The 71,455-nt window shown below is 50.5% G+C and overlaps 1 long non-coding RNA gene across 1 annotated transcript; it reads left to right on the top strand.

Annotated features, from left to right (window-relative positions):
• Nucleotides 1-41,361: 41,361 nt before the first annotated feature.
• LOC148110305 (uncharacterized) lies at nucleotides 41,362-46,678 on the top strand. The gene is made up of 2 exons (XR_015724277.1): nucleotides 41,362-41,755; nucleotides 46,061-46,678. It is a non-coding gene; the product is annotated as an uncharacterized LOC148110305 (long non-coding RNA).
• Nucleotides 46,679-71,455: the final 24,777 nt, after the last annotated feature.

Genomic DNA, 71,455 nt, shown 5'->3' with positions numbered 1-71,455 from the left:
CTGTCCCTCCTGCTAATTCCTGTGGCCGTCCCTCAAGAACTTCCTGGCCCGGCCCTGCCCCCCGGGGGACAACCCATACAGACGGGGCGACAGGTTCTAGTCTTGGATCCCAGCACCCTCTCTTTGGTGGGGGGCACGGGGGTTCCGTCTGTTCTGTGCACACCGACTGAGCAGTGGCTGTGCAGGAAAGATGCAGGCCCTGCTGATGCCCCTTCATGGCCGTCATCAACGACTTTCAGCCAGTCTGCAGGTCAGAGCGTGCTTGGAGGGGGAGTCAGAATCCCAGGAAGGGGAGTCACAGCATGAATGAACCGGCTGGGGGTCCACAAGTCCTTCCAGCTATGGGTCATCCTGTAAGTCATTTCCTCCCTGAGGACGCAGTCACCCCAGTGGTTCCCTCCAGGAGGGGCTGCAAACACGAGCCGCACAAAGGGAAGGGCGGGGGGCAAGTTTCCAGAAAACTCGGGGGTGGGGACGAGGGACTTGTTCGTGTGTGTATGTGTAAAATACCCAGATAACTGCCTTACCTCTGGGCTGGATTGTGTTGGTTGGTTGAGATAGAGTGAGTTTGGTTCTCGAAGTTTGGGTATTTTCTACTATTGACTGAACATCACTTGAATGGATTATAATCAAGGTTCTGTATTTGCACAGGGACATGGGCAGAGGCCGATCTGCACTTAGGGGGCAGCCCTGTCCCGGATGAAGAGCTGACCTCAGCAGCACCTTTGTGCTTTCCAAACCTTACTTTCTTCATCTGTGGAATGGGGTGGCAGGTCTTCCTAGCTCGCAGCACTGCAGGCTGTGGACAAGGAAAGGGTGTTTGAGAGATGCTTTTGAATCCCAGAAACACCCAACCCAGCTAGTGCCCTTCTGGGTGCCGAGTGTGGGTCCCGTGCGGTGTGTGCAGTAAGCCTTTGCCACGTCACATCGTCCTCACTCCCCAGTAGCTACAGGTCACAAACGGGGACAGGGGAGTCCCGACCAAACACCGTGCATCTGGTCTACCTCTTACCCACGTAAAGGGGTGTCTGGCTCAGACCATTTTGACTGAGGGGCTTGGTTTAAACAAACACCACGGCAGCTCAGCAGACGTCTTCTTTCAGAACTGGGGGGCCAGCTGCATGCGGAGTTTACCTGGGTCTCACCGCAGCTTCCAGCAAGGAGACCGTCTGATCCATAAAGAAAGTGCCAGGGGCTCTGTTGCGTAAATCCCCCAGACAAAGCTCACGGATGCTGAATTCTCAGTGTCACCAGGAGGGCTGGACTCCCAGTGTCGTCTTTGTTGGTAATCTGAGTCTCCTTCTGAACCCAGCAGGGTTCTATGTATTTTTCCACGAGCAAAAGTGATCGCACATAATTTATATAACTTCATGACATATCCTTTCCTAAAAATAACAGCAATTGTAATACACAAATCTGGGCCATTTCTCTGAATGAGAGGAGTCTGCAAGATTCGGGGGGAGAAGATTGAGTGTGACAGGAGAGGGCCACCACATCCTGGCATCTCCCTCTGCTTAGCTGTGTGTCACTTCTCTGTGTGTCTGCATATTTGTGTGTGTGTGTGTGTGTGTGTGTGCACGTGTGAGATAATTCTGAGATCCGTATACAGAAACCGTCTGAATTAGTCACCAGAGGCTAACCTCTGTAACAAATAACCTCAATATATTAGTGGCTTTAATACAACAGAATTTATTCTTTACTCATGTAAAGTCCAGCTGGTGGTGGAAATCTGGTGGGGAGGGAGTTTGCTCTGCAGCATGGTTCAAGGAGCCAGGCCTTTTCTGTCTTCTGGCCGTGCCCTTCTCGAGGGCCATAGCACCCTTTTCATTCAGCCGCAGATGTGGGGAGAGTGTCTGCGGGACTGCACAGAAGTCTTAGCGCCAGGCCAGGAAGTGGCACGTATTCCTTCTGTCCATGTTCCATGGGCCAGAAGAGTCACACGTCCACCTGTCTGTAAGGGAGACTGGAAAGGTGGTCCAGTTGTGTGCCCAGGAAGCAGAGAAACCCATGTGGGCACAAGGCATTCCTGTCCCCCGGCCAACCTGTAAACTGGTAAATTGAACCACCCCAGGAATGGGAAAATAATCTTTTTATTGAATCAGAGGTTAGTAAATTAGTATCTACCATATTTCTTTGGGATTTGGTTGCTTTTTGAAATCAATACCTTTTTTTAGAAAAAGATTATTTATTTTACAAAGAGAGAGAGAGAGAGAGACAGAGAGAGCACGGGGTGGGGGGATGGGGCAGAGGGAGAGGGAGAAAGAATCTCAAAAACACTCCCTGCCGAGTGTGAACCTGACGCGGGGCATGACCCCAGGACCCCGAGATCATGACCGGAGCCAAAACCAAGAGTCGGATGCTTCACCGACTGAGCCACCCAGGTGCTCCTGAAATTAATATTTTGCTAAGTTTCTCTCAGTGTTTGGTCAGGTTCCATAGGCCAAATTAAAATTTCCTATAGAAAGGTCTTAAGCAATGCTTTTAAAAACATGGTCAAGAACTGTGAGGGGTGGGGCGCCTGGGTGGCTCAGATGGTGAAGTGTCTGCCTTTGGCTCAGGTCATGATCTCAGGGTCCTGGAATCGAGTCCTGCATCAGGCTCCCTGCTCAGTGGGGAGTCTGCTTCTCTCTCTGCCTTTCTCCTGGCTTGTGCTCTCTCTCACTCACACATTCTCTCTCTCTCTCCCTCAAATAAATAAGTAAAATCTTAAAAAAAAAAAAAAAGAACAGTGAGGGGTTCTAGGTTTTAGTCTATTTGCAAGGTAACACGTGAGACGGCTGGTTTCATGGATGTTGGCAGAAGACACGAGACACCCCGGACAGAGACGAGGTTCACCACTGTTGTCTCAGGGCCTGCAGCACACTGGGAGGCACAGAGGAGCCACAAGTAATAAATGAATAAGGAAATATTCATTTATTATGAATCATTATTATTCTTAACAAATGAATCTTTACTTATGTAAATGAATAATTCCATAACAAATGGATAAGTAACTATTATGACCTATTCTCATTCAGCCCCTTCTCCCACTTTGTCTCCTGTCTCAGTGAAGGACAACTCTCAGTTGCCCACACGAGAAACCAAGGGCCACTCCCCCCTCTCCCTACAGTAATGGAAACCATCACGTGTGTGAAAACACCTGCCACCCCAAAATGGTTCCCTCCACGTGTGGTGTTGGCTTGATTCTGCTGCTGCTGGCTTTGAGATGGAGGAGGGAGCCATGGAAGGCAGGCCGCCTCTAGAAGCTGGAGAAGGCAAGAAAACAGGTTGTCCCCTACGGTTTGCAGAAGGAACCAACCCCTGCTGACACCTCGGTTTGGGCCCAGTTTAGATTTTAGATTTCTGAACTTCAGAACTGTAAGATAATGCATTTTTGTTGTTTTAAGCCACCATATTTATGGCTATTTGTTACCGTGGCAGTAGGAAACCAATACACTTGGCAAGGGCAGAGGGGGCTTGCCAGGAACGCACCCCTCCTGGTGGGAACTGGCCAAGGCTTTTGGGGTAGGCCGCACTCCTGAAGTTTTGTCTGTAGGGTGAGCACAGAGGGGCAAGGAGTGTTTAGTGGGTGGTTATGGCAGAGACTGGATAATCTCTGAAGAGATTGCCAAGCTGGGCTTGAAGGATCCAGAAGGAGTGTGCGGCCTCCTTCATCCGTGTTATTGAGAGCCTTCAACGTGCACCCAGGAGCATGGGGACAAGTGGGGAAGAGGAGAGCCTAGAATGAGCACACCGAGGCACTGGGCTTGGTAAAGCCAAACTCTGGTTCCCTATTCTGATCTTTTGTTTTCTAGTAGATTCCTTTTCCTTGAAGCTTCATGGCCTTTGAAAGAACAAATGGCTTTTGGAATGAACAAATGCACTTTCTCTCTCCTCCCTCCTGAATGGTAATTCCAGTGATTTCGATCTCTGAATTTCAACGCATAGAACCCATTTTATCCTAGCAGCATGGCCTCGTGGCGCAGTTTTGCTCACTGTACCTCATATCCGGCATATTTTTCACTGGACTCCAAATACATGAATGGTCCTGATAGCGGAGAGGCCGTGTTTAGAGTCTGTCCTCACACATCCAACATCAGAGAACCCGGACGCATTTGCCCGGCGACTTTGTGGGTCACTCCTCAATCACCTGCTGTAGAACTGCTCGGAAATTATGAAATTCTCTTGATATTGGTAATCGGCCATAAAAAGCTGGTGTCTTTGAGCTGACAAATAGTCTCGACGCAGAGAGGTTTCCAAACCCTTGCCTGCAGTCCTGCTCCCCAGTGCCTTCCCTGCTCGCTAGAGCTTTTATTTGCAACTGTGTTTCAATCATGTATCAGCTGTGGTAATTATGTTTCATTAATTTGTTAAAGTTTTGTATTTGCTGTCATGTACAATCATAACGTCATAATAACAGCCAATAATCTGTAGGTGACGGCAGATGGTGAGGATACGAATGGGTGCCTGAAAGAGAAATGAATTTCTAGATCATATCATAATATTTTTGTCTTCCTTTCTTTTTCTCCTGCAAAGTCTTTTTTTTTTTGAGTGTGTTTGTCTTGAGGACACGAGCCTCTGTGCTGCCAGCTCTCCATGACAACTGTTGAAAACACACTGAGATGTTTTCTTAAAAAAAGAAAAAAAAAAACCCAATAATAATAATAATAGTATTACTGGAAGCAAGGGTAGAGACCAGTCAAGGAATGAGAAAGTTTCTGAATAGCAAAGCAGCCATTTCTCCAGTTACATTTCTGATCATGCTGGAAATTGTCATCGTCTTGAATCCTTGGATGAGAAATCTCTCCAGGTCTCCAGGCCCCCCTCCAGGCCCCCGGTATGAGAGCCTTGGAAAAACAAGTGTAGTTGCTGGTTTCCTTTGGGGAGGGGAAGGTGGACTATTTTTTTCCTTTTCTTGAACAGCACGTGATTTTACCAGGTGAAGTTTCAGAGGGAAATGGCAGCAATGTGATAAAGGGCCATATTGTTCTGCAGATACTTGGAAATTGTGGGGCAATTCTCCTGGGTTGGCTGGAAGATGGGGGCGGTGCCACTTCCCAGGAAAGTGGATATTGGAGACAAGTGAGATCTCTACCATAGTCCACAAATATTTCATGCCAATTGCCAAAAGGGCAGACCAATAAGGACATTGACTAGCTCTTAATGGAAATATTGACTGACCAGTCTCAAAACCTGCGGGGTGGCCGACCTCTCCAACACCTGCCAGCCACGAATGTGGCTCTGCCCTGCAGCTGGGACTTCAGAAAACTACCAACTGTGTCAGTGTGGCCTCCAGATGAAAGTGTGCCCTGGGGCTCTTGTTCTGACTCGAGATTACTAAAGTGATTTACGAATCTGGGAAGCAGAGCGCTTTCCAGTGGAGGAAATGCATCTGAATGGCCTTTGCTTGGACCCTGGATGTGTGGCCAACCTCTGGCGCAAAGACACAATCAGTGTCAGGGCCTGGGGCCCCCACTCCCCAGACTTGGGTGTCTGAAGATGGGAGAGGAAGTTTGTCCCTTTCTGATCTCTTCCTGGAGGAGCAAATACCTGATGTCCTGTTTCCAGAGCGTCGAGCTTCACAAAATAGTCCATGTTCTGGTTCATGCATCAGATTTCTGGGAATCTCAAAGTCCTTGAGAGAGATCCTCTAATTCTGTGGAGTCTTTCCCCTGGAATTTTATGGAGGCCAACAAGCCAACAGTGAAGCCATATTTGCATAGACTTGAGGAAACTTTGGGTTTGGCCCCCAGTCTGCCACTCCTCCTCCAGGGGCTTCTCCATGAAGCCTTTCCCGTTCTTGGGCAGCCTCCTCCTAACACAGGCCAGGGCTGGGGAGGTCTTCCCTGGCAGTCCTTGAAACCCCACAGCTACTGTTGACGTCCCCAGGTTCAAGGAGTCCTGGGGCTGAAGAGCATGTCTGTGTTCCTAGAGGCCGGGAGGGCAGGAGGAAAAGTACCTTCTTGCTGATGAGTCTACCCCAGCAACCAGCACACTCTTCCTGTAAGGACCAAGGTTTGCTGTCACCCGGACAATTACTCCACTCTGGCGTTAAGCATGAGAGCCACGATGGACGATATTTACACGAATGGCCACAGCTGTGTTCCAATAAAACTTTATTTGCATAGACAGGTAGTCAGCCAGGTTTGCCCAGCTGGCTGCAGTTTGCCCATTTCTGTCCTCAAAAAACTGAAAGACAGGGCACGAATCCGTTTCTCCATATCTCAGTTTATTGACTGTAAAAACATCATTTCATCAGACTCGGAGAAGAACAGAACGGATAGAGGAATGCAGAACATGCTAGCAGACCACGGAGGAGGGTACCTACCTAACTACCCCAAATTGGGGGCTGCTGTTGGGTGAAAAGACCTGAAAAGACCTGAGGAGAGGGTCTGGGAGCTTCTCAGATGTAGTGGGACTTAAGATGGATTTTTTTTTTTTTAAAGATTTTATTTATTTGACAGAGATAGAAACAGCCAGCTAGATAGAGGGAACACAAGCAGGGGGAGTGGGAGAAGAAGAAGCAGGCTCCCAGCGGAGGAGCCTGATGCGGGGCTCGATCCCAGAACGCTGGGATCACGCCCTGAGCCGAAGGCAGATACTTAACGACTGAGCCACCCAGGCGCCCCTTAAGATGGATTCTGAGGAGATAGTAGGAGCTTCAGGACGTCAAGCCAGAAGGGGACTCAGGGAAAACCAGTAGCAGGTGCTAAGGCCCTGTGACTCAGCAGAACTGGAATGTGTGGGTCCCCCATGTGCTGTGGTATGTCACCACCTAAATCAAGGGGGCCAACTTCAGGGGCAGGAAAGGCTGGGAAGGCAGGCCAGGACCAAGCCATGAATGGTCTCCCGCCTCGTGCACAGGAATTGGGGAGCTGCCGAGCACTGAGGAGTTTTAAGCGGGTGGCAGACATGATCAGAACTCAGAGGATGGTGAGAAGGGGCATTGCAGTTGGTGGGATTCCCGGCCGCAAGGGGAGGCTGAGGCTTGGCCTGGCCTGCGGACCCTCGGATGCGATCTGAGTCCTCGGTAGGTTTGGTCCTGGGCTTGCAATTCCTGAGGACCCCCAAGTTCAGCCGCTTGTGTCTGTGTGACCTTAGGGGGGCTAGCAGATTCCTTACGCTGTGCATGTGTGCGTGTGTCTCAGATTATTCACCTGGAAGGTAGCAGTGCCGGTTACCTCACCCAAAGACGGAACGGCATTTTATGGTTCAATGGTCATTTTAACGTGTCAGCCTAGCCTGGCTCTTGTACACAGTTATTTCATTAAACACTAATCCAGGTGTGGCTGTGGAGGTATTTTGGAGATGATGCTGATTGAACAGCTGACTTTCAGTAAAGGAGATTATCCTCCATAACCTGGCTGGGCCTCTCCAATCGGTTACAAGGCCAGAAGAGCATAACAGAGGCTTTCTCGAGTAAGAAGAAATTTCACCTGTGGCCTGAAGTTCCAGCTCTGCCTGAGAGGAGCCAGCCTGCCCTACACACTTCGGAGTTGTCCAGCCAGAACCCACAATGACACACGCCAATTCCTGGATATCCACCAATCTCTGTCTCTCTCTCTCTCTCTACACAGACACACACACACAGGCACACACACATACACACACACGCTATGGTTCTGTTTTCTGCTAGGGCCCTCACGGATGCATTTGGTAAGGGCAAAACTGAGGTCTAACTGTGATAACACATTTTATTAATAAAGTGAATTTAATGGTATATTTTCCATTGTGAAGATAGAAAAAAATAATCTGTCTCGAGTGGAGAAGGTGGAAACATTTTTGATTCTTCTGCCTTCCTCCTAGGGGTAATCAAGAGACAACGAACCTTCTGTTAACTCAAACCCTTTGGAAGCATGTTGATGGCTCCCCGCACTCCCCCCCCCCCCAGTTTGTCTAGACGGACCATGGAGGAGATGTTCAGTCATGACTCCCAGGTATGATTCAAGACACTTGAAGGCATTGTAGGTGCTTGCCTAATTCCAGCTCTGCAGGTGAGATTACTCCGGTCATGCATACCCCAGCAGGGCTTTGTGGGAAAATCCACAGTGCATTTAGGCATTATTCACCCTTGCTAATGAACAAGTCATCTGTGTAGACGGCAGAGCCAGCCTGGGGAAGTGACTTCAGGGGCTCAGAAGAAAGTTATGAGCCATGGTGAGTCTGACCCTTAAAGTAAGTTAGCAGGTTGGCCTTCGGGCTAAGTGCCCGACACGGGGAGGGCACAGGCCACTGGGCAGGGTTTTCTCCCAGACAGCGGCCGCGTCGAGCAACCTCTGTACCCCTCGTCGGGACAGTTCAACAAGCGACTCTCAGTGCTCACGGGCAGGGCTCTTGTGTGGTTTGGCTGATGGCCTGCAAACCAGGAGGGGATTTCTGGGAACCAGGGTGGCAGCAGGCAGGGGGAATGACTAACTGCAGGGGCCAGAGAGTCCAAAGGGCACCACGGGCCTTCCGGTGCCCACCATCTTGGAAAAGTACACGCATGAGAGTGGAGAAAACTCTAGAGTCACGGGTGCTTCCAGGAAGAAGTAACATCTGTAAGTTTCAGTGGCTGGCTCAGGATTTAGAGCTCCACATTCGCAGCAGAAGGGGAGGGCAGATCATCACTGAACCCTAGCCAAGAAGCTGGATCCAGCGAGGGCCGTGCCAACTTTGGGAAGTCAGGACGGGCTACCAGAGCTGGGCTCGGTGATTTCACCTCTGCAGCCCCCACCTCTTGCTCCAGGTCAAGGGTTGAAGGCAGATGTGAAATCATGGTGAGAGCAAAGGAGGGGGTGGGCACCGTCCTAGAAGAGATCGGCCGTAAGCCACCGAGGATTAGAGGAACCCACACTTTGTTCCTGTTGCTAAACTTCTGACTGGGGTTCCTTCTGGGGGTGATGAAAACATGCTAAAATGGACTGTGGTGCCGGTTGCACAACTCCGTGGATATACTAAAAGCTGTGGAATTATACACATGGAATGGATGAATCACGTGGCACGTAGATCATATCTCAATAAAGCTGTTAAAAACTACATAATGCCAAGTTAAATTTGAATTTCAAATAAATGATGGCTCATTTTTTAGGATAAGTGTGTCTGCGGCAACAGTTGGGACATACTAAAGAATCAGTCATTGTTTATCTGAAATTTTTATTTAACTGGGTGCCCTGTGCCCCCCGCTGAGTGCACGTCCCTCGTGTGAGAAAAAACTTTGCGAATCACCGAAGCTGGTGTCTGCGGGTTTTTAATCCCCTTTGGCTGCCTGATTCAGACACCAGTCAGCCCAGAGGTCCCTGACCCCTTGGCGAAGGGGTGGCTTCTGTTTTCTGGGTGCCCCACCTCTGGATCTTTCCCTAGTTACCCCCAAACGACCTGTCATCTGTCCTGCCAGCCAGGGAGGGTTTTCCTGGAAGCTCTCGGAGCTGCTGACGTGAGTGAGCAAGGCACCTAGGTGATGTGGGAAACAACCTGATTCCTGTCCGCATACAGCCCCGTGGTACCAGCCCTTCTTTCCTGCCACCTTCTTTGAATTCAGGGCAGGCCCCTGACTCTCCTGGCTGCTTTCACACCATCAGACATCATCTGGGCACCTATCCCCCGTCAGAGTCTCAGCTCAGCCATGACACGTCCAGCCCATGGGCTCAAACCCCCGACTTTGGTCCGAGCCCCCAGCCTTGGGAAAGGAGGACTGGGGAAGGCGGCTGCTTCTGTTTTTACTCCACATCTTCTTCCTAACCCCCTCCTCCACTGTGGCTCCGACCTCTCCAGGGGGGCCGGGGCCCGGGGCAGGGGAAGAAATAAGGGGCAGGACAGACTGACTTCTCTGGTGCCAAGATGGAGCTGGCCCTGGAGGGTGTTTACACAGATCCTTTCTCCTATTCCACACACATTCATGAAAAATCTTGGATTCTATCTCATTAATATAGCTGTCTGCTTTATTCTTAAATGTGTATATATATTTTATTTTTATTATTTTCTCAATGTGTATATTGATCATCAATTGAACACTTGACCTTTTGGTCCCTTCCTCCACAGCTCTACACCTGCCCTCAGATCTTCCAGTGAGCTCTCTCCTCCAGGAACACAGGCACAGCTGTCCTCCTCACACTCGGGGTAGGGGTGAATCGCCCAGTTAGAGGAGCTCTGGGATCCAGCTTGGGACCCACAGTCTCTTGAGGGTCGTTCTCATGTCCTGGTGAAACAGGCTTGCAGGGAGTCTCCCTGCCTGGAGGTCATCTGACTTTCGGTCCAGAAAGCTCTAGGTCATTCTCTCTACTTGGGACTAAGGCAGGTCCCCAAAATATCGTTTGACAAAAAAGACAAATAGTGGCTTCTCTGGGACATTCAGGTGGTGGGTAGATATGTCATCTGTATTTGCTCAGAAAGAGGGGACTTAGATCCCTTTCCCAGCTGTCAGGGCCCCATGACATTCTCCAGACAATCATTCTGGAAATGTCCCTGGAATAGTCAGCTGCTCAGGTGAATGCAGAGGGCAGGAGAAAAGGCATGAAGTTGACCTTGTTATTACCGAGAGCTGAGGGTGACATGTCCAGGAATCAGCAACATCAGCGAAGTGCACACGGCCTCAAGGCAAGTCTCTGGGCCCACGGCCAGGGGGGAGGTGCCGAGGAGTGGCACAGACGTGGACGGGTTATTGTCCACCTTTGTCCACGGCAGCACCATGCAGGGTCTTCAAGAGATGAGAAGCAAACCAAGTGTCCATCGATGGATGAAGGGATAAGCAAAATGTGGTCAATCCATTCAAGGGAACATTAGTCAGTCTTCAAAAGCGAGGACATTTGGACACCTGCTCCGTTAGGGATGAGCCTCGAGGACGTCGCACCCAGTGAAATGAACCAGGCACAACAAGGCAGATTCTGTATGATTCCACTTAGGTGAGGTCCCCAGAGGAGTCAAATTCACAGAAGCAAAGGGCAGAACGGTGGCTGCCAGGGCTGCAGAGGGGAGAATGGGCATTCATGTTTCATGGGGACACAGTTTCCGTTTGGGAGGATGAAAAGTTTCTGGAGACAGATGGTGGTGATGGTTGCACAACGGCGTGAATGTGCTTAATGCCACTGAACTGTTCACTTGAAAATGGTTAATATGAAAAATTTTGTGTTAAGAAAAGAAAGAGTAAAAAACAGCAAGCCAGTGTGAGGGGCAAGCCCCCCACCGCCCCTGGGAGGGACTGGAGATCATCGTCCCAAAGTGCTGGGCACCCTGACGTGGGCTTCTCAGCCTCGGTGTGTGGTCCTCCCTGCTGAGCCTGGGAGCAAGAGCAAATTCCTCTGTCCCAAGGTCAAGACGCTTCACTTCAGTGGAATGCTGCTCTCAGGATTGAATTCTCTCGAGCCACAGACACCTGCTCCGGGTGGGAGCCAGGCGCTGACGCAAGCCGGTTACGCACTGCCTGCCTCCTCTTCCAAGTCGACCGCCAGTCCTGCGTCAGCTACACGGCCCCTAAGTCATACAGCCAGAACAGCCTGGAAACTGAAACTAGACCCTTGTCCGTCTCTTCTAAGGCCCATGGTCTTAACTGCTCTTCTTTATTACCATTCATTTTTCAAAACCCAGCTCAGAGTCCCCTTTCCCCGACAGCATCTTGCACTTGTCCAGTTGGGACTTGTTTCCTTTTCCACGTCTTCACGGCCCCTTGTGCTCCTAAAGGACCGAGTCTGTTGTAGTTCTCATTCTTGTTTGCCCCCCTGCCTCCCCCATTAGACCAAGCAGCCCTCCAAGGCAGCCATCCTTGGTGTAAGTCCACACCTGAGCAGAGGTGAGCACCTGAGCTCCCTCCCGGCTCCTCTGCGCCATCCCCGGCCACCAGGCCCACCCCTCTGATGATCCCTGGGGCCTTAGACATGAAAACACAACATTGCATACATTTCAAAATCCGTCCTGCCGTGAGGACCCCCTCTGAGTGTGATGTTCTGCCAGGGGATCAAAATATTAAAGGGAGATTATATCTTTCACAGCTGGGAACAAGTCTGGTTTTCCTCTGGTTCCTGTCTTTCATTGATTTGTGGCTCCATCATCTTTGGGGGGAATATCTTAATTCTACAGCGTTCTGAGCGAGGAACAGATTTATCTGGCGCGGCTGGCATGGAGGGGTTAGACCATCCCCTGCTGATGACGACACGAAGGAAACATGCCTCTGTGCCCAGCAAAGCAAAATTCCAAGTTGTCCTTTGTCCTTCCAGATGTGCCTGTGCTGGTACTGTTCTATTGATCACGTTCAAATAAAGACTTTTCTGCTCAATGAAAGAGACCTCAGATAAAGCGGACATGCAGGTGTCACACCAGAGAAAACATTTGTAATATCTTAAATCGATAGAGGATTAAAGTGGAGGTCCAATGACATGGAAAAAATTCTTGGAGATCATCAAGAAAAAGATCGGCTGTCTTGCCAACTTACATGGTTGCTTCTTGATTATTTTTTAATATGCATCTTTTATAAATACAGAAGAAAAAATCTTAACAGTAGAAAATATTTAGGCCAGGGAAGACCTAAGACTCCGCTTATGATGTTGGGATGGAAAATATCACATTTTAATGTTATTTTCACTAGTAGATATACTGATAAGGAAAGGCAGCATGACGAGGTAGAAAGACCATGTTATGTGCTGAATGTTGTGTCCCCCCAAATTTATCTGTTGAAGCCCCGCCCCCAGTGCAGCTGTATTGAGATGGGACCTTGCAGGAAGTAATTAAGGCTAAATAAGGTCATACAGGTGGGGTGCTGCTCTGATAGGTTAGAGTCCTTAGAAGAAGAGCCACCAGGGAGCCTGGTGCCTGCCAGCCGATATGAGAGCTCTCATCAGAAACTGGCCATACTGGGACCTGGATCATGGACTTCTCTCCAGCTTCCAAAACTGCAAGAAAATAAGCTTCTGGGGTTTACGACACTCAGCCTCTGGTTTGCTTTAGCAGCCTGAGCAGACTGGAACAGACGGATTGTTTTGGATCAGACCAAGTTCCCTTGAATTCTGGGTCTTCCACTTGCTGATTGAATAACTCAGACAAGTTACTGAATTGTTCTGAGCTTGATAAGTAATGGAGGATTAATACGCCTTGCTGGGAGTGCTGTCGTTAGGGTGAAGGATAGCATTTGGCACGGAGCGCGTGCTCAGGAGGGTCTCATTCAGGCGTGGAGCACGCTCTATGGTGGGTTTCTTTCCTAAAAGCCAGCGTTTCCCAGCCCCTGAATTTTTGTGAAACAATGAATGCTTGCTCACTTAGAGGACCTATGTCATTGGAATTGGCAGGACAAAGGGGACCCTTTTCCAAATCTAATATGTATTTCTAGATCGAGTCCTTTCTTTGTAAGGTATTGGCACAGAATCCTCTTGGGAAGAAATGAGTTCACACCAGTAATGATGGAGGTAAGCAGGTGGTCATGATTGGTCTAAACTCCTGAGCGAGGCTCTGAGGAACTGGAAGCTTACCAATGGAATCCATCACCTTCACTTGGACTCAGCCAATAGAAATGCATCTTTGCTCCAAGGGAAAATTCTTATAAAAGAGCCCAAGTGTTTACTTAAATGTGGTGAGAACTTCGTTCCAGCCACACACAACCAATATTTAACTAGACACCAAATGCTAGCTCTAAGGTGACTCTTTATCGAGGCACCAAGAACACTGAGAATTACTCACACAGCCCCAGTATCTAGTTGTTGCAATTTTTGTGTGGATTGGGAGAGGAGGTGTGTGGAGACGTTTTTGCCAAAGTTGGACAAGTCTCAAAGTTGCTTCTGCAAATGTCTAATCAGCTGTCACTCAACATCCCCCAAATCCTTGGATTTGGAATTTCTGTTGAGCCTGAATTTTTGTATGCATGGTAGAGTCACTGTTTTCTAGGATTCCAAGCATGGTACCATATTCTGATGTCCGACTCATCAACTTAACATGTGGAAAGAATCCAGAATTTCCTTTGTAATTTGATAGTTTGGATTCCCAAGGGGACAAAATGTGAAATTGGAAAATTTATGTTACCCTTTTAAACCATTATTTCAGAATAAAAAATGCTGACATTTGATCCACCAAAAAGTTTGGACAGCCCCTGATGAACCTACTTTAAAATTAAAGAAAAGCTTCACTCCTTTTCTTTCTGAGGAAGGTGACTCTGTGACCTTGAATTTGCCCCTCCTCATCCGTCTTGGAGTCTTCTGTTCAGTGCTTACCTCATTCACTCTTCTGAAAGGCCACATCAATTGTAAATGTCTCGAATCATTTGCCTTTGAAGGTTCCAAATTTACTGTGTCGTCTCCACAGGCTTTTCTACCCCCTGTTCCAAGCTGAGACCTTCATGAGCAATGGAACTGGGTGTGGAGAAGATGGTCGGGAGGAAATGTCCCAAGGGATTAAACATGTTTATCAGCCACCAGTGTGAATTGCCTGCCTGTTCATTGAGAATGCCTCAGTGCGTTGTTCTGGAATTCTGGCATTGGAGCTTTTTTTTTTTTTTAAGTAGGCTCCACACCCAGCATGAAGCCCAATGTGGGGCTTGAACTCACGACTCATGAGATCAAGACCTGGGCTTAAATCAAGAGTCGGATGCTTCATAGACTGAGCCACCCAGGTGCCCCTGTGGCTTGGCTCTGGTCCGGTGAGACACCTTAGTACCCTTCAGCCTACCTACCCTTCCATGGCAGGTGACAGAGAGCCTCATCTGGAAGGCTAACTCAGGAGAGGAATTTCTTGAAATTGCAGATTTCTTCTAATTATACAGAGATTTTAAAAATTAATTATGTAAACAACCGGCAGTAGACTTCTCAAGGAGGAAATCATCATGATGCTCAGAAAAGACCTTGAAGGCTTGGGGTAGAAACAAGAGCTCAAGAGGCAGTGCATTATGGGGGCTCATGAAACCCAATATGTGAACTGCTTTGTCAGAGACAAGAAGAGGTGGAAGTGGAAAGAGGGAGGAGAAGGGAGATGTCAGGAACTGTTAGTGATGGTGGTGTTTGGGTTGGGGTGGGCCAGACAAGAGCTGAGGGGACCGTTAATCGAAGAGCCTCATGTGCAGTTAGAGGTTGTTTCAAGCCTTCAGTGTGAACCCCTCCTCCATATTTCTGACCCTCATCTTCAGTCAAGCCGGTCACCCTAATGGATGTTCTGTGTGAGTTAGTTTTGTGAGAATGTGTGCACACCTGTTCATGTGTGCGTATGTCTTCACATGTGTATACCTGTTCACACGTGTGCATGCATGCACACACGTTCAGACATGCACAAGTATTCATGTGTGCTTGCGTTCACATGTGCAGCGTTCATTGTGCTAAGCTACTTGTGTGTGCGTTTGTGTTCCCATGCGTGCACGTGTGTTCACGCACACTCACGTGTTTGTGTAAGACAGGAAGTGAGCTGTGTTTCCATCCGGTTATCACCATGCAAGACAGAGACAACCCACATGCACCACCTGTGCTTACGGAGACTGTAACCTCAAGATCCCTTAGAATTAATGGGAAGGGCATCACACACCGTAGCCCACATGGAGTTGGGGGTTCAATCTCCCTTCATCTAGGCTGGGGTGGGTGGGGTTACAGATTTATTTTTTCCATTTTATTGAGGTAGAGTTGATAAATAAAACTGAGTATGTTAACGTGTACAATGTGATCTGATATATGTCCGACATTGTGAAAGATTCCCACCACTGAGTTAATCACCCCTCACCTCACCTATTTACCTTTCTGTGCGTGTGTGAGAAAAACTCAAGTTCTACTCTCTTAGCGAATCTCAATTGCACAATACAATGTCATCAACTGTGGTCACCGTGTTATACCTGAGATCCTCAGACCTTATTTACCTTGTAACTGAAAGTTTGTACCCTTTTCCCAACCTCCCCCACTTCCCGCACCCCCAACGCCTGGCAATAATATTCTACTTTCTGTTTCTATGAGTTTGACTCTTATTTTTTTTTTAAGATCTCACATTGGGTTACAACTTTATTTTTTATTTTTTTAAAGATTTTATTTATTTATTCGACAGAGATAGAGACAGCCAGCGAGAGAGGGAACACAAGCAGGGGAGTGGGAGAGGAAGAAGCAGGCTCAAAGCGGAGGAGCCTGATGTGGGGCTCGATCCCAGAACACCGGGATCACGCCCTGAGCCGAAGGCAGACGCTTAACCGCTGTGCCACCCAGGAGCCCCTGGGTTACAACTTTAATAGGGAGAATTTCTCACCATGGCTGTGCCTTAGCCCTGCTTCTAAAGAGGTCACGCTGTCACCGTTACCTTCCAGCAGAGGGCTGGGCTCCAAAGACGCATAAGCCGTTAGTGGTTTCTTGAAGCCGATGCTGGAAGGTTGGCTAAGGGCATCGGTCTGTCGGGGTGTAATGTGTCACTCCATGTTCCACAGCGAGAGCCAGCCTGATGAATTCTCACCAGCTGTGTCTCAACACTTCCTGGAGTGTCTCTCCCCTGGAGGCTTCGGGGAGAACTTACACAACAGACAGGATCCTGGGATAAAGTGCGCAAAGCGTTTACAATAGTTCCTGGCAGACGGTAGACACCGGTGAGTAGAAAGTGAATGCGTTGCAGGCCCTCCTCAGATGAGCCCTGCTCCACATTAGAACCACACACTGGTTACTCTTGGAAACTGTGCTCCAAGATGGTCCAGCGTGCTGGTGCTCAGTGGGGTTTGTCACGGTGGGGGAGCAGGTGTTCCTCCCAGGGCTCTGAATGGAGCAGCTCCCTTAGAAGTGTCCTCTCTGATGCCTTCAGCTGTTAGAATGTGGACGGACCTGCAGAGCAGTCCCCAGAGGTGTGGGCTCCGGATGGCAACCTCTGGTCGTTGCTAGACAGTTCCTGGCTTTCTGCAGGGGCTGCTCTACTGTTCGTCTTGCAACAGAAAAATATGGCATTATTTCTCTGGACTCCAACTAGACCAAGGCCCTAAGAGTGAAAGGTAAAACCATAAATTCAATAGAAGAAAATGTAGGAGGATGTTTTTGGCCCTAGAGATGGGAAAGGATTTGTGAGCAAACTTTTCAAAATTCATATCAAAAGCAAAAATAGTGGATAAAATGTTGCTGTCCTTGCGGACCCCATGAACAAAGTTAGAGGATGACAGATTTAGAGAAGGTTGCGGAAAGACATGTCCATAACTAAAACCCGTGGAGAATATGCTAGAAATACCTACAAACCAATAAGTGGAAGAAGGAATTCTGGGGGGGGGAAGGGTGAAGCATATAAGCAGGTGATTTACAGGAGAGGTGACCCCATACCCAAGCATATGAGGAAACCTCCGTTAGCAATAGGAGAAAAATACAAAGCAAAAGAGTAAGATCTCACTTTAAGTCTATTAGGAGAATTAGGAAGCCTTCTAATGCTAAAGGTGGGTGGAGAAGTGGATAGAGGAACCCCCGGGCTTCGCTGGCAGGTGTGGACAGGTGTGGTACTCTCGAGAGCAAAATGGTACACTTAATCCATGTTGGTCCAGGCACACGCAGTGGCTCACCCAGCAGTAGTGCTTCTGGCAAAGATCGCGAGGGCATTTTCATCAGAATGAGAGGGGGATGTGGGTGAGGCGGCACTGCAGCGGGTGGTCCCCAGAAGCTGGACGCACCCGGTGGCCCGCTGCTGGGGCCAGCAGGTGGGTGATGTGGAGGAGTTCTTCCTGGAGCACCAGCAGAGGCCATGACCTGGATGTGCTGGACAGTCCTTCCTGGGTCAGGAATGTCTTTCCCTTCCTCTCTTTCAACACCGATCTCCCATCTTCTACCATGTGCTCATTTTCTTCACTAGTAAGCAATTCGCCCCACACGACTTGCCATTTACCGTTGGAGCATTTTCCCACATTTGACTTAGTTGTGTTATCTACTGACATTCGATGGAAAGGCTCTCCTATCTTCCTCGCTCCCTCCCTCCCTTCTTCATTCACACCGGACGTCCGCCGCGTGTGGTGCCGTGCTGTGTGCCGAGGAAGGCAAGAGGGAGCCGGGTCCATGGGATGACTGACCTTCTGGAACTTCGTGTGCATGAACTGAATTACTGCAGACCTCAGAGAGCTTTTGTCCTTGTGGATTATGCTAAACAGCATTTTTATTGTATTAGGAAGTAAAATCGAGACATTTCAAAAGCACTTATTTATTCAGCTATAAAACGTAATGAACCCATTACATGTTGGCATAAATACGATCCTTTCATTAAAAAAACTTGTATTTTCCCAAACAAAATCATCTAATAGGGAGAGCAGCATTATTTTGCATTTTTTCAAGTCCCTTTACAGGCTGGCTTAATGGACCCTGCATTCTCATATCTGTCTCTGAATCCAACCCACTGTAGTATCACATGTTACAAAGCTTCTAGAAAACCCCACCCTACACCGGGAGAACAAGAGCGGTAACGACAAATAACGTCTTAGTGTTATTGCAAAAGCGGCTTTGACTTAATGGAGTCCCTGAAGGGTCTGGGACCCCAGGGGTCCCCAGCTTCCCCACACTTTGAGAACCACGGGCACTGGAAGTGACTTGGCTCTAGAAGCCCCACGTCTAAGTGCCCCCTCAGAGATGCAGGGTTGAAGTCTCGCTGCGGTCATCACCTATTAACCCAGAAATCAGGGCTGGGGGGAAACTGAGGTGTTGCAGATAGTAAACTTTTCAGTGTTTATTTCCATCTTAGGAGTGTTTCATCAGTGCTCATTTTTTGGACTCTAGGAAGTAGAATATAGGTGGCTCATTGATTTTTTCCACTATTATTTACTGAGCACTTCCTAGGGGTTAGTGGGTTAGTCGGTTTGCTGAGCTCTTTCTCTTGCTAAAATCCGTCTCTCCTTTATGTACTTACAGCATAACAAAGGGCTTGAGTCAAATGAACCAAATGTTAATGGAAATTTAAAGGTGCTCCTGGGCCCTTTAATTGTCTGATAGCTTCGAGCTGTTTGGTCTGTGGTACCCTTAGAATCTTTTGTATATTGGGAACAAGGGGGTCCCACATCCTTAGACTGAAGGCACATTCTCAGAAAAATTTCCGGAAGAACATAGGTGGAGAGGGAAAAACCTTCAGCTCCAAATTTCTGATGGGTGAAAATGCATGCTACCTGTTGGAAATCCACTTTTCAGGACCGCGACACCGACACCGCGCCTTGGGCGCCCTGTAGGACGTCTGGTGAGGGACTCGGCGCCAGTCAATAGGTCACATATGAAGAAGAGATGTGAGTAATTTTGGCAACAACGGAAACGTCCCCTGAGGGAAGATGGGTTGTACATCAGGGGACATCCGTACAGTGGGATGCAACAAGGGGTGTACTTTCTAGGTACCGAAGGGGACAGCTCTGAGAGTTCCCTTAAAGAGGAAAATGCAGACTAGGGCATACTGCAGGCTACCCCTCGTGGGAAGGGGGGGAGGGATGTATATTTGCTTGTACTTGCAGAGTAGCTTTTGAAGAATATATAAAACCATCCGCTGAGAGTGGGGACCTCTGGGCAGGGGTGGGGCGGGGCGGGGAACTTCTCCTGTGCATGCCTTCTTACACCTTCTGATACCCAGCACGGGTGTGACCTCTTCAAACATTAACTAAGTCTAAAAATAATACAATAAATAAAGTAAAACCCAGGTCAAAAGCAACCCAGATCTTTTTCACTGAAGCCCTTGGGTTTTCTAGACAAGCCTGGACCCCTGTAAACTGAGGCAGTCCTGGGCAGAGGTGAATGACCTCCGAGTTTTAACAGACGGCAGACTACTGATGCGTAACTGGGATGCGTGCCCGAAGGCTCAGGCCCAGATCACACTGTCTGCTCCGCTCAGCCTTCCCATATTGATTCAGGTCGCCTCTCACTGGCTTGATTTTTAGGAAGGGAACGTCGAGAAATGCCGGATGGAGTGTGGGTTATAGCAGTGTTCTTGGGAAGGGGCCAGGAGCAGCCAAGCATTCTTTGGGAAGGTGCCCGAGTGTGCACATGGTCAGCTCGGACCCCCACATCCCAGGACACCCCTCCCTGCATCCCTCATCTGCAGGAAGGAAGTGGCGGAAGGGAAGGGAAGCTTTCCATTCATAAAAGCTGAAGAAGGTGGTGGTCGCCTTTTCAGTGCAGGTGCGGGCTGGGGTTGGGTTCTGGAGACGACTCACACGAGGCAGGAAAGAAAAGCGCTGAGTCCCGACAAAAACTATTATTTTAAAATGTTTTAAAAAGCACACGACTCTCACTCACACTCTTGCATGGTGAACATAAGTCAAAGTTTTGTTTAATGAACGAGGAAACGAAGGATTAAAACCTTGCCTCCTGCAGCTCTTTTTGCTCAAATATCCCAGCCGTGCCTGTGTGGTCGTCCAGCAAAAGGCAAACGAAGACATGAAGGTTGAGTCCAAGGCAACCCAGCCTGCGCCGGCTTCCTGGGACCCACCTGTGCGGTGTCCCACCCGTGGGCCCGCACTCAGAAGGCCTCTGTGCTTGGCTCAGTGCTCTTGCCATCGCGAATTTCCTAACGTTTGAACAAGGGGACCCATATTTTCATTTTGCAGTGGGGACCCACATCATGGGGCCGTCCTCCACTTCGCTTATGGCCCCTGGAGCCAGAATTCCATGATAGCGTCTTTATTTTTTATTATTACCTCAATTTATCAGGTGGAGCTTTAAACCAGAAGACGGCTATGCTTGAATTTTATTTCATTTTAAAAACGCTCTAAGATTGGTTTTCTACAAAGGCAATCTGTCTACTTAGGAGTTGTTCTGTAAAATAACCCCTGGTAATTGGCTCCTAATCTTTCCTGGAATTAGATGTTTGTTGGCCGAGGAGGGGTTGGGAAGCCAGAGCAACAGAGCCCCCACCTAAGGTAAATGAAACTTGGTACCAGCGAATTATTTTATTATATACACGGAGTGTTTAAACAGCTTTAGTCACCGTGGGTGGGTGTGTGTTTGGGTTTGTACTGGAGTAGAAGCTTTAGTGGGATCTATAGAGCTACCGGGAAAATACTTTTTTATTTTTCTTGGAAGGTGTGAAGAGTGTTAATTTCAAAGAGCATATTGCGCAAACGTGGACTCTTTTGTCTGAAAGTTACACGTAATTCTGAAATGAGATGCTGTGTTCTGCTGAAGGATTATCTCTCAGTTTACCTGGGGCTGTATGTAAAAAAAAAACTCTTCTACGTAAGCAGAAATAGACCAAAGGAACATAGGACACGGCCTAGGGGGGCATCCCTGTGTTTTACTCTCTGTCCTTCATCAGGACGTGTTGGGAACAACTGGGCAGAGGGTTTGGTTTTCACTCGGTCGTTTAAGAAAGGCTGAAACATCCAACTGCATTTTTTCTTTTAAAATTTATCTTTTAAAAACACTCTACTGTTTTCCCTTGACCTATCTGTGCGTGTTCGCAGATGAATAACCTTTCATCTGTGCCAGAAATCACAGCTGGGCCGCTTCTGTCTACAATTTCAAAGTACTCATTTTCAGTGTGCAGTCAGGCCTCTTGTGAGCTCCAATTCCAGGGGATGGTATTGTCATCCTTAGCCTTCATTTGTAGAATGAGAATGGCTTTTATGCATATTACACCTTTTTTTTCCCCTAGGAGTTTGAGTTTTACAGAAAAATGGAGTGGAAAGTACAGCGCAAAGGATGGGCCAATACGGATCATTACCATTCACTGAAGTCCCTTGTCCGCGTTAGGGTTCACCCTTCACGTTGTGCTGTTCTGTGTTCCGACACAGGTGTGACGAACGACATGTCCCGTCCCTACAGGATCACACAGAAGAGTTTCACTGCCTACAGGTCCTCTGTGCTCTGATTCCACAGCCCCCGGCCCCCAACAAGCCTTGGCAACCGCTGGTCTTTCCACTGTCTCTCTAGTTTCGTCTTCTCTAGAAGGTCGTAGAGGTGGAATCACAGAGTGCCCAACCGTCTCAGGGTCTCTTCTTCCCCTTAGCGGCCCGCATTTACGTTTCCTCCACGTCTTCCTGCGGCTTGATAGCTCCTTGCTTTTAAATTGCTGAATAACGTTCCATTGGGTGCAGGGTCAGAGCTACTGAAGGCCGCCTTGGTTGCTTCCACGTTTTGGTAACTGGGAAGAAAGCAGCTATAGCCGTCTCTGCCCAGGTCTGTGTGTGGACATAGGTTTTAACTCATTTGGGTATAAATATTTATAAGTGACAGCTTTGTGAAAGAGAAAAAGGTTGTTTTAAAACGTGGTTCCTGATTGCATGTGAACTATGTTGTGTTAGGAACCTAAGTTCCAAGTGAATTTAGTGCCTGTGGATCTGGTCTAAGCATCGGGGAGAGGCAGAGGTGATGACACAGACCCCCGGGAGACACTTGGCCCCCCCACCCCATCCCTGTGGGTCCCGAGAGGTCATGGTCAGGGTCACACACTAGGTCGCTGTATTAACTCGAATCTTTCTGTTTAAAGGCCCCCCCCTCCATGTGACTGGCTGTTAGGGCCGTCTAGTGATTGGGGCCAGGCAAGCGTGTAAGAGGTGAAATTTCTAAGAGGGCATGTCAGGAATTGATCGGCTGCTTTGCTAGAATGAGTATCGGCCTCCTGCCCACGTCTGGTTTATCCACAGCCACCATCACTACGGGACTGGCCTTCCAGCCCGATCTTGGATCTGTATTCGACAGCGTTCCTCTTCTACCTGGCTGGGTGGCCTGTCGTATATTCTAAAAACAACCTCCTGTCTTGGTCCCCTTTGATGTTGTCCTTGGCTAAACACCGTAAAGACCCTGCACATCTCTGTCCAGCTCGGGGACATGCGGTGTTTGTGTCTTTTCCTCCCGTGAGTTTCTCGAAACACAGAATGTCCCCTTTCGTTGCTCTGCTGATCACCCACGGTTTCCAACCAGTTTCTGGACCAGGTAATATTGAGTTATTTCTGTTAAAACTTTAGCGTTACGTTGCTTACAAACTTATGTTCTCTGGGTTGGAATACAGCCATGGTGGAATAATATTTTTAAAAGTTTGCCTGGTAAATGTTTCATTCCCAGTAATTTTTGTGGATGCGGAAGTATCTATTTCTTCCATCAAAGTGCAGGTGGAATTGAGAACAAAGAAGTTATTGCTCAGCTTCCCTAGTAAATATTGAACTGTTTTTAAGTACACAGTGGAAACAATAATCTCGAAAGCGAGGCTTTCTCTGTGCTGACAATAATTTGATAAATAAGTGAGGGAAAGGGAGACTGACTTGCAGGAGGGTGCTGACAGGTAAATGCAATGCAAGTTTGCGGTTGCAAAACTCAACCTATTGCAATCATTGCAGGAAATATTTCTTTATGCCAGAATATCATTGTGCACATGTGAGCGTGAGTATGTGTATATGTGTGTGTGTGCGTGAAAGAGAGAGAGACAGAGAGAGAGAGAGTTTGATGAGGAACAAGATATTTACGTCTTTACATATTTGTGTAAAGCATCTCCCTGCACATTGCCCAGGTTACTCATTATTTGCAAGGGAGGAAATAGAGACAGTACTGTGCACACACCAGACCCCACTTTTATGGGACGACTAGAGTCCGCATCCCAGTGGAGGAGCAGGTGACACTGGGCGCTCCAGATGGGACGCCCCACGAAGGACAAAACGTTCCTTATGACGTATCGAGCTGGGGTGCAAAGCCTGACACTAACCAAGAGGAAACATCAAACAAACCCAAGGAGGGGGACATGCTGTACAATTACTTGGCCCGCGTTCTACAAATGTCACAAAAGACAAGCAAAGTTGAGAGCTATTAAAGGACATTAAAGAGCCTAGAGAGACATGGTAACTAAGCACAATGAGTGATTCCGGACCGGATACTGTATGAAAGGGGGAAATGCCACGGCGAACAGTGTTGGAGTCATGGACGAAGTCAATATGGACTACAGGTTAGAGCAAAGTACAGTATCAAAACTAAACTTTCTGAATTTGGTAGCTTTCCTGCAGCTCTGGGAGGGAGCTTGTGGGTGCCTAGGAAATTACTGCTACAGTAGTGTTGAGGTGTAATACCCCACTCTCGGCTGTTAGGGTGTGTATACATACATGCATGTGTGTATTAAAACAAAGGAAAGGCAGAGCAGGGTAGGAGGGAGTGGGAAGGGGACGGGATGGGCGGGTGGCGACAGCCGACAGGGGAGTGGGTTCCTTTCCCAGGGCAGTTGTAACAAAGGACCACAGACGGCGTTGGGAGTGGGGGGGGGGGGGGCTTGCAGCAACAGCGATTGATTCTCTCACAGCTCCGGAGGGCAGAAGTCCAAAATCAAGGTGTCCACCGGCCCGTGCTCCCTCCAAGGCTCTAGGGGAGGCTCTTTCCAGGCTCTTCCGGCTGCTGGCGGTCCCAGGCGTTCCTCGGCATGTGGCTGCATCACTCCACGTCTACCTCTGTCTGCAGGCGGCTCTCCTCCACCGTGTCTCCGTGTGCTTCAAATTTCCCTTTCGTCTTCTTATACCGACACCAGTCATTGGGTTGGGGCCCACCCTAAATCCAGGGTGATGTCAACTCCAGATTCTTAACTAATCAGATCTGCAAAGACTTTATATCCAAATAAGGAAATTTATTTGCATGTACACGTTCCACATGGGCATGAATGTTGAGGGGGGCACGATTATAGACCCAGTACAGGGGAGGTCTGCGTAGACCTCGGTGAGAAAGTTAGATGGAGAAAAAGCTTAAAGGCTTTCAGGGTTAAGTGTGTTCCAGGAAGAGGGGGCGGCTGGGACAAGGTCCCTGAGATGGGACTGGCCTGCTGTAGTTGAAGAGCGAGGTGGCCAGTGTATTCCTCCCCGTGCCCGCCTACTTTCTGGATTCTTTTTCTGTTGAATGAGGCTTGACTGCCTGTAAGTGGCATCTGGAGAGGGCTGCGCGTCCTGCGCCAACACGGGATGGGTATTAATAGCGATTTTCCTCTGTGGGGCGGAGGACCAGCAGGTGAGGACAATGGGCCCCAGCTGAGAACCGTTTTGGAAGTGGCCACACGCTGCTATGGAATAAAGCCACAGGCCCACCTTGCCCTCCTCCTCGGGGCTGCTCTTTGTGTCCTGCTGGGAAAGCATGTGCACAGCACAGTTTCTGAAATTAAGTGCCATCCACTGAGTTATTTTAAAGCAGCAAAGGAGAAAATGCTCCTGAATGGAGAAATGGATTCCGTTCCGTGTTTTTGGGATTCAGAAAGTCCTTCAGGTCAATGCCACCCCTGCGACGTACTTCTGTGTTTTATTACACAAATGGACACTAATTTATTAAATTTAATAATTTATTAAATTCATGAAACAGAAAGTGTGGTGTGTTTTGTAAGTGACGTGGGGTGAAGTCTGCGGCCTGGGGGTTTGGCAATTGCTGTCGTCAACCTCCCATTCTTTTAGTTTTAATTTTCATTTCCTTTTTTGTGGGAAATTATTTTGAAATTATTTTTTTCTTATTTTAAATGAAACATAAACTTATATAAAACTCAAAAATTACAAATGCAACTAGAAAAGAGAAGGTAAAAGTCGGTTAGCGTGCAGGCACGGAGGGGCTGGGGCTGCCCTCCCACATGCACTAGTGTTCCAGTTGGTCTGTTCAGCTTCCATCAGCTTCTTCGGAGCCTGAGAGCGGGTGAGTCCATGTGTGCATCCGTCTGATTCTCCGCTCTCGGCGTGCGGCCCTGACGACTTGGGCCTGGAAGGAGTGCAGAGAAGGGCTGTGGCAGTGGCAGGCTTCTAGCTGATGGTGTGTTGGAGGAGTGCGCTGGCCAGTCTGAACTACGCACACGGGCCTCTCTGATCGCCTAAGCCCAGGGCACAGGGAAGCCAAGGAGCAAAAAGATAGAGCAACACGGGGAGGCCCCTAGCTGGGTCTCAGACTGCGGGTCTGTCTTCCAAGTGCGATTCCTTCATGGTGACCCCGTGAACGCCCCGGGCACGGTCTAATGCCCAACCCTGTCCTGATGCTAATTAGTTCACTGAGGAGGTGACTCAGAGTTACCCTGGCCGTCATGTGCTCGGCTGGCCCTGCGGAGTAGATGGTGAGTGAGGATCGGAACCCCAGCCCCTCCGCCCCGATGACCGAAGCTCTGTAGCACCACCAGAGCGTTCTTGGAAAACTCTGTGCATTCGCAGAAAGGGCATGGCTGAAGTTGACAACCGCGGGGACGGTGTAGAGGCAGTCTCCAGGGAGGAGGTGGCCATTCCTGTTGTCCTCCTCCGTGGTCCGCGGGTGGAAGCCCCTGCCAGAGTTTTCTCTGTCCGGTGAGCTGTCTGCTCGCCGAGGCTGATGTTCACCCTTCTTCTGTCTCCTGGAAGCCGAAGGCTGCTCGGCAGCCAGGGAGATGGTGACTGAATTTCTCGGAACAGACCCCCGGCTCAGTCACTGTCACAGAAGCAGGGATGACTCACATTTCATGGGATCCAGCTGAATGCACGTGTCTTTCGGTCTCGAATTTGAGGATATACACGCTTACAAGCAGGCCAGGAAGGAAGGTGGCATGATGCTGCCTGTGCTGGCTTCTGGGGTCCCCTCCTCGGTTCCAATCTTGCACCTGCCTCTTCCTGGTGGGGTGACCTCAGGCAAGCACCTTTGGCTTCCACCACCCCCTTTTTCTAGTTTGTAGACAGGGGGTGACCGTGAGGACTTGGGTGACGTCGGTAGTACAGCACCTGGTCCCTAGGAAGTGCTCAGTGACCCTGATATTTACTTTACACATTTACAGTTCCGGACCTGGGCGTTAACCTCCCCTTTGCGACATCTTCCAACTGTTCAGGTCACCCACTTATCTGCTCCATGAACCCTCCCTTGGTCCCCCCAAACCATAGTGATTTCTACCTCTTCCCTTGTCAGTTTCATGCATCTCAGTGCATCCCGATGAGCTCGTGACCAGACCTGCCACTTGGCCTCTGCGGGTGTCCTGTGTGTGAATTCGGCCTTGTCAAGAGCGGGAGGTGGTGGAGGTAATGTTCAGTGGGGGTTTAAGATGATGCGTGAGAGCACAGACTGTAATCACACTCCCTGGGTTCCAACCCTGACCACTTACTATCAGTGTGACTTTATTTCCTTATCTGTAAAATGGGTCCAAAAACAGCGCCCCGTCGAGTTGGTAAAAAGGATCGCGTGAGATCTTATGCACAGACCTCTCAGAGCTGTGCCGGACCTTGTAAGTGCTGGGCAAGTGTTCGCTACTATTATCCTTCCCGCCTATAAAATTTTTGCTAAATTGTTATTTCGGACACTCTATTTCCCCATCTGCAATGCAGTAGTCATGAAACCTGCCCTCCTCCGCTGTGGGGGTTACATGTATGTGCTGGACTTGGTGTCGTAGCACTCACTCATGGTAGCAGGCGCTACTGTCCTCCTGGGGGCCCGAGCCCTGCCCTGGGCCCCTTCCTTGGAAAGTTCTGGTAGAAGCTGGCCAAAGATTTAGCAAAGAAAAGAACAGGACTCCCAGTTAAATTTGAATTTCAGATCAATAGCAGATAGTTTCTTAGGATAAGTATGTCTCAAATACCGCATGAAACATGCTTATGCTAAAAAAAGATCCAGTGTTGATCTGTAATTCAAATTTAATGGGGCATTTCGCATTTTATACAACAACCTTGCAAACTGTGTGAGGCTCAGAAGGTTATTGTGGTCCCAGGCAGTGGGGGGCAGAGCAGAGGAGCCCAGTGAATCATAGCTTATGCTCTCTTCTGCTCTGCATCCCTGTGCCCCTGCCACTGCCTTGCTGACGTCTTCCCACCCATCGCGCCCTGAGATCCCCTTCGCCGTCCCATCTAGGCTGCTGGGTGCACTTGGCCTGTCCCTGCCCACGTTTCAGGTACCCGGCCGACCTTGGCTTCCCCAGCCCCTCCCACAGTGGGTAAGGGCCAGTTCTTACTATAATCCCACATTCCTGTCATACAGCTATTGGTCCCAAGCCCTGCCCGGCCACCCACAAGCCCAAGGCCCCCACTGTGGCAGGTCCGTGACACCTGTGTGGTTATTAAACCTCTTGGCCCTCTTCTCCCCCTGTCAAGGTCCCTTTCCAGGGTGAAAAACCAAAATCTGTCACAGGGTTAGTTAGGAGAAGCACTAACAGCCTTCCCTTTTCTCAACACAAAAAGCAACCCTATTGGAGATCATTCCCTCGGGATCTTCCCTCCTTTGGACAGTGTTTTCACGCATTTGCAAAAAACCCGTATGGAAAAGCATCTCCAATTATAGTTCGGGTAATCACAGTGCCGATTGGGAGCAATTCTGGAGGCAGGGCTGGCTTCGGTCGGCTTACGTGCAGCCAGGAACCTCAGTGTTGGTTGAATTCACTCAGGCTTCATTCACTGTAGTCTTAACCAAAGGTGACCCTTTGCTTTTCCCAATGTGCTCCTCTTAGGGTCTTCCAGTCTCAGTACATGGAAACTCCATTGTCCCAGGTCCTTAGATCCAAACTCTTGAGTTCTAGACTCTTCTCTTCCTCTCCCATCAGGTCCATCTGCAAATCCCTTCACGACTGTCCGGAACATAGGCACTTCTCCTCCCTCCCACCACTTCTGCCTTCGGGGGCAGCACTGTCTCTCCCTGGCTGATCCCCAGCCTGCACCTTGCTGTCCCCCACCTGTCCCCTACACGGCAGTCAGAGTGATCCTCTTAAAGACGTCACTCCTTTGCTTAAATCCCTGTAGCGTCTTCTCTTTTCATGCAGAATAAACTCTGTAAGTCCGCATCTTTGTTTTCAAGGCTGTGGGTGGTCTGCCCCCATGTCTCCCCAACCTCTTTCCTGCCCCTCCTGCCCGCTCTGTTTCAGACACACCGGTCTCCTTGCTCTGCCTGCTGTACACCCAGCCTGCCCCATATCTGGCTTCGCACTTGCTGGTCCTCCTGGAAGAGATGGGCTTTTTCCCCGGCACAGGGACAAACGCTCATTCCCTTTCTTCACAACATCTTTGCCCGAACACGCCCTCATCCAGCAGGGCTCTTCCTTGGGTCACTTTTCCCTCTTGGTATGCGTGGTCTCTGGGCCCGCTGTGCGCATTTGTCTGCTGATTGTCTCCCTCGGAGACTCTGCGCTGCCCACTGCCCCATCCCAGTCACAGAGCAATGCTCTCGTGGTGTCACGAACGCTCAGCAGGCAGATGAGGCAGAATGAACGAAGCATGTGCTGGTGGAGAGGGTGGAGGCCGGCCGGCCGTGGGCTCCAGAAGTGAGTGAGTTCTCGCGGCAGCTCCAAGACACCAGGCTCAGCCTGCGGCAGGGAAATCATGTGATAGTGAACCAAACTTCCGGAAGTTTCTGCCCCCCCCCATGTGCTTGTTCAGCTCACTTCGATTCTGTACACTTATTTATTTATTTTTAAAAGACTTTATTTATTTATTGGAGAGGGAGAAAGAGTGAGAGAGCAGAGAGAGAGCAGGAGCAGGGATGAGGGGTGGAGGGAGAGGGAGAAGCAGACTTCCTGCAGAGCAGGGAGCCCGATGTGAGGCTCTATCCCAGGACCCCGAGATCATGACCAGAACTCAAGGCAGACGCTTCACCAACGGAGCCACCCAGGCACCCTGATTCTGTGCTCTTTAGATCTGGTAATTCCTCCTCCTCCTTTTTTTTTTTTTTTTTTATTGCTCTGAATATCTCTAAGTCACAGAGCACTCCCAGGCACTTGAAAAGACAGTGACAGAAACAAAGCCTTACTCTGTAACAGCAGAAACAAGGAAAGGTTTGCCTCGGTGGCCCCGGCCACCCGGGGGGTTCCCTACCCTCCGGTGACTCCAGCCCTTGCGAGCCCGACAACTATTCTTGGAGGTTGAAGGGTCATGTGTTCTGTCCCCTCTGCAGTTAGAAAATTGGGGTTTTCAGAGCTAACTGCCTCCCCTGGCCTCATAGCCTGGAGTGTTAGAGATGATGCAAACCGATCGTTTCTTCCTTGTTTTTTTTTTTTTTTAAGATTTTATTATTTATTTATTTATTTATTTATTTATTTATTTATTTATTTGCCAGAGAGACAGAGAGAGCACCTGAGAGAGAGAGAGTGCACGTGCACCAGCGGGGGTGGGGGGCTGCAGGGGGCAGAGGGACAAGCAGACTCCCTGCTGAGCAAAGAGCCCGACGTGGGACTCGATTCCAGGACCCTGAGATCACGACTTGAGCCGAAGGCAGACGCTTAATGGACTGAACCATCCAGGTGCCCCTCTTCCTCGTTTGTAATTAAAAAAAAAAAATCACATAAAGAGAAGTTTAAGGTAAAAACACGGAGAGGAAAGCTGCCTGTAACCCCTCACCTCCGACAGAGCTGTTCTCACTTCCCCCCCAGGCCCCTTCACAACGATCGTAGTCAGAGGGGTGACTCAGCGTGGCCAGAAATGTTTTGTCATCTTGCCACATGGTCCCTTGATAATCATTTTTATCATTTTTATGCTCAGTAGTCCACCAAGTACAAACTCCGAATAACACGCCTCAGGTCATTTCTACAGATTTTTAAGCGCTAACATTGCAGTGAAAAATTTTGAGTTCTCGTTTCCCTCTGAAGCCAGGTGTAAGAACTCAGTGATGGGCCGACGTGTGGTCCCAAATAGAAGTTGGAGTCCTAACCCTCAGGACCTGTGGATGGGACCTTATCTGGAAGTGGGGTCTTTGCAGGTGTAATCCCGCCAAGGTGAGGTCACGCGGGCGGGTGTTGACCCGACAGGGCTGGTGTTCAGGAGAGGAGGAGGACACAGTGGGGACAGAGACACACGACAGGAGGCCGTATGGCGACAGACACAGAGCTGGGTGGTGTGTCTGCAAGCCGGGACTACCAGGGGCTGCCAACCGCCTTGGGAAACTGGGAGAGCCACAGAAGGGTCATCCCCTGGAGCCCTGTGACACCTTGATTCCCAACTTCTGGCCTCCAGGCGCGAGACTATCCACTCCTGCTGTTTTAGCCCCACAGCACCTGCAGGGATCTGACACAGACCCCAGTTCTGGAATTCTCTGCAGTATCCCACAGAAGCCCAGATCTCACTCATGGGTCGTGCTGGGCCTGGGTGACCGCACGAGCTGGTCAGGTCCAGCCGCTGGGGCTGCGGAGCCGCCGGGCTATGCTGGCGCTCCTCCAGCAGCTTCCCGTTCCTGGTCCGCACTTGGTTCCCTGTCCTCAGCCTGCAGGTCGGGGCTCCGCCCACGAGTAGAGACACAGGTGCGGGCACAGGGAGGGCTCCCTTCCCCCTCCCCTCACCCCGGAACTTGTCGCCCTCATTACTGCGGGGTGTCATGGTGTCATGGTCCCTGACGTCGCAGCCCCAGCAGCCCTGAGCGTGTGCCCTTTAGCCTTGATCTTGGGGAGTTCTGCCTCTCGGCGGGGCCTGCCTCTGACCGGGCAGTATTTACACCATTTTTTTCTGTGTCAGCTGATAATGTGAGTTCCCGAGAGCCAGCGGATACCCTGTGGTCAACGCTGATTTCACAGCTGGAGGGAACGTCCCAGGTGTCTTGTCAACAGCTTTGTAAATGAAGAAACTGAGGCAGAGCTGTACGTTACATTACACAAGGGTGAGAGCCAGAAGGGGGTGGGCATCCAAGTCTCCTGAATTCTCCACTCGGGGCTTTGTCCCTGTCCCATAGTTGAGACAAAAAAACACCCGTCTATGGGAATGACGACAGTGGATGTTACCACCGACACTGTCTCCAGTCACTGGGCCTGTGAGTCCGGTGGCCCAGCAGTGGGGTGGCTTTCCCTGGGGGTCCATTCATGTGCACGGTGACTGTCCTTGAGGCCATGGTGGGAACTTTGCTGGAGGCACCGCCTCCACGGGGCTGTTGTTCAGGGTGTGGGTCATTTGGGGAGCGGGAGGCAGGCTTGGGGGGCACCTGGGAAAAGGCATTTATGGTCAGGTGTTCCACTGGGAGAAAGGCTGCTCTCAGGGTGGAAAGAGCCAGAGCCTGGGACGTAGGCCAGGGTGGACTTGGAGGGAGTGAGGGGCTTGAGGAGAAAGGGTTGGGTCCCACACGCTGGGCCCCCAGTTTGGGGAAAGGAGGGCTGAACACCATCCTCCCATCCTCATCCTCAAAATGGACGGGTTCCGACCAACCAGGCTGTGACCTTCTTGGGGCAACGACTGTGTTTGCTCCCGTTTGGAGCTTCCCGTGAAGGACAGTAAGTGCTGACCCCCGAGCTGGCAGGTAGAAGAGAGTCCCTGAGCCCCCACAAAGCCTCCCACCTCTCTGCTCAGCCTCTGCTGGGAGGCCCACGTGCCGTCTCTGGCCTCACTTCCCTGGCGTGGTTTGTGTTCTGTGCTGGCCCCAAACCTCCCTTTGGCACCCAGGCCCGTCTCATGGGGTGAAATGGCCAGCTCTGCTCCCCCAGCAGGGTCGTGAAGCTGTGCCCCCTCCTAGTGTCCCTCCCAGCAGCCCCTCTCTGCCTGCCCAAGCTTCCCTCAGGCCCACGCACCCTGGCAGGTGTTGGGAGAACTGTCCTTCCTGAGGGAAACTTCCACGCAGGGCTTAACGAAGTTAAGACAAGTGTCCTTGCAAAAGCAGCAGAGCCTTGCGGAAAGGGGAGAACAGAGCCTGGGATTCCTGTGTCTACAAGGATAAGTCAAACTGGCCTGGGTGTCTCTGCGGAGTCACAAGCCAGAGACAAGCTGAGGCTGCGGCTTTGCCCACACTGCACTGTGTCCCCTGCTGTCCACGCGCAGCCAGAATCCTGATTATGGCCAAGAGGGCCAGCTTGGGTTCAGTGGCACCCAGCAATGCCAGGACCCCCACTTCACTCTCTGTCCCTGAGCCCCTAGCAGCAGCCAGGTGGCCTGAGGGGCAGATCTGAAGGACATTAAGGGGTGGTGGCTCCTTCCTTTGGGGGTGTGGCAGGTGGATTTTTTTGGTGGACACGAGCCCTTGCACATGGCCCATTCTAGAGGGGCGTCAGATTTAGCCCATGATGTCTGGGTGCTGTTCTGTTTAGGACAGGGGTGTTAGAGGGTCAGCGTGGTATTTACAGGGGAGTGTGAACCTTTTACCCTTTCGCTGAAGGGCAAGAAGAGAGAGCAGCTGTGCTGTAGCAGGAAGCGACACCTCCAGGCTGGCAGGGGAGGATTCGCCAGGCAGTTGCTATGTCTTTGATGTCGGCTGCCCCCTCCTCTCTCCTGACCACCGGACAGCCGGCTGGCTTAGAGGGAGGTGCGGGCATGCATCCGGTTCCGGGAAAGCGGCGGCTGGCCAAAGTCACTCCATGGAATCTCACCAGGGACCTGGGGGCTCCCGAGCCCCTTCTGAGGGGCACCTGCTCTGAGACCTGGATTTGGTCCGACGCCTTGTCTCCAGACTTCAGTGGACCTTTCCAGCCTCTCTCGGTGACTTGCAGCCAGGGGGCAACTTAAGTGAAGGTCCCACGCTGGGACATGCGTACTCCTTCACCGCAAGCAAGAGGGAAGGTAACTGGGGGTTGCATTTCTGCGGGGAGTGGAAAAGGGAATGTCCTTGGTGCATTTGAAGAGTTAAGGAACCTGATTTAAAACGCAGATTAGGAGAGTCTTTAAAAATGTCTTCATTTTTTAAAAATTAAAAGCATCTTTAAAATAGCATTCATCTTTTTTTTTTCTTATCGTAAGAGTTTAAATGTTTATTGCAGATACTCTAGAAGTGACGGGAAAGTTTAAGGGTAGAGCTAAACATCACCTTGAATCCCGCCAGCAACTGACAGTCGGACCTTGCTCGCTCTGTGGTATCGTCTTGATAAACAGATGCTCAGACAGACACTTACACCTTCACACGCGACTGAGACCCCCCTGCAAACACAAATACATCCCTTGCTTTCATTTAAAATTCCATCATCAGCGTTCTTCCCAGTGTCTTTGAAAACAGGAAATTTTTACCAGCTACCTACTGTTCTTTGGAAAAGCTAAGCCATTGATTTAACTAACTCTTTATAGATGATGCCTAAAATTTAATTTTAATTCATTAAACTGTGCAAGTTTGCCTTTTGGACTCGAATAAGAAATGTGCTGTTCAGCGCCTCTGTATTCCCCATCTCTAAAGTGGGCTAATAACGCTGTCTTAGTTCAGGGGACTGGTGTGGCCTTTAATTAATATTTAGGAAAGGCCCTGCAATTCCCTGGTGAAGGATTGCTACTTAAGTCAAAGGTTTTGTGCAATAGCCTGTAATTATTATAATTTGCTCATTATGGGCAATTAGCATGTGGTAGGACAACAGAGAGGGGTTTATTCGGAAGGCGATGTGCAGCTGTGTCTTGTGTGAGCTGATGATGGAGATTCAGTGGCCCGTGATTTCCTTCCAGACTGGAGAGACAGGATCAGGCAGGAGACGTCTGTACCGAGGGGCTGCGGTGGTTGCTGGTGCGCGGCGTGCACTGAGGGCGGGGTGCCACGCAGGCGGGAGGGTGCGGTGGGCTTTCATCCATGCAAAGTGCCAGCTCTTCATTTCTATTCACTTTCCTGATTTTAATCTCCTATAATACATAGATAATTCACCAGGATTTTCATCTCAAGCCTTTTAGAGGCCAAAGGATGGCTCATGTGGCGTTGTCACAGATCTCCTGATGGCCCAGGAGCCACGTCACCTGTCTTTGGACTCTTCAGAACTTCTCAGACATCCTGATCCCCGCAAAGTGGGATGGGGAGGTAGAATAGAGCATTTAGTGACCAACGAATTGAGCGTATGTTTGCCACAATTTGTAAAAACATTTAAAATTCTTCTGCGGAGGGATGATGACAGTATGTTCTGACCCTCAAATCAGGACACGTGGTGTGACTGAGGTCTGCTTTCCCGATCTGCGAGGACAGTCAAAAGAGAAGAAGATGGAATATTTGCAATGGGCACTAACCTGGAAAATCCAGGCCATCTGGTCACCTTGCACAAGAGGGCAATATCTGCAGTCCTTGTTGGAGATTCTCAGTGCCCTAGCCTGCTTTCCAGAACGTTCAGTCTGTTGCACATTGCCTGATGGCAATTTCAAAACTCAAAAGACCCGTAGGAGCAGGAATGGTGATTTGACATGCTTCATTCCTGACACTTTTTCCCCTTTTTCCCTTTAGGTCTAGCTTCAGTGGCTTGATCTTAGGGGTGTGTGTGTGCGTGCGAGAAGGGGGGAGAGGGAGAGGGAGAGATAGAGACAGAGACAGAGAGATGGAGAGAGACCAAGAGAGAGAGGCATGGGGTAGTGAAAGGGCTGTTTAGACTATTCTTGAGTCAGTCTCTAGTTCTGGATTGTCTGGGAGACAGATTTAAACCTGAAGTAATTGGGGGAGATGAGACTGTTGACTGATCCAGATTTAGGCTGGGACCCATGGCTCCCGAAGATAAACAAGGATAGACACCACATAGACTGTTTCTATGGACATCTGGTAATGGCCCATTCCAAGGCTAGGCTGACACCTTAGATTCACCGTCAAAGTTTGAAAAAGAAATTGGGATGGTTTCATGCCCTTCAGAAAATAAAGCAGGAGGTGGATGGAGGGCACAGCACATCCTTTTCCAATTGATATAAAATAATAGACCTATTGTCTCCATAGCACAAGTTTGACTGGTTCTGAGCAACCGAAGTACCCCTGCAGATTTTGAGCTGAATGATTTTAGCATGGTCCTACTCAGATCACGTAATACTGGGGTTTTTTTTTCTTTCATTTCTTATGTTTAAGTTTTGTGAATACAAGCCAGCATATCTTCATTTTATAAAAATAACTCAGATTGAGATGTTGAATGCTCTATAGTTCCTTTATCTCTTGAAACAGTGGGTTAATAAAAAATGAAAATCTCATAGGAATTTTCTCTTCTCATTTGTTAGGTCAGGTGTCTCCAAAGTGGGTGAACCCGGGGCATTATAGGATGACCCACTGGAGAAGTTCAGGAAAAAAATTCTAGAATGTCCATTACCTTATAGATGCTTTTGAGTATGTTTTATCACATACACAATGCAATGTGCATGAACATCATTAGAAGTAAGCACAATGATTTTGTTACTGATCAAATGTCAGACCAGGGGGCTGCAAGCTTGAGCCCCCAAATCAAAACCAGCCTCCAGGGGTTTTTGTATGACCCACAAGCTAACAATGGTTTTTACATTTGTAAATGATTGGGAAAAAACAAAAGAACACTATTTTTGTGACACATGAAAAGTATATATGAAATTCAAATGTTAGCATCCATAAATAAAGTTTTATAGGAACATATTTATTCCCATTCACTTCCATATTATCTATGGCTGCTTTTCCATACCCCAGTGGCAGAGCCGAGTAGCTGCAAAAAAACTGAATGGCCCATAAAACCGAAAATATTTACTATCTCTGGTCCTTACAGAAAGAAGTTGGCCAGCCCCCGCCCTCAGAACATTGGCTTCAGTTCCTGGGACAATATTTTTGTATCAACTCACCTTCATGGAAAGAGAGTACTTTTAAGCTGAACAAACATAACTTCCTTAAATAACTTTCAACATTTGTCTTGGATGACCTCTGCAGGGAATTTTGCTTGAGTCAGGTGGGAGGTGGTAAAGGAAGGGCTGGGAAAAGCTGAGAAAGCTTTTCAAGAAAGTCTTGAACTCAGATTTTTGAGAAGTCAAAGAGCTACACAGAGAGTTGACTTGATGGAACAGGAACGTCTTCAAGCCATCCTTGCCCCCTTCAACTTGTCATTATCTTTGTTTGGATGTTGATGCTGGAGTTACCCAGTAGTTAAGGAGTCAGCACCATCATCATATTAGTAATCATGCTGCCTATACTATACTTACCAAGCAAGCTCCCTTCCCCTTGGAGCCCATAGCCCTTCATGTGTGTTTATTTCTCCCCATAACATTCCTGAGGGTGTTTCCATTGGATAAGATTTCTTGTGATCAGTTCATTTCCCTTTGGGCACACGAAAGAAAAACAGACAAACCCTCACCAAATGGGGAAACCTTTCAGTGAAGCCCAGGTGGTTGTTCACACGTATTTTTTCTTCTGTGTTTTTTTAAACCGAGGAATGGAGGTGAACGATTGGGTCTCGTCACTGCACATCAGCCTATCCCAAAATGGAACTTTGCCTGTCTGACTCTTGTTTTATCACCCACTCTGCTGTTTTTTGTAGGACAGGTTTTAGGAGCCCTGGTTATCTCAAAGGTTTGTTGAGCACAGCAGGCTTCTACTGTGGGGTAAAAAGTTCATCTTAACAGGATTTTTTCTTTCTTTTTTTTTTAATGTGGATGCCCAAAAAGGAGCTCTAGAGAACCCAGGACAGAGAGTGCATATGGGCTTAGAAAACTAGACGTCTACAAAAATGGGATCCAGGAATCTTGAGAGACACTAGAGGCCCTGGGGAAGGGAGCAGCCACTGAGGAGGAAAACTTTTTCCTGTAGCATTCAAGATTCTTCCAGCTGACCTAAGAATTAATTTGATGAGACAGGGAAAATCAAATTTAGTTACATACATATGGGGAATCCACATAAACCTAAGAGATTACAAAGACAATCAGGCAAAGGTATGTCATTTTGGACTAAGGGGAAGGGGGTAGCGGGGTGGAGCTTCAGAGGGAAGGAAGGCAATTCACAGGAAGAATGGAAAGAGTAAATGTTTGGTAAACAGATGTTTGCTGGACCACCCAGAAACAATGGGACCTAGAGAGGACTTTGATCAAACAGGCCTTGCTCGGTTTCTTTCTGTCGACCAGACCTGCTTCATATTATATGGAAGTTATCTATTGTGATAGCTCCGTTTGTGGAACAGGTCCTCTCTCTAAATTCTTTTAGGAGGTTGGGGAGGAGGCAAAAAAACCCCTACAGAAACTTTGTGAGTCTTCTGTTTCTTAAAAATAATCAGCCTAAAATAATCCACATGCCAAAGAGACACATTCTGGGGTGGCAAATTTTCTTCTGGTACCCAGTTTACTCCGAATGTTGGAAGGAAACAAAAGCCGCAGCTGGATTCTGAGTCTGTGTCATTTACCGACAGACACTCCCTTCAGATAGTTGAAAGCCTCCAACTGCTGAGTGAGAAAGGCAATGGCTCTGATTGGGCAACCCTAACTTAGGGTGGAAAACTTTATTCCAGGAGAAAGAATGTGCTTGGTGACATTCAGTGAATTCTAGCAGCACAGAAAGCCTACATAACTCTGAGTAAATTTGCTTACTAATATTACAGAGTGACTTAAGCACAAGGATGTGCGAAGTAAACTTTCCAGAAAAGCAAAAACCACAACAGTGGGCAGGGTGTTCACTTCTCCTTTGTTTGCATGTTGGTAATTACTCATGAGATTTCTTTTGAAGCTGGTGTTGCCCTTCTACCAGTACCCAAGAAACACACATGTTAGTAATGGTGTACAGCAGATGCTTGGAATTGAGAGCCCCAGCTCCCAGCTGTGGAGACAGGGCGTGACCCTGCGGCCACTTGACAAGGTTGAAGAAAATGGACTAATATTTCTCCTTTCAATTAGTATTTAAAAATGTGAAATGATCACATTAGAGGAATAAAATTTGAAACTCCAAGTCTACCACTCTGATATGACTATTTCAATTTTCTGAATATTAACTTACACATATATTAAAACACTCTCAGTTACGGTGCACGCACACTTCTCCTGGTCAACCTCAAATTAAGTGAAATACATGGCTCTTTCTATAGCTAGTGGCACAAAAGCCATGCTCTTTCTCATCCCCATGATTTGCCTGCTGTGTATTTCGAGGGACAGGTTTGGGATGGAAGATTGTACTGGACTCCCATGTCTGTAGACAGTGCCGATGACAATGGAGCCACAGTCATGGCCCCAAAGGAGCACCAGTTCCTTTCATCTGATGTGCTAACCGAGGCCACGAAGCTGCCCATCCCCCTCCTCATTCTTCATCCTGCTTTTTGTTACGACTGTCAGTGATGAAGAGCTTCTTCTGAAGGATCATCTAAATTATCTCTGATGGCTTTGCCCTCTGGACCACCTTCCTCCCCATGTCCTCATCTCCTCCAGACACAATCTGAGGCTAAACAGAATGAGTTAGAAGAGGACGGTGCCACCGGGAAGGATGGTGATGTATGTGTGAGTGTGGGATGTGTGTGCACAAGCACGTGTGTCAATGAGTGTGTATGTGGGCACGAGTGTGAGCATGTGGGAGTGAGTGTGTCTGTGGTGTGGTTGCAGCAGGCGTGGCCCATAAACCCGACCCTGCAGGCACCTCCCGGAACGGGCATTCCCAAAAGGGTCAGCTTGGGGCCTCTCAGGGAAGAGCCCCGCCATGTAGGCCCATTCTTGTGGGTGAAGAAATTGTGCTGGCAGATTTGTTTCCTGCTGGGTGTCATGTGTCACGAGGCACATCTTATAAAGGGAATGGTTGGCCCAGCCCGAAACTGCACGGGGGAAGTGGGGAGGTGTCAGTACCTGGAGAGAGGATTTCCAGGCAAGCCACAGCGGGCGCTCACACACCTCCTGCCCAGCGGCCAGCGGAGTCTGTCTGTCCCCAGGAAAAGCCGGCAGAACTGTTAGAGAAAATCTGGCGGGCACCTGCCTGGGGGGCTCAGTCGTTTGAGCATCCGACTCTTGGTTTTGGACCAGGTCATGATCTCAGGGTGGTGGGATGGAGCCCCACGTCGGGCTCTGCGCTCAGCGGGGAGTCTGCTTCTCTCTCTCTCTCTCTCCCTCTGCCCTTCCCCCCACTCATACACACACTCTCTCTGTCAAATAAATAAATAAAATCTTTATTAAGAAAAAAGGGAAAATTTTGCATTCTCATGGAGAGAGAATCCTTGGTCGGGGGGAGTGGAGGGACCAGGCGCCAGGCTGAGCTGATGTGCTGGGGGTGGGGGTGCCTGCAGTGTCGGGGCTCTTTGTGCCACTGCAGAGGCAAAGTGCAGAGAGCAAACCACATTCATTCATCATACTTTTATTTAGGAAACTACTGGAGAAGATTTAAAAAAATAGTACTGCAAACATTTGGAGTGACTAATACGCCTTCGCTGCCGTCCCCAGAGCCGTGCTGCAGGGTGAGTGAGTGGGCGATGAGCAGCCAGCAGCAGGTGGACAGGGCCTCTGGAGAGGCGGGGTTCCACCTGGGCCAGCCCCCCCCAGCGCCTTCTCAGGTGTCCTCAGCACGCACGTCCTCCTGGCTGCTCAAGCTTCAGACGTTGGGCTCCTCGGGGCTCAGTGCAGGAAGTGCCTCTCGCTGAGGTCCCTTCTCCTTCAGAAAGTTCATCATCTCCCGGGGCCTCATCCACGTGCCTGTGGCGCCCCAGTTTTACCGCAGCTGGTTCTTCCTGTCTTAGCTCTACACCCACGTGTGTGGCTTCCCGCCATGTGGGGGTGACTTGCAGGCCTCCGGGCTGCACACACAGTCCTGCCCTCCCCTCAGTCACTCCCTGTGATGGCTAATTTTGTGTGTCGACTTGGCTGGGCCGCGGGGTGCTCGAACATTTGCTAACACACTATCTGAGCGTGTGTGGAGGGTTGTTTCTGGATGAGGTGAGCCTCTGAATCGGTCGCTTCACAATGTGGGAGGACCACGTCCAGTCCGTTGAGGCCCTGGATAGGGCAAATCGTGGAGGGAGGAGGACTAGCTCCCTCTGTCTGACTCTGAGCTGGGACATCAGTCTTCTCCTGCTTTCAGACTCAGACTCAGACTGGGACCCCAGCCGGCCAACTGCAGCCACAGGGCTCCTCAGCCTCCGTAACTGTGAGAGGCAATCCCTCATAACAAACGTGTGTGCATTTCCTCTCGGTCGGGTTTCTCTGGAGAACTCTGACTAGCATGCGCTCTCTTCCTCTCCCACACCAGAATCCTCTTGTGCATTTGGCTCTGTTTCTGCTGCATCCGCTAGGACCAGTCATTCTGCCTTTCCTGGGTCGCTGCAGAAGATGTCCTGGTGACCATCCTGAGCCCGTTCCTAGCTCCTTCCAGCCTGGCCTCCGGGGCTGCCAGAGTGAAATGGAAGGGCATCCGGCATTCTGATCAGAACATCTCCTCTCATTCCACAGTGTGCCCCCAGCCTTCCCAGTGCCCCAGTCCACTGGTCACCTTCTCGTAGGATGGCGTTCTTTTCCTTGGTGGCACTTACATCAGTGGTAGATACATAGCCACGCCTGTGACTGTTCAGTTTCTCTCGAAGACTAGACTGGAAGCTCCATGAGGTCATAGTGTGTCTGTGTTGTTTAGCACCATGGTCCCGTAGCTCCCACCGGCCTGCCCCAGGGAGGGCACCATAAGAGGTACAGGGAGACTGACATGAGGGGTAAGGGGATTCCTGGAATGGACAGGACTGCACACGAAGTGGCCTTGGCCAGTCCGGGAAACTATGAGAGCTGGGGTATGGGGAGAGTGTGGAGGGAGGTGCTGGAAGTGGTAGTGGGGGGAAAGCCTGGAGGGCCTCGTGCAGCGCACTCCAGGGCCTGGCTCCAGCCTGGAAGGGAAGGGACAAGGACTGGGGAGTGGACTCTGGCTGGGGGTGCCGAGCAGGAAGCCACGTGGTGGCGTGGTTGCTAATACAATGCGGGCCATGTACTTAGCAGGAGGCCCTGGCTTCAAGGCCATGGACCGGGACAGAGGTCAGCGCCCGAGACGGTGTCGGGCTTTGTCATCTGTGGGACAGGAAGAGGACGTGCGTCAGGAGTAAGGGGACCGGAGCCAGCACGCGCCACCTCCCGTCTGAGCCTGGGCCTCGGGACCCCTGAGGGTGAGCTGCTGGGTCTGAGTACTCACGAGGAGTGTTTTTATTTTGGGGTGCGTGGGCGAACCCCTCGGCTCCCTTTTCTCATCTTGGAAGTTGGCAATCGAGGCCGTGCTATTTTACCGGCATCATCGAAGAGCTTCTGCGGCAACAGAAAGAGCTCCAGTCCTTGCAGCCCGTTACCATTTGTGCAGATGAAGAACAGGTGACTCAGCCTCCCTTCTGAATCTCTGCCTCTCAGCCCAAACACAGAATGGAAGCGAATCTGTTTTCCTCAGCGGGAGAGCGGGCTCACAGGGGACAGAGCCAGCAGACGGTGTCCCTCCAGCTCTGCCTGCGGCCCTGGGTGAGGTTTCTGGGTCCAGGGGCTGCCTTTTCAATGGATTCATCCTGGCTGGCCAGGCGATTGAGCAAGGCCTGGAGGTGCTGGAGAACGTGGGGGGTGGGGGTGGGGAGGGTGGTTACCCGTGTGCCGTGAGGTCAAATTGGCACAAGCGAGAAGCTCCCCATTTTCTGATCTTCAGATGCCAACAAGCGAATGCACTGGAGGTGGGGGCGGGGGACGAAGGCCAAGGTCAGATCTGCTTCTTCCTTTGTACCTTTCCTCAAGCTCTTCTCCTGCCAAGAATGCTGTCTTTTTTTTTTATTCAATTAGTCAGTATACAGTACATCATTAGTTTTTGATGCAGTGTTCAATGATTCATTAGTTGCGTATGACACCCAGTGTTCATCACAACACGTGCTCTCCTTAATGCCCATCACCTGGTTACCCCATCCCCCAACCCACCTCCCTTTCCTCAACCTTCGGTTTATTTCCCGGAGTCCAGAGTCTCTCATGGTTTGTCTCGCTCTCTGATTCCTTCCCATTCAGATTTCCCTCCCTTCCCCTATGGTCCTCCGTGCAATTCCTTATGTTCCACATATGAGGGAAACCATATGATAATTGTCTTTCTCTTCTTGACTTATTTCACTTAGCATAATCTCCTCCAGTTCCTTCCATGTCAGTGTAAATGGTGGGTAATCATCCTTTATGATGGCTGAGTAATATTCCCTTGTGTATATGGACCACATCTTCTTTATCCATTCATCTGTTGCTGGGCATCTCGGCTCCTTCCACAGTTTGGCAATTGTAGACAATGCTGCTATGAACATTGGGGTACAGGTGCCCCTTCGTTTCACTACTTCTGTATCTTTGGGGTAGATACCCCATAGTGCGATTGCTGGGTCATTCCCCCAGTCCTCCACATTCTGTTCCCAGCCTGATCCCACACTTCCCATGCCTTAGCCTCCAGGACACCCACTGCCCAGACCAGGGGCTCCCACAGTCTTGGAAAGTGAGGCTCCCTTGTGATGTTAACACATCTGAAAAGTCCATAGGATTTTGGCATTTGTTGACTGGGAAAAGATTGTCAAAAAGGTGTTATGAATTCCCAACTCTTTTAAGGAATTCGGGTTTTGTCAATTCTACCAGCTCCTACACTGTAGTGAAGAATAGTAAATCATACCTACTCAACTTTGAGACAATACTTGATTGATGTCTGGGTCCATAGCTCCCTTGTCATAATTCTGTGGCTCACCCAGAATGGAGATTATGTAAGCTGCCCAGTGAGCACACTACCTTCCTGAATCTGACATTGGGCGAGTATAGGTTTTGTCTTCCCAGGGCGTTTGTAAGGCCTCCTGGGGCACAGGGATACTGTCTGGTGGCAGGTGTCATGTAGGAAGTGTGAAGATGACATGGCAGCAGGACCAGAAGGGGCAGGTCCTGGAGGCCAAGGTTTTGGGAAAAACACATCTGTGATGAAAACCTACACTGTGGTCACACGAGGAGAAACAGTCATTCGAGATGCAGAGGTGGGACATGAATAAGGCTACCCAAAGGTACATTTTGATGATGAAACATAGGCAGGACCATGAAAATGGCTAGAGCTAAAAATCCAGTCCTGGAACACAGGGATAATAGGGGCAAGAACCAGTGGTGGTAGAATTTTCCAGAATGAGAAAAATGGACATTCACCTTTGTAAGCAGATGTGCAGAGACTGGAGAGGGTGAGGGCAGATGGCACCTGGAAACAGAAGTCACCATGATGGGGTGGGGGAAGAAAAAAGAAAAAAGAAGGGAAAAGAAAGGAGAGGAGGTTTTTATTGGGACAGCTTAACATCCAGGCCTGATAGAAACCAGAAACAGGTTAAAACGCCTTGAAGTAAAAATCCTCTTTGATGTAATGTGTCGGGAAGAGTAATGACTTCCTTAGAAAAGGCTGAATTATTACAACCAGAGTTATTCTGCTTAAAATATCCTTCTCTGAAGAAGAGAATTATTTGGTTCATTATTAATTGAAATATTCTTTTGTTCACCTTAAGTCGGGTCTCGAGTTCTTATATTTTGGGAACTGTGAAAGCTTTGGAAATTCAGCAGCGTGCTCAGGGACCTCTGGCCTCAGAACCACCCCCGTCCACTGCCCTCCTGGCCTCTTGCTTTTCAAAGTACAAAGTACAGAACGGTGCAGGGGAGACACCCGCTGAGAAATCTTGGACCTCGGGTTTGTCCCGGCTCTGCCTGGAGACCTTGCACGTCACCCCCACCCACCGGCCTTTGGGATAAGACTTGATTGCTTCTGAAGTTCTTTGCCATTCGGGCATCTACTCTGTTCTGGGACGCATCTCTGAACAATTCTTTTCTGTAGAGCTGACAGCTTGTAGGTGTGGGGATCAAGCAATGTGGGCTCCAGCCCCGCCTCTGTTCCGATCAGCTGAGTGACCTTGGGCAAATTGCTTAACCTCTCTGGGCCTCATTTTTCTCATTTGCGGAATGAAATTATAATTTTTTTTTAATCTCAAAGATTGTTGGGGGTTAAGTGCTCAGTGAATGATGCCAGCCTGTGAAGGGTTAGGCCAGTGGGTAGCAGCACCAGGGGTCACCCCGAAGCTTCTCCGGAGGCATTATGTGATTGGTCCAAAGCGACCCGTTCCAAAGCGAAATAGATAGCGGTGAGAATATGTGCAGAAATGTCCCGGGTTCAATGACTTAGGGCAGGAAGACCAGGTTCTGCTGTAGCAATTTGAATATTCATGAGATCACATTGTCTGCCAGTGTCAGGATCCCCCGGGGGGATTGCTGCAACACTGATGGGAGTTCTAATTCCACGTCTGGGATGAAGCCCAGAGGTTTACACTTCCAGCAAGTTCACAGGTGATCCTGCTGCTGGCCAGAGAAACACCTTGAGGACCCCTGGATTGTAGACTCTATAATCTCTCTCTAGATCATATGTGTAGATATGTAGATACATAAATAATCTATAACTCCATAAGCTGGTTTTCCCCTCCAAATATGAGTGCTGCCTAGGCCCCACGTAGGGGGAAAATCATGGATTCTCTTTCAGTTGTGAGCCACCGAGTTAGTCTTGTTCTGTGAAACTACCTTTCAACGTTGAATTTGTGAAAGTAGAATAATTTTGCACATTTATGTGATCACCGAAGTGAAAATACAGAATTGAAACATTTTTCATGGTGAGATGCAGCTCATGGAATCTAATCTGAGAAACATTATCCTCACACGGAAACATTTTGGATTCTCCCCATAGTCTTAAGGGTAATGAGGGAGTAAGCGTGGGAAGGGTTGGGAGGGTCTGAGTTTGAATCTAGAGTTCTGCCCTCAATGAGTGGCCATGAGCTGTACATACTGCCCTCCACCACCCCCTGGGCCATCGGTCCTCAAGTGTGAGCACCGAGCAGCATAGAACCTTGCATGGGCCAGGCGGACAGGGTGCTTGGCCAAGGAGGCAGGGTGGGGAAGCTGGACTAGGAAGGGGTGGGAGGACAGTGCTCTGGGGTGAGTTCTAGGCTGTTGGCTAGCTCCCAAATTTAGTTTAGGTTATGTTTGCTTTTTTATTTTGGTAGGCTCCAAGCCCAGCATGGGGCTCGAAGACCCTGAAATTAAGAGTCATAGGCTCTACTGACCAAGACAGCCAGGGACCCCTTAGTTCAGATTTAAAAAAAAAAGAAGTGTTTAGTTAGGAGCACTTGGGGGGCTCAGGTGGTCGGGCGTCTGGCTCATAGTTTCAGCTCAGGTCATGGTCTCAGGCTCTTGGGATCAAGCCCCGCATCGGGCTCTGTGCTCAGCCGGGAGTCTACTTGGGATTCTCTCTCTCCTTCTCCAAACTCTACCACTTCTCTCCCTCTTTTTCTCTCTCTTGCCAAAATAAAGAAGTAAATCTTTAAAGAAAAAAGAAATGTTGTGAGCACAAAGTGAATTGTGAGTCCCCCTCTTGGATGGGCTCAGTATTCTTTGTTTTCATCAGGTGTCATCTCTCTGAAGGGTAGAATGGTTCCTTCAATACTGGGGGCTGGCAGGAGAGAGGAAACAAAGCGCGGGACCCATGATGTCATGGGGTGCAGGGAGGGAATCCGCCTGCTTGACTAAACCATATGGAGAACCACGAGCAGCCTGCATACTTTAAACAGGCCTTCAGATCTAAACCTGGGCCCTCTTCAAGTGGCTGCCGCCCGCTCCCTTCTGAGGGACTTCCCCTGGCGACGAGCCCAGCAGTGGGAGGTTGTTATCCGCTGCACGCACTTTCCTTTCTGACCCCATGTGCAGATCTCAAGCATCTCAACTGTCATGTGATCCATTTTCTTTTCTCATGCCTAGTGTGGAGCCCAACACGGGGCTTGAACAGACGACCCCATGATCAAGACCTGAGCTGTGATTAAGAGCCGGCCGCCTAACCACCTGAGCCGCCCCAGGGCACCATGGGATCCATCCTGATAGGTGATGAGGCTGGCGGTCAGGCAGTGCGTGCCGTGTGTGCATAGCCGTGTGGGCTGCCGCGGGCTAGCCCCGGCGTGGGGGCTTTCCACCCTCGGCTCCCTCCATATCACCAGTGCCGAAACTCTGGCCAAGGACTGGCTGACCTGCCCAGGGTTACAAAGCCCAGAAACCCAGCCAGAACTTTCCACCCCAACTGCAGGTCTTTTCAATGTGGAAAATCTTCCAACATGGGGGTGATCTCCTTGGAAACCCAGCGCTGGAAAACTAGTTGGTCGACATTCCGTATGAGGCAGAGGAATGAGGGCTACACGTGCGTGTTACAGAATGCATCTTTTCCAACTTGCATGGACACAGGAAACAACGCAGTGATGCTTAAACATGGGTTAAGTCAAACTTGAGGTTCCCACAGCCCACCCTCCTCCACCCCCCAATCCATACCCTTTGGAAATTAAGAGTGCTAAGTCATATTTGAATAAATGGAAAATGTTCTTACGTCTACACCAGATGTTCTTTAGCTGTGGAAAAAGATGGGCTTTACACAAGTGGAAGGTTCTCAGCTATTTGCCTTGATATCTTGGGAAGAATGAAGCCTTTGCACCAAAAGAAAGGACTGAGGGAGGGGGGAAGGATGCAGGGTGCTGGAACCCAAGCTCCCTTCTCTAGCCTTTTGGATGCTGGATCAACTTGTCTCTGCCATGTGCGGGAATGCTGCTTTGAATCCTGTCTGGGTGGTCTTCTCCAGCTGCTTGCTTTGAGGAGAGGATGGCAGAGGCAGTGGGTACAGGGCACCGATAAGCTGTTGTTGTGGGTTGAATAGTGTCCCCTCCCCGCACACTCATTTCCACCCACAGCCTCAAGATTGTAACCTTATTTTGGGTCACCTTCAATAGAGGCTTTGTAGATATAATTAGTGAAGTCAGGATGAGGTCATGCTGATTAGGGTGGGCCTTAAACTGGACGAGAATAGGAGCAGTCACAGAGACCCACAGGGAAGGAGGCAGAAACTGGAGTGATGCAGTCACAGCCAAGGAATGCCAAGGTTGGCTGGCCACCACCAGAAGCTGTCAGCACTGGGAGAGGCAGGGAGGGTCCTGCCCTGGAGCCTTGGGAGGGAGCAGGGGCCATGCCACCATGATTCTAGACTCCTGGCCTCCCAGTTGGTGCTTTGCTACAGCAGCCCTAGGAAGGAATACGGTGGGGAAGGCTTTTTTTCCGGGGACATATGTCCAAAAGCATAGAAGAAACCACATTCCACAGAAGACATTTGCAAAGGTCTTATCAGAGAAAAGGCTAGGATCTAAAATCTATAAAGAACTTATGAAACTCAACACCCAAAAAACAAATAATCCAGTCAAGAAATGGGCAGAAGACATGAACAGACATTTCTCCAAAGAATGGCCAACAGGCGCATGGAAAAGTGGTCAAAATCACTTAGCATCAGGGAAATGCAAGTCAAAACCACATCAGACACCACCTCACACTGGTCAGAATGGCTAAAATGAACCACTCAGGAAACGACAGATGCTGGCAAGGATGTGGAGAAAGGGGAGCCCTCTTACGCTGTTGGTGGGAACGTAAGCTGATGCAGCCACTGTGGAAAACAGTATGGAGGTTCCTCAAGAAGTTAAAAACAGAGCTATCCCATGGGACACCTGGGTAGCACAGTCATTAAGCTTCTGCCTTCGGCTCAGGGCGTGATCCCGGCGTTCCGGGATCGAGTCCCGCATTGGGCTCCTCCGCTGGGAGCCTGCTTCTTTCTCTCCCACTCCCCCTGCTTGTGTTTCCTCTCTAGCTGGCTGTCTCTCTGTCACATAAATAAATAAAAAAATCTTTAAAAAAAAATAGAGCTATCCTACAACTTAGCGATAGCTCTACTAGGTATTTATCCCAAGAATACAAATATAGTGCGATTCAAAGGGACACCGGCACCCTAATGTTTATAGCAGCAATGTCCACAACAGCCAAACTATGGAAAGAGCCCACATGTCCATCCACAGATGAATGGATAAAGAAGATGTGGTTCATATATGTAATGGAATATTAGCCATCAGAAAGGATGAAATCTTGCCATTTGCAATGACGTGGATGGAACTGGAGGGTATTATGCTAAGTGAAATAAGTCAATCAGAGAAAGACAATTATCATATGATTTCACTCATATGTGGAATTTAAGAAACAAAACAGATGAACATATGGGAAGGGAAGGAAAAATAAAACAAGAAGAAATCAGAGAAGGAGACAAACCATAAGAGACTCTTAACTCTAGGAGACAAACAGAGGGTTGCTGGAAGGGAGGGGGGTGAGGGGATGGGGTAACTGGGAGATGGGCATTAAGGAAGGCACATGATGTAACCAGCACTGGGTGATACATGGAACTGATGAATCACTGAATTCTACCTCTGAAACTGATAATACACTATATGTTAATTAAATTGAATTTAAATTAGAAAATTAAAAAAAAAAAGAAACTTCTTTCCAATAAAGTTCAGAAACGGTGGAGCGCCTGCGCTCTCCTTGTCTCCCTCATCGCGGGTTTCCGCCCTGGTGAGGCCCCTGTGGGGCAGGAGGGGACTCAAGGGGAGGCTCCAAGCTGGATACAAATCTTGTGGTGTTTCTTTTCCTTTGTGTGCTCTGGAGATAAGGGAGAGGGAGGAAGTGGGAGCCCGGCTTCTGTGCAAAGTGACAGACTCATGCCGAGAGACCTGGGGCCCGGCAGCGTGGGGGGGGGGGTGCCTTTCCAGACCTCTGCGGAGACCTGCACAGTCACCGCTCTGTCTCTCGTGATGTGACCTCGAGCACAGGTTCCCTGAGCCACTGTCTGCTCAGCTGAGAAATGGGCTCATGACACACAGACACGTGTCCTGGGAAGATCGGCTGGTGACACTCGAGTCAGTGCCCGCAAGAACACTGTCGTGCCTGTCAAGCGCTGTCACATGGTGGCTATCGGTGTTTTGGAGTGACGCGGTGGTTTCCTTGGTAACGGATGTTGCTGTTTGGCAAATTCCCATGCCATGTGCCCAGCTGTGGCGCTTTGCCTGGTGGCCCCGGCTGGCTTCTCATCAATCCAGGGAGCAGTTCTCAGGCGGGGCGAACTTGTGCCCCACGCACGCACCCCTGCATCACACTGTCGCACCCCACGCTGCCCTGGTGCGAATAGGGAGACGAACACGTGTGATGGATCCCACCTGCACGACTCACGCTGACCTTTCACGCTTGCTTCTAAGAAGGCTTGAAGGGTTTCTGCAGCTTTTAGACAATGACTCTATGCTCGATTAGATCTTATCTCCTGACAAGCTTCTGAGTGATGCAGCAGAGCGAGAGAATGTTTCCACAGAACATTCGAGAACCAAAGACCAATGTCCAGCCAGAAATTAGATTCTACGCGCGAGACTCGGTGGCGTGCAGAAGTGATATCTTCCTTTGGGGATAACCTTTCTCACGTGCTGGACACTCCCCGACCCCATAATCAGTTCCTAAAGGAAAGGACCTTTTATGTTGGGTTGCAAAGACAGTAAGTCACTCAAGGTCACAGAGCGGGAGTAAAGGAGCATAAAGGAACGAGCTACCACGTACTGAGCACGCACTGTGAGCTGCTACCGCGTGCACTGACCCCGGGACTCCTCACTACGTCCTGCGATGCAGATACCATCCCCATTTTACAGATGAGGGAACTGAGGCAGGGAGAGGAAGCGTCAGCCCGAGCCAGGCAGTGTGGCGGCCCCAGCTCCGAACACAATACCCTCCAGCCTCCAAACTCGGACCAGGGCTGCCTGGGTGTCTGGCAGGAAGAGAGGACAGGAAGAAAAGCCACATGTCACTGTTACACAGTCTGGCAGCCTGCTGAAGGACCCAGGCTAAAATACGTGCCCCCCAGCCGGGGTCAATGCTGACCTCTGGAGACTCAGTGTTTCTTCTGTAAAATGGGCGCCCGGTTATATCTCTGATGCCTCGTCTGCTGCTGTGAAGATTATGTGGGGCTCGTGTAAAGCGCCCGTCAGGTTTTATTCCCAAGAACCCATTCTTCCTTCCTACAGACTGGAAATGCCACCTGTGTCCAGGCTGCCTGGTCCTTGGTAAGTCTGCGCCTAGCATGTGTTCAGACGGAGGCTGTCTGGAACAACATTTCCGCGATTCTGTAAGGAAACTACCCGTACAGCTTATCGCCTTGCCTTCATCGGCAGAAGAGATTTTCCTGTATTTGTTGTTTTAGCATTTCTCTAATTTCGGTCAGCTATGGGGATCAGTGGAGCCGCGGTGTCCTCATGCACCTGTCCCGCTGGTTGGGCTGGGACACTGGTGCTGTGACTGCAACCAGGCTCTTGAGCTCAGCAGGGAACCACGGTATCCTGGCCCCTGGTTCGGGATCAGGGGTTCCCCAGAGGAGTCTCCATCCTGGGGACACACTCCCTCCCCTGCCCGCCGCGCCCCCTCTCCAGCATCCAGGCGGCCAGCACCTGCCTGGTCCTTTCCCATCGCTCTGACCACAGACTCAGCCTTCTGATGTCCTGCAGCTACTCAGCCCCACCCGCGAGCACCCGTGAGCAGGGTCAGGAGGAGCGAAGGCCCTTGAACGTGACTCATCAGCCCCAGGCTCCCCTGGCAGCAAGCGGCCTGGGTTTCAGGTGGTTATCAATTGAAGGAATTACAGGCCAGGGAGGCGATCCCTTGTGGTCTGATTTGGGCTACGTCTCCTCTCAGAAAGCCTCTTTCCGGTTGAGAGATTTTGGCAACCCCGAGGGCATCCATCACTTTTCATTTTTGCAGCCCAGTCCCATTTTTCTGGGCCGAGGAATGAACGCTGGCCCCGATTGATTTTCAGTGGTGTCATTGAAAAATTACCAATTGATAGGTGGAATGACACAAACATATACAAAACATGCACTGCGTGATGGCACGTTCTGCGTTCCCTAAGGGATAGAGGCGAATCGGACATCGTTTGGCCCCCGGGCCTCCGGTATGGTGGGGATAGGCACTCACACACACATGTATACGTATATAATACGGTACCGGTTCTGCCGCCGCGGTAACAGTTGACCATGACTTCGTGGCTTAAACCAAGACAAATGTACTCTCTACCGTTCTGGAAGTCCAAAGTCCAAACAGGCCTCCCTGGTCTAAAATCGGGTGTCGGCCAAATGCATTTCTTCCTGGAGAGCCTAGTTTATTGCATTTTCCAGCTTCTCCTGGCTCCTCGGCTGGTGGCCCCTCCCTGCATCTCTGACCCTCCTTCCCCGTCCTTCTGTCTCTGCGACCACAGCAGGGAAAGGGTCTCTGCTTGAAAGGACTCATGTGATCAGGTGGGCCCGCCGGGGAATCCAGAAGCCCCTCCTGCCTCAACCTGCTGATACCTGTCTGCAAAGGCCCTTTGCGGTGGGATGCGGCACATGTCCAGTTCCCGGGGCGTGGCACATGGGCATAATTGGGGGGCATTATTCTGCATACCACAAATATACACTCATGTAAATAATAATTACAATATGATATAAATTTGTGTTTGCATACTTACAAACAATAACTATAACATGCTATAGATTAGTGACTCTGAGTTGCTCGGAGTGCTCTCCTGGGGGAGGTAGGAGTTCTGGATCTGGGTCGAGAGGTAGGGGCAGTGTGGGGGGGATGGGAGATGGGGAGAGATCAGTTTGGGAAAGCACACATTCAAATAAAAATAAAGGATGACATATATCTCTGTATTATCCTCTCTCTCTCTCTCTCTCTCTCTCTCTCTCTCTCTCTCTCTCTCTCTCTCTCTCTCATCTACCTACCTATCGTCTAGCAGCAGGAGTCAGGCGGGCTGCCAGCTGGAGGCAGGCAGACCAACCCTACAGTGGGCCCCACAGTGGGGGTGGGGGGCACAGGGCTGCTCCTTAGGCAGTGGAGGGGTGAATTTACTGGGAGTAGCTAGGTCCTCTCTGGAAACGCCCTGGGTCCCTGGGGACCAGCTTTGAGCAGATGACTGGCAAATACTCCTTGGTGGAAATCAGGGTCCCAGGATGAACCCGATGAAATCATTTTTACGGTTCCCTGTTCCCATGCTGTAGCCGAGTGGGAAAAGTGTCACATCACCACGAGCGACCGAGGCCATGTCCCAGAGAGCACGGCTGCCCCCGTCATGTGGGCTGGGGGCGTGGGGGCCTCTGCTGGGAGACAAACCTGTGATATTGGGATTGGCTTGGGTTTGCTCAGTGCCTGTTTCTCAGCACGGCGACCCCGGGTTTGCGTAGGAAAGTGGATTGCTGATGTCGGGGTTCCTTGGAGAGCCATGCTGGACGCCCCATGAATTGGGCCGTGGGCCGGGGCGGGGATGATGGGCGGCCTCCCGCTCACAGTCCTGGTGTGTGAGGGAGCAGTCAGTGACACTCTGTTCCCCTCTGCCTGGCTGTCCCTGTGTCTCCTAAGAGGTCAGCCCACGTGTCTGGGCTCCCTGAGCCCCCCCCGGGGAGTTCGATACCGCTCAGGTTGGAGAACTACCGTCCTGTCACATTCTTCTCCCGTTCTTCTCCTGCAGATCCAGGAGCTGTTTGGAAATGATCATTTCCTCTGTGTTTTGGCCATTTCCTCCCTTTGTTCACAAAGCTTTGTGTTTTCCTCGTCGACTTCCCCACTTCTGTTGTTTCGGGTACGAATATCCCCCCATGACCGGGCTCTTCGGTGGAGCCAAGGACACGCTAGCAAGGCCATATTTTTGCTCCTCTCCGAAAAGCCATCTCGATTTCTCATATCCAGTGGACCAGATTGTGTTATTTACTTGCCACCCGGACAGAAGCTTGTCTGCAGGCTGGTGTCTTCCCGGAGCAGAGGCCAGACTGACTCTGGCTCTGCCCTGCAGCCGTCCTGAACTTCTTCCAGCTGCTGGGACTGCCCTTGCTCACCTCTGGGCTGTCACATGTTCTGTTCCTTCTGACAAAACACTCTTCCCTGCCTTGCCTGGCTGTATCCTAATCCCCCAGCAGGTTTCAGCTTCCGTGGAATACCCCTGAGTGTGCTCATCCTTGGCCATCATAAACGCATTAGGGGCCTGAGCCCGTGCTCCCGCATGCCTCAAAATTTCCTAGGATGGCACAGGCAGGAGCACACGGGTCAGCCTCTGGGCTCAGCCACCTCCTCCCCCCGCATGTTAGCTCTGCAAGGCCCAGGCCTACGGGCTGCCGCTCCCTCCCCGGGGCCTGCTCATTGCTGACGTGCTGGGGGTTAGGCCCTCACCATACGAATCTGGGGGAGATACAGTTCAGCTCACAGCAGTAGTTCAGGCAGACGCGAGCTGCAGCCTCTGTGTGACGTTTACACACTTCCACAGAGCACGCGAACTTCACCGAAAACCCTCCAAGAGCAGAGGTGGTGGTCATTACCCCACCACTCTCCTGTTCTAGATTTCTCTCCTTGTTTCCCACCGGTGTTCTGATCCCCGCCCCCTCCACGGCCACAGGCCAGCACGGAGGCAAGCGGCCAGGAGTGAGGCAGTTCCACAAAGCCTGTCGCTTCCAGCTCGCTGGGACCCTCGGGCCACGGTCAGGCCGTGCTCTTTACTGGTCGGCAAAACTGGGCCTTCAGGCAAAGTCCTGTTAATCTGGCTTAATTTTTATGTCCCTGAGAGGCTTTCGAGGCCCGCTGGACCCCTTTCGCTGTGAACAGGTGTGAGGTGTGTTCCCCCAGGAAGCACAAGGACTTTGTGGGAAGGTGGGGTTTTCCAGCTCTTGGGTCTGCAGTCAGGATCCCCTCAAAAGCCTATGGTGACTGGGCCACCCTGGGACGCGTCCTCTCCAAAGAAGTGGGGGGAGAGCCAGCGCGCTGCACATGATGGTGGAGTGAAGGTGTTTGTCACCTGGTCTGCTCAAGGGACCCTGCGTTCCCTGGGGGGGGGGCATTGCATCTTCCCACTCTCAGGGACTGTCGTTAGCTCCTCCCCTTGGCATCTTTGCTTTCCATGCAACGATTATTTCCGAAGAAGGTATCAACCCACAGTCTCACTTTTGTGTCTAGCCCCTCATTGCCCCCCTCAGTGGCTTCCCCTGAATGTCATCAAGAGGCCTGTAGAGACCGTGATGAAAGCCGAGGGCCCCCGCGCTGCATTTATATGCAGGTCCTCTGTGTTCTGTGTAATGTCCTCAGAGAAACCTCGTAACAAGTCCACGTTTACATGGCCTCGTTAATCTTCAAAGCGTTTCGCTGACTCTGGTCCGTGCCAACGACCCTCGGGTTCAGGTAATAATAATAAGCCTGTTTGGTCTGCTCTTCTTTTCCCTTCTACTTCCATGTTTTTGTGGATGGAAGGAAGCACAAGGAGAGGAAGGCCACGCTGTGTGTGACCCCTGCATCAGAGCTGGTCTGGCTTTGGGTGGGTGGCACTCTGGCTTCTGCTTCCGTGTTCTGAGCCGCCAAGGCCTCCCTTCGAAGGTTGCTCGCTCTGCAGCGGAGATGCTCAGAGCCACGCTTGATCCTCAAAGCCTTTGACGGACTCCGAGCAAGTTGCTCTCACTATAACATGCGCACACGTGCCCACACACACCTGCGGGCACACACCCAGACTCTCACGCGGGCGCGTACCCTCTAACTGGCAGAGGAGTTTCTGTGTGGGAGTCGGGGACGGGGCTGGAATTCTCTGAAGAGCGCTATTGCTGGTGAGGGGGTGTTTCCTGGCTGCTGGGTTAACGGGCTCTGTGCACCCAGATGAACAAAGCGAAGGAAACGGCGGGCGGCCCCCCTCCTCAGAAAGCCCGTCTGCCGTACACAGAGCCGGGCTGGGTGGAACAAGTCTTGTGCCTCCAATTTCCAGAGCACCACTCCCACCAGCGTTTTTGTGAGTTCACTGCCGACGAGCGCCTCTCTTTGCTGGGCCCCGGGGGGTGTAGGGGCGCGTTCCCTCTCTGCGGCGTGTGGGCGGCAGCTCTGTCCCCACGGAGCCACTGTCCAGCGCCTGAGCGCCGCGCGTCTTTTCCTTGCAGGGCTCTTGCCACAGGGCTGCCTCCCAGATGGATCAGAAAAGGCGAAGAAGAAGAAGAAGGAGCAGAAAAAGCCCTTGTGGATGCAGCTGGCTGCAGGGACTCCCTAGAAAATGCGAAGAGGGCGGGGGACTGAGTGATGACTCTTGGTGCACTTCCGCTCCATAGAGACCCTCGCGGGAAGGGCCAGCCTCCCCAGCCTGGCCTGGATGAGCAGCCCACCTGCACCCTGCCGGACGACCCCCTCCCTGGGAGCCTCAGGGTGGGGATTTTTTTGGAGCAGGACATGAAAGGGGCATGTGATCCTTACGTAAACACACGAACCCCCTGCACACTCTAACCTCATTTTCTTGGAGTTTTTGTTTTGCGGACAATACCAGCCTGACACCAGCCTGGGGCTGAGATGACAGTGACAGCCAGGCCAGCACGCAGCTGTGGTAAAAGGGCTAATCTGCTCAGTTGTTCGTGAGCCTGGCCTGTCCAGGCTCCTCACAGGGAGAGAGGCTGATACGGATTTTCCAGTTGAGGAAAATCCCTTCCACCCATTCTTATCACTTTATTCACTTTTTTTTTTTTTAACAGAGGGACCATTGATCTCGAGAGGGGAGTCAAGGCTAGGGAAGGTGCCAGGGGTCAGAGCAAGGGGCTCAGAGAAGGTTTCCCCATTCTGCTGGGGGGTGGAGCCCCGACGCTGTTTCCAGCTCATCACAGCTCCAGGTGACCAACTAGAAGGATACTGTTTTCCCAACCCCAAGGACATCCATTCAACTGATGGCAAGACCAAGTCCCTTGCCAGGTGGACAGTGGGCATTGCCACCAACCTGCCTCCTATTTTACTGACCTCTAAGTGCCCACCTGACCCCTACTTGCCACCTCTCCCACTGGGGCACAGCTCAGCTTCCTAGCCTGCACCTGTTGCCTGCATCATGGTTTGGGTGCCTACAATCTTCTTTATGCTTTGACATATCCCTGCAAAAAGTCAGAGCTGATGCCTCGCTTCCTGTGACCAGGGTGCGTAAGGGAGAGCCATCGGAGTCCAAGTTGCTAGTGATGATCGGGGTACACGAAACAGCCACTGCCAGTCCGGTGGGGAGTGGGGTGGCACCTTCCCAGGATGGGTCAGAGGTTGGTTTCCTGAGCCGAGAGAGACATCTCTGCAGCGGTGCATGGGTGTGGCCTGCAGAAGGGACAGATGGACAGGAAAGTCGGGAATAGATGCAAAACTACCCTGGAAATTGGCAACCAGATTTTAGGTCTGCGGTTCTAGAAAATCATATGCTTTGTCGTCGTTGAAAAAGCCTTATTTTAAGGGGACATTTCCATTCTCATTTTTAAGGTGGAGAAAAGTGGGGCAGAAGCTGTGCGTGTGAATCAGAAAGAATGAGTTCTCAACATTTGCTACAACATGGACGGCACTGGAGGAGATAATGCTTAGTGAAATAAGTCAAGCAGAGAAAGACAACTATCATATGATTTCTCTCATCTATGGAACATAAGAACTAGAATGATCAGTAGGGGAAGAAAGAGATAAAGAAAGGGGGGGTAATCAGAAGGGGGAATGAAACATGAGAGACTATGGACTATGAGAAACAAACTGAGGGCTACAGAGGGGAGGGGGGTGGGGGAATGGGATAGACCGGTGATGGGTAGTAAGGAGGGCACATATTGCATGGTGCACTGGGTGTTATACACAACTGATGAATCATCAAGCCTTACATCGAAAACCGGGGATGTACTGTATGGTGACTAACATAATATAATAAAAAAATCATTATAAAAAAAAAAAAAAAAGAAGCTGTGCGTGTGGAGGATTAGAACACCCCGAAGCCTGGCGTGGCCACAACTGGATCTGAGTCTCCAGAGCGCCACTCAGGCCGGTGGATGTCCAGCTCCCAACATGTCCATGGAGGGGGAGACGGCAGGGAGCGGGCGGCGTGGGTGAGAAGGCAAGCTGGGTCTCTGCGGGACAAGGGGAAGGGCACGCGGGTGCCAGCTACTGATTGGAGAAGGTCACGGACCCCCGGGAAGCCATCCCCAGCTGCATTCACCGGACGGGGCAGACGGGGAGGAGAGACCCAGACCGCGGACATTGCTCCCATCAGGTTTGGATGAGAAGGAGGAGGGTTGCCTTGGCGCGTCCGTGGAGAGACTTGTCAGAGCCTTTTAGAACAGAAGCTGGGGTTGGGGAGGATCCCACAGACCATATCAGTGATTTTTCCACCCCACGGGGTAGGGTTGCCACAGAAAATACAGGATGCCAATTACATTTAGATTTCATAGTTTTTAATGTATAATTATTACTTACATTATTTATAAGTATATACATACTTCTATTGAAAATTTTTCACCGCGTCTCTGAAACTGAAATTGAAATGTGGTGATACTTCTGGGGGACAACTCTCAAACAGACTCCACCTAGACCTCGATCTCTTCCTGCCGAAGCTCTGCCGTCTCTATGTGGGTGTGTGTGAAAACGCAAAGTGTGGCCTATTGTCACAGGGGTGTGTGGTGTGAGAGGGGGCAACCTCTAGCGACACACAGCCTTGGCAGAGAGGGCGTCTCCTTGATTTCCCGCCTCAGACAGACCAGTGCATCCATCAGAGACCACAGAAAGTAGGTCCGTCTATGCAGCCGGTGAGGACGGTCTGCATAAGTCACTGCTCTGGGTTGCGTCAGGTCCCCTGACATGACATGTTGGTTCCTAAGGACTCCTAAGAGTCCTAACCTCTGGTACCCCAGAATGTGTCCTTATTTGGAAATGGGGTCTTTGCAGGTATAATTAGTTAAGAGGAGGTCATGCTGTGTCTGAGGGTGGGCCCTAATCCAAAATGACCGGTGCCCTTCTGAGAAGAGAGGCAGACGTAGGGAGACGACCACGTGTTGGCAGAGACAGAGATGGGAGTGATGTGTCTACAGGCCAAAGCAGGCCGGGGACTGTTGGCCACACCAGAGGCGAGCAGAGAGTCAGGGAACAGACTCCCCCTCACAGCCCTTAAAAGGAGCCCACTCTGCCCGCACTTTGATTTTGGACTTCTGGTCTCTAGAACCATGAGTAGATTTCCGGGGGTTAAGCCACCCCAGCTGCGGTGCTTGGTGCCAGCAGCCCTGGGAAACTACAGAGCGACCTTCACTTGATTGCAGACAAGAAGACGGAGCGTCCTCTGCGGTTAATTCAAGTCCTGAATTCAAGGAAGAGGCTGTTCCAACACGCAGGGGCGTGGAATGGCAGGGTGCATAGAGGCGGTCTACCAGGATTCGGGGCTCCAGAGACAAAAGTAGGGAGGGGCTGGCCAGACCTGCGGTGGAGCTGTTTCTCGTGCCCACTGCAGGCTTGGCAACACCAGAAGTACATTGGCAGAGATCCCTAACGTAGGCGTGTGTGTTTGTGTGCGGATGAACGTGGGTGAGGTTATCTACTTACCGCGCTCTCTATAACGCCTTCCCTGCTGGGGTCAGACTCCAGTAATCTTTGGTTGTCATTGTGAAGTCTCAAATTAAAATAATTGCTTGAGATATTGTCAGCAAGGTGACTAGATTAGGGGGCTCAGGCTGGTAATGTCCATCTCATATCTAGGTATGAAGACTCCTCCCCTCTTAGGAAATGTGGCTTCCCAGACACGCCTCCTGCCCGGGGGTGGGGGGGTGGGGGGTGATATGTGTTACATTTCACCCTCCAACTCCATCAGTTGGGTATGTTCTGGAAACACAAAGTAATTTGAATGTGATCTAATATGCAGACAAATTAAGACTCCAGTTTTGTGATGTTTTGCTTAAGGTAATGCGTCGCCTCCACCACGGATAACCCACGGGCTGTTTCATTCAGCTCATCCACAAGAAGTGGAGGTGGTGAGTCTGAGGTCACAGTTCTTAGGTTAGACACCACCTGTCTATTCCTTGCCTACTCTGTGCAATTCATAGGTGTTACTAGGCTTAGGTGTTCAGGCATGCAAGTGTCTGTACATTCGGTGTCTCAGGCACTCTGGGTGACATGAATGGGAGGCTCTGCTGCTTTGACCCGGGTTGCAGACAAGGGTTGGGTGTCTGTCATCAGCCTGGGGTTGGACATCCCCTACCCTCTCCACCCCTTCCTAGATCAGGTGGCATCTCTGAAAGAGACCCTTCCCTCGAGTCGGCTTCCTCATCTTGAAGTTCCAACCATGTGGTTTGGATTCTCGCCCCTTTGATTTTGCTTCTACTTTTTCCTTGGCTTTAATGCCTTTTCTTTCTTTTCTTTTTTCTTTTCTTTTCTTTTCTTTTCTTTTCTTTTCTTTTCTTTTCTTTTTTCTTCTCTTCTCTTCTCTTCTCTTTTTTCTTTTTTTTAATAATAATTTTTTATTATGCTATGGTAGTCACCATACAGTACATCCTTAGTTTTTGATGTAGTGTTCCATGATTCATTGTTTGCGTGTAACACCCAGTGCTCCATGCAATACGTGCCCTCCTTAATACCATTCGCCAGCCTATCCCATTCCCCCACCCCCCTTCCCTCTGAAGCCCTCAGTTTGTTTCCCAGAGTCCACAGTCTCTCATGGTTCATTCCCCCTTCTGTTTACCCCTCCTTCATTCTTCCCTTCCTTCTCCTACCAATCTTCCTGCTATTTCTTATGTTCCATAAATGAGTGAAACCATATGATAATTGTCCTTCTCTGCTTGACTTATTTCACTTAGCATTATCTCCTCCAGTCCCGTCCATGTTGCTGCAAATGTTGGGTAATCGTTCTTTCTGATGGCTGAGTAATATTCCATTGTATATATGGACCACATCTTCTTGATCCTGTCATCTGTTGAAGGGCGTCTCGGCTCCTTCCACAATTTAGCTATTGTGGACAATGCTGCTATGAACATTGGGGTGCATATGGCCCTTCTCTTCACTACGTCTGTATCTTTGGGGTAAATGCCCAGTAGCGCAATTGCTGGATCATAGGGTAGCTCAATTTTTAACTTTTTAAGGGACTTCCACACTGTTTTGATTTGAATTTCCCTGATGTGATGCCTTTTCTTTTTACTATATCTGCTCCTGCCCCACCAAAAATGCGTGTCACCTCTTTTAAGAGCTCATCTCTTCCAGGAAGGCTTCCTGGAATCATTCCTCTGCCTTCCATCCTCACCGTTTCTATCATCCATCTGAGTATATGATAGTTGGGTGCATACCGATATACTGCTTTACGGCGTGTGTCTGATTTCACCCAAACCTCTTGTAGTTTCTTTCCTGAATCCTCGATTTCATTCCACGCTGGAGCCCTGTTCCTCCCTCCTCCCTTCCACACACACGAACAGGCATGCAGTACTTTTTTGTCCGGTTACAGATGACATGATTTCGCCCCGCGCTCTTTAAAGATTTTATTTATTTATGTGACAGAGAGACAGCCAGCGAGAGAGGGAACACAAGCAGGCGAGTGAGAGAGGAAGAAGCAGGCTCCCAGCAGAGGAGCCTGATGTGGGACTCGATCCCGGAACGCCGGGATCACGCCCTGAGCCGAAGGCAGACGCTTTAACGACTGCGCTACCCAGGCGCCCCTGCCCCGCGCTCTTTAAATAACCTGTTTGACATTCACGTGAGCTATGGAGCAAATTAACGGAGGAAAAATGACAGAGCCACCCGGAGCAGAGGCACTGCTTATCACACGGGGCTTTACTCCATTTCCCCTGTAATTAGATTACTCGTGATGCTGGCCACTAATTGCCCACCCTGCCCCCCAGGGAACCCCAGCAGTGTCTGTGTACACACACGCCTCCCACCGCAGGACAGATGTCGGGCGCAGCTGGCTTCCCACACAAACGTCTGCTCTGCGGCTCCCAGCCAGTCACGAGAGCCCGCCGGCTCAGACTGGCAAGGGACGGATTCCTGGGTGAGCTGCCGGCTGCTGCCAAGTTTCTGAGAGCTGGGCCTGAGCCTCTCCATGGGATCGCATGGTCTTCCGTGCTCGGCAGAACGTCTGCTGCTGCATTTACAGACAAGCACCCAGAATCGTGTTCACTTGTCCCGGTGGCCTTGGGCTAATATCTGTCTAGAAACTGAATATCTCTTGACACGGGCATGAGCATGATGAATAATTTTTATCTGGGGCAGCCATGGCTTTGTTTCTCTTTTCCTCGCACAGATGAGCCAATGATGGTGAGAACCAGGACTTGTGAACCACACTCAGCCACACACGGATGGTGCACCCAGCTCTATTCACAGATGCCTCTAAGGGTTTACTTACTAGGAAGGCTCGGGCCTGCCCCAGCTGCCTCCGGGTCCCACAACTTGCCCTGCTGAGGCCGAGCCCGGCCGGGGACTGTGGGTACAGCCTGCGGTGGTGGTTGGGTTTTTTTTAAGCACATAATAATTTGCAGATGCTGGCAGTAACCAGCAAAGCCAGAGCAAAGCTCCAAATGCCAAACCACAAAAATATATCATTTTTACCGTCTGATTCCTGGAAATAAGACAGCATCATAGTAAAGCAATTTACAGCGATGAATATGCCTGTTCCCTTTAGGCAGTGGACCGGTTCCAATTTGGTGAAGATTATTGGTTACTTATCAGTTGCATTATTCTACAAAGATGGAGACAAATCTGTTCGCTTCTGGTTAATGCTTAAGGATGGTCACCTGTCTTCTTCATGCGACAGTGAGTCTTTAAAAAATTGGAGCTGTCCAAAGCTTTTCTTGAAAGTGACACAACGATACTTCGGCAGGTTTCTAATGTCAAAATCAGGAGTTTTTAACCTGCATTGTGACTGAGATCCCTTTGACAGCCTTGTGAAGCCTACAGATCCCTCCTTTGAATACGGACTTAAAATGCAAGAAATAAAGGACACAGGATTACAAAGAAAACCATTCTACTGCAACACAGGTAACAAAATAATGTAAAAAACCAGAATGGTGACCTGGTTCCCCATGTCCTTCTGTCCTATAAGGACAGATCAAATAAGATTGAGGGGCCCCTGGGTGATGCAGTCAGTTGAGCGTCCGACTCTTGGTTTCGTCTCGGGTCGTGATCTCAGGGTTGTGCGACTGAGCCCCGCGTTGGGCTCCACGCTCAGCACGGAGTCCGCTTGAGACTCTCTCTCTCCCTCTCCCTCTGTCCCCATCCCCCATCACACACACTCATTCTCTCTCTCAAATAAATAAATAAATCTTTAAAAAAATAAGAATGAGTGGTCTGTTTAATTGCTACCATAATTTCAAAATAGGGAAAAGCATGGAAGGTATTTTAGATATTCGCAGGGACTGAAATGCCACATGAAACTCTGCGACTCGGACAATCACAGGCATGGCCAACACTCCGTGCATTGCTGCCGGTGCTCCTAATAAAAGGAAGTGCTAGTGTTCTATTAGAAGTCAGTGACGATAAAAATGGAATTCTTTCCCATCCAAGTTCTCAGACTGCCCAACTTTAAAGCCCGGGGAGCTCCCGTGTTCCGTGCCCCAGCAGCGGTGGCTCTGGGCACACGTTGGTGCTGCCCTGCCCCAGCCATCCTGAGAGCGCACCTGTGCTTGCTGGCGGCTCCATGACCCTTGGCCGCCTGCTCTTTCTGAGCCCTGTCTCGTCTTCCCTGAGCCGTCCTCGTTGAACTGCCTCTTCATGATGAGGTTAGACGTTGAACCCTTTCCAAGGTGTCAGGCCAAGCTGTATCGGCTCCTTTCTTACAGGCCTGAGCCCATATGATGGGTCCGGGCCGTCCTACACAGTTTTTCCAAAGAAGCAAGACACCAGATAAGGAAGCCTGGTTCCCATCAAGGCCAACTAATGCCACCTGTAAGAGTGTCTTGGGGCGACCATAAGAAAGCACCACAGGCACGCCTCGGTGGCTCAGTCATTTAAGCATCTGACTCTTGCTTTCAGCTCAGGTCCTGATCTCAAGGTCATGAGATCCAGCCCTGAGTCGGGCTCCATGCTCAGCAGGGAGTCCGAGATTCTCTCTCCCTCTCCTTCTGCCTCTCCTGCTTGTGCTGTCTCTCTGTCTAAAATAAATAAATCTTTATTTAAAGATTTTATTTACTTATTTGACAGAGACAGAGAGAGAGACAGTGAGTGCAAGTGATGGAAGGGGCGGGACGGAGGGAAGGAGAGGGAGGAAAGAGAATCTCAGGCAGATTCCCCACTGAGTGTGGAGCCTGAATCAGGGCTTGATCTCACAATCCTGAGATCATGATCTGAGCCGAAACCAAGAGTCAGATGTTTTACTGGCTGAGTGCCCAGGTGCCCCAACATGCCTACTTAAATGTAAAATAATTAAAATTGAATAAAACTTAAAATCCCGTTCTTCTGCTGGAGTGGTGGTGAGTGGCTACCATATTGGACAACACAGAAATCAAACTTTCCATCAATACAGAAAATTTTTTGGGCAGTACTGCTCTAGACTGATGCTTATATTCATTGTATAATACCTGTATTAATGCTGTAACACCTAGAATCCTCAGTTAACAGGACGTTTTTCCAACAAATAATGTTGTGAGAAAGAAGCACATGAGAGGCAGACAAGTGGAAGAGAGATTTCAAAATTCCACCACATTCCAGGAGACGTCAGAGAATGGTTTCACGCTGGGTCTCGTGGGACCACCATGGAACCACAACCTCATGGCACAGACCTCTTCACTCAGAAACACACGAGTAAATTCTCTTCCTCCACTACACTGACTAAGGCAAGAGGTAGACTGCGTCTTCTCACGAAGGTCCAGAGGTTGCGATGGTGTCCTTGACCTAGACATAAAATAAACTTAAACTCCTCATTTTTCCACTCGATCGAGTCTCACTGTGTTCCCAGATTGGAGAAAGGGGGACCCACTGGCTATGGGATCACCCAATTCATTTTCTTGCAGTTGGGGGGATTTCTTGAACATTGGCCTGTTTTTTGTGATGGCCCTAGTGAAAACTAAACAAGAAATGACGGCACACGGTTCACACCCCAACCACGACAGCTTGAACAGGCTTTGTTGGTGAGGAAGAGGCAGTCGGAGCTGGGGTGGCGGTGCGAGGGGAGCCTGCACTGGGCACGGGTGGCCTGGGTTTACAGCTGCTGGCGCAGGTGGAAGGAGATCCTGACGTTGACTCTGCCATGGGGAGCTCAGCGCTTTAAATGGGTTGTGGCTTTCATGGCCTTTGTCCTTTGTAAGAGGAGCAGGTTCCAGCTGTAAGCAAGGTCATGGTAATCACCTGTGTGTGTCCTTGGTGCAGACAAGAATCGAAAACCATGGGGGAAACTGCAGAAGCGTGTGGTCAAGGCACGGAACTGGCCCAAGGGCAACCACACGAGTTACCGGGATGGAAGGACTGCGGGTGCCCAGCCTGGAGCCGCTGCCCTGGGGGTGGGGAGGAGCGCGTGTGCCAGTGGCAAGGCCACCGTGGGCTGGGGTCGACTGTGCGTGCTTCCCTTGTGCTCTTTGCGCCGGTGTTCCTTTGGAGCCCTGGATGGCTCTCTCACTGAAACACTGTTGTTTTGAATTTACAGTGCAGTCCAAGCCAAACTGCGAAGGTGAGCGGCCACCTCCTATGGGAAGGCCCATTGGGTTCCCACTGCACCTGTGAAAGGCTGGAACTTGGGGCATCTGGGGACATCCTTCCTTCTACTTTCCTGACTCATCTATGAAAGGGCAGTGTGAATACCTCTTGGTCAAGTTGCATCGTCTTCCTGAAAATATGCAGGTGTGTCTGGCTGTCTGCACGCTACACATCTCTGTTCCTCTAACCTGGGCATGGCAGCCGTGTCAGAGGCTTGGGTCTCTCAGATTCCTCCCCGTGAACATCCCTTCTCAGCCCAAGCAGCCCTGGGAAGGAAGGTTCCAGGGAAGGTGAGTTAGTAATGAACAAAACCGGGATATGTCGAGATGCCAAGTGCCCCGTGAGGCATAGATCGGTGATACAGGACCCCTGCACCTGCACACGTTCCCCCCGGATCAGCCGGTTCTCTGGGGTCACCTGGCCAAATCCACAACCAGAGCCTGCCTGGCTGGGGAAGAAGGAGGTGCTTTCTGCAGCCTCATGGGGGCCAAATGCACCCAGCAGTGTGTCCTCCAGGGATGGGGTATGTTCTGTCACCCAGACACTGGACAACAGGCAGAAGTGTCTCTTGGACAGAGGTACTCTTGGACAGAGCCTGTGTATGCTTTCCCATCCGTGTCCTGCGCTCGGCATGGCTCCCTGATCCATGCAGGAAGAGATACAAGGTCTCCTTGTGTTTACGCATTTGCAGAGAAGTTCTGCTTAGCCCATCAGGAACCAGGGGGACTGACTTCGGTCTCTGATTCTAGATTCTTCTTTAATCGTCTTCCTATCCTTCCTGCATGGCTTCAGTAGTTTAGGGATCTGCAAGTGTTTTTCCAGTTTATGGGGAAGTTGGAGCAGTGGTGGGAGGTTGGAGGGATGAGTTCTCTTATAGCTTGAGAAGGCGTCTTTCAGGAGGTAAACATTTCTTTTTATGATGGCTAATTGCCCAGGTTAAGGACACACAACCACAATTAGCTGGAAGAACGTGATACATGGGGGCACCCGGAACAGAAGAAGAGCTGGTTGCCAAGGCTGGTGAGGGATTATCTGAGCCCCCCAGATGCTGCCTTGTGGGTGGGTGGGTGGGTGGTGCCTCGGGGATGGTCTTGCTGAAGGTCAACCTCTGGGCTCTGAGATGTAGTTTGGAAAGATAATTACATCATAACATCATAACATTGCTCAGGTTTATTTATAGAGCTTATAAACCTGCTTACTCACTGTGACAGAGGCTGTGGGGTCAGCTCTGCTCACCGTAGACATCAAATCCAGGCTTCACCCCTCCCTTAAAACTGCCTCGTGAAATGCTTTGTAAATATAATAGTTACATCATTTAGTTTTTACTTTGTCAACTGGTTTTCCCTTCGTTGATTCATTTGAAATAAAAGGGAGAGTTTTACATCGTTGCAAGGCCGATGGAATCCTTGAAATCCCTGGCTCCCACCTGGCTGCCCGTTGGAATTGTCTGGAGGTCTGGTTACAACCAGACTCTGATTCCTAGATCTGGGGGCCTGAGTCAGGGTGTGATTTGGCCTCAAAAACCACCGTAACCAGGCTGCCGCTTCCTTCTCAGAGCTGTGCGCTCCGTGGTCGGTGGGCAGCTGGGATCCTCCTTATCTCCCGGTTCAGGGGGTAGGCGTGCTGTCCTAGAACTTGCCCTCAGAGGCCGGATTCTGGGAATTTGCCAGAGGCCTGACTCCAGGAAGGTGCTGCTTCCGTCTACCATCATCTTTCTCTTTCTTAAACAAATATTTTTGGTTTCATATGTTACCAGTCTATAAACAGTCCCCTCCTTTCATGGGTGGGGGAAACGCACGTGGGGAAGGGGACTCAAGAGCGGAAATAAGAGACCCCGGATCGCCTTGAAAAAACCAGCTCCAGATGCTTCACCTTGTCTTCCCGCACCTGTCCTCCCTAACTCGCGGAGTCGCTTGGCACCTGAAAGCCATAAAAGTCCTTTGAAAACTGTATGTCCTGATGCAAAGGACAGCGATATCAGGGGCAACGTGGCCGCGTGGGACTGGTGTGGCTTGAAGCCACAGGTGGGGTGACCCGATCCCCGGCTTTGCCTGGAGCAGTCGTGGTTCATACCTGTGACCCTTCAACCCTCAAAACTGACAAAAGATGTGGTTCACCCCACCATTAGCTCCAGCTTTGGGATCTTGGGTGAATCACTGATTCATCTGGGGTCTTCATTTCCCGGACTATGAAACGGGGATCATATACACACGTTTAGATACACATTGTATCCTCAAAAGAGAGTCCAACTGAGAGCTCTTGATAAACCAGAAAAACATCAGACAAACACCGCGTTTTCTTATCGTCGAATCCAGGTGGTGTGAAATTGGGAGGTACCTTTTCGCGTAAGTTCTGGAATCTGGTTCTTGGCCAAGGGCTGTCCCGCCCCTCCCCAGCCTCCTTGCTCCCTGGCCTTTCTTTTGTTTCCCTTCTCCAGGCCTCATACCTTTGCTGAGAATCCAGGGGGAGCCTGGATTTCTGAGCCACCTCCCAGGGCTGACCTTCTATGATTTCATGATTCTTTGGAATTTGGTCTGCTGGTATTGGTTGGTCATTTTCTTAAGAACAAAGAAAGCCAGATGATGTAAACATGAAAATCGACGCCCACAGTGAATTACAGGGACTTTGAGGACAGCTGTGAGCAGGATGGTTACGTCTGCTCTGAGCCCGCCAGCCCGGCCTGGGCCTGGTAACGGGAATCAGACGTCTGAACTTGATATACACCTGTACGTACAGGTACGGCTTTAATCCACCAAGTGCTATTCTTGCAGCCGCTTGAAACCATTCAAGAATTTTCTTTAAGAGCCATGTGTCACACGAGTCTTTGTTTTCCCAAGCACCATTATCCATGTTGCGTTACAACCTACTCCAGTACTTTGGCCTCTTGTCGAGGGGGTGTTTTGGTTTGGATTTATTTTCCTTTGGTAGAGTTTCTGTGTGATCTCTGGGGATGTCGCCCGGCAATTAGTTTATGTTGTATTATGTGTTTGGAGATTGTCTGGGGTTTCTCCCTTACAATGGATAACAGGGTTACTGGAAGGACTCCGGCCGTTCACGGGCGGAACGAGAGGGTATGGTCTCCTCAGAACCAGGCTCTGGATGGAAATGAGAGACAGAGGAGGGGAGAGAGGGAGAGAGAGACTCTTCCTCTCCAGGCCCACCATCCTAGGTCAGCGCCCACTCCTGGGTGAGCCCTGAGCCCAGGCTCTGCCCCTCAGGCTGGAGGCAGGACCGGTCACCCTGGGTCCCCTGACCGGACCTGCCTGATGAGCCCAGTGGCTCCGAGTGTCCCTGCTTCTCACCTGCATGGTGGCCTTGCTCATGGCTGGCAGACTGTGGTGCACATCCCTCCCCGTTCACTGCATTTGGGGCAGATGAAGTCATTATTGCATCTGCTTTGCAAAGTACAACGGAACAAAGCAAACCGAGAGAGGTCTGTGCGGTGTGACTGGTATTCCCTTCACTCTCTGTCTGTGGCCAGTGCGGCCCCTCACGTCACAGCAGAGCCCACGACAGCAGGCCCTCCCTGCAGCACGACAACACAATAGCGTGGTGGTCAGGCCTGGTTCGGGTGTCTGGGCTGCAGATGTCGGCGGCGGTAAGTTGGCCCCTTCTGTTCCAGGCTGCGTTTCCGCCGCTCTGCGGGCCATGGCCAGCCCAACTCCTCTGAATTTCTGCTTCAGCTGCTTGGTTCCCTTTAGAGACCTTCTACAATCCCCGTTTCTCACAGTGTCCACCCAGATTGGGTTCCAGATCTTTCCATGACAAATTCACTCACACAAAGCACGTGTGATTTGGCCAGTGGCGCGGAGAGCTGGCGCGTTAATGCCACAGCAGCACCAGCGACCCTGGGAAGAAATGTTTCTGTGCCTAAAACAGTCCCCGCGGGCCGCCGGCTCAGCGCCAGCTCGCGACTTGCTCTGCGGTTTTCAGCCCTCCTCCCCTCACCTACCCTGCCCGGCTTCTCTGCTCTTTCCCCTTCCCCAGTTCCTAGGGTGACCCTCTGCCCCTCTGGGTTGCACTTCCGCTCCTTCTTTGACACTGAGCCATGCCCTTGGGTCTTCAGTTTCTACCCCAAGCAGATGCATCGAGATAATTTTGCTAAACAGAGACCCCTCTTTCCCTGAGAGATATTCTGGTAACGTGAAGATAATACGTTTTTGGAAATGCATACGACATGGGTTGACTGTAGGATAGTAATTACAGCCACATTTAGTTCTCTGATCAATATTTTCTAAGCATCCACTCTTGGGCATAGAAAGATGACCAGACCCACGCTTTCAGTCTCATGAGGGACCGTCCGCAGTGAGCAGCATGGGTTCACGGAGCACAGTGACCGTTGTGCCAATGGAGGGACCGAGCAAAGGCGTTGCAACTGGGGCGTCAGGGAAGACTTTGCTGGAAGCAATAGCTTTTAGCTAGATCTGAGAGATGTTGAGATGTGGAACTGGAGGGAGAGGAGGGAGAGGACCCAGGGGGGCTCACAGTGTCACCCTGGGCCTAGAGGCAGTGGCAGGGACAGATGTCAGGAGGTGCGCGGGGTGAGAAAGGAATGGGTGGACTCGGTTCCTGGTCCGGCGTGTCAGGAGCTTGGAGGTTGTCACTCCCATTCAACAACAAGAAAGCAGCTCAACAACCATCAGAGGACTGAGCTCCCAAGGCAAACCACTGCTTCCGAAATGTGAGAGCCGGACAGGCAGAGAAGCAGAGCGTGGGAGCTGAACTATACGAGCGGAAAGCTCCCTGGGAACCATACACCTTGGCTTTCAGTAAAAACATCACAAAGCATACCGGAAGAGAGAAAAGGGAATTTGAAGAGAACCGGACTCAGGCATGGCAGAGAGGTCGGAGCGATCAGACCGGGGTCTTAAGGCAGCTCGATGAGGAGGTTAAGGGCCCTAATGCACAAGGCGCGGGCACCGTCCTACAGCGGACAGGCTGGACTCAGAGGAACCGTCATGCAGGCGTGGGAACACGCCTCTGGGGAGGCAGCTGTTGTTCCTAGCACGACACACTCCTCTGCTCTGTCCTCACACACTGCCTGAGACCAGCCAGGTCTGGCCTCTTCTACACCCCTGCCTCTCTCTCTGGGCTCCCCAACCCCCAGCCCTCATGCCCAGGTCAGCAAGGACAGCAGCAACGGGAGAGATGCCTACTGGCCCGGCCTCCGCGTGAAGTCAGGATTCGGCAGCAAGTCCAGCTTCCCGGAGCTGGGGCAGGAGAGGGAGCCTGGTACTTCAGCACCGTGCAACATGGAAGCCACGACTTTTATTGTTTGAGCGCACAGGGGTCAGAACGGTCCTTCCTCCCTCCCTCCCTCCCTCCCTCCCTTCCTTCCTTCCTTCCTTCCTTCCTTCCTTCCTTCCTTCCTTCCTTCCTTCCTTCCTTCCCTCCTTCCTTCCTTCCTTCCGCCATGCCACATTTTTTGCCAGGCTGAGCTAATGAGTCGCTTACTGTCTCAGCCATGATGACAGCTGCCCACGAATAGGGGCTGTATTAGGAAGATGTCACCAGGGCGAAGAAGGGGTGTGGGGAGAACAGCGGTTCTGCGTAGGGAGGAGAGGTCAGGGGAGTCCTATGTAGAGTGGAAGGCCAGTTCCCTCCTCTTGGAGTAGATGTTGGCTCCACCTTCCCCTTCCCCCTCTCCTGATGTCCCATCCACCCCGGACCACAGGGTGGGGGGCTGGTACCCAGCTGGCCACTTGTCCAGACGATACAGGTGCAGTAACACTATCAGACATAAAACAAAGCAGTCAGCAGCCGATGGCATCTCTCCGCACGCTTCTCTCTAATTAAATCCTCGACTCCAGCATTACAACGGGGATTAAATAGAGTCCCAACCCTTGAAGTGAGAGCTTTTCAAATCAAGTCCTCAAAGGCTCTTGGAGCCCCCCTGCAAGGCTGTGCTGGGTCCTTACACGTCAGGCTTTGCCGTCAGCGAAAGAGCGAAGGTGCGGCCTGGCTTTGCGATCACCCCGCTAGACTCAGAGTTAGATCTCTTAGAAGCAGGGTGGAGTCACAACGAAAACACACTTGTGAAGGGTGTCCAGCCGCCGAAAGCAAGGAGAACCCCTTCTTCCCCACTAATCTCGGACATTGCAGAGCACTGCGCTGGCCACACTGGGGAAGGGTTTCCTGGCTCTAAGGTTACGTGCGTCTGTCCCTGACCAACTGAGTGACCTTCAGTGAGTCACATACGTTTTCTGAGCGTCAGGTTCCTCATCCGTAATAAGAGGCCCCCAAATTCCTACTTCCAGAGTTATCGTGAAGGTACACGGTAACACCCCCAGTTCCTGAGGATTCCCTTGGCCAGCACTGGCTGAGCCTTTCACACCTGGTGACCCATTGAATTCCCAAGTCCACTCTAGGAGCAGGCTTGGTATTTATCCCTTTTTGACAGAAGTGGGAAAGGCACATTCCAGCTGAGTAGCGTGCCAACATCACACGGTCCTAAGTGGCGGAGCTGGGATTCAATCCCGCAATCGGGCTCGGAGTGGATATATGCACCTCTTTGCCCCATGGTGTGAGTTGAGGGCCCCCTGATGTGCGTCCCAGGGGAGCAGAGCCTGTACAGAGCTGACATCCGTTCATTTTCTCAGCATATGCAAGCACCTTTATGGCCCAGGCTCTGGCACAAAGTAGGTTCTCCAAGGGGTGGGTAACGTCAGCCCTGTGAGGTGTACCCACTGTGTGGGTATCACAGAGTGGGGTGGGGGTGGGGGTTACAGGTAAGAAAGCGCATGACACTTTCTAGAGAGCAGCTTCTGGCTTCCGTGTCCAAGAAATGGGCATCACAGCCATTAGTACTATTTACATAGTAAGCAAGGACACCTGTGGGCCAAGACAGAAGAG

The sequence above is a fragment of the Ursus americanus genome, chromosome 4, assembly GCF_024610735.1.
Source record: "Ursus americanus isolate L20-20 chromosome 4, mUrsAme1.1.p, whole genome shotgun sequence".
In the NCBI taxonomy this organism is placed as follows: domain Eukaryota; kingdom Metazoa; phylum Chordata; class Mammalia; order Carnivora; family Ursidae; genus Ursus; species Ursus americanus.
The sequence above is the reverse complement of the archived record's forward strand: the minus strand, read 5'-3'. Positions and strand labels throughout refer to the sequence as shown.